Here is a 72089-nt window from a genome sequence, read left to right on the forward strand (position 1 = left end):
TTTAGGTTTTTTGCTCTTCTATAAATTATTCTAGGATGTATCGGTACTTTCTCTCCTATTATTGGGTCTGCTTGTACTAAGTGCCAGTGTTTTGTTAGAATTATTGTTGCAATTGTAATCTGTAATAAATGATACATCTATTGTGTCTAATTTTTCTTCATAATTTTGGGTCTGTTTATCTTTATTCTTGTATGTGAGGAGGGTTTTTCTGTCTATTTTATCAACCTCTTCCTTTGCCAAATTAATAATTTTCTCATCATATCCTCTTTCTCTAAATTTGGTTTCTAGAATGGTTATTTGTTTCTCATAGTCTGTGTGTCTTGAGCAATTTCTTTTTATCCTTAAATATTGCCCTTTAGGGATGTTGTTCTTCCACCTCTCCAGGTGACAGCTGTTGTAATGTACAAAATTATTGGCATCTACTTTCTTAAAATGTGTGGTGGTGACGATTTGATCGTCTATTACTTTGATTTCAAGGTCAAGAAAAATGGCCTCATTTTTACTGTATGTATATGTGAAATTAATCTTTCTATCATTTTTATTCATATCATCACAAATTTCTATTAGTTCAGATTCTTCCCCCTTCCATACAAATATAATATCATCTATGTATCTTTTATATAGTACAAGATTTGCACCCAGCCTATGCTGAGGAAAGAAAGATTCCTCCCAGCTTCCCATAAAGAGATTCGCATAGCTGGGTGCAAATCTTGTACCCATTGCAGTCCCGGTTTTTTGTAGGTAAAATTTCTCATTGAATGAAAAATAGTTCTGATTCAGAATGAATTCAATGCCCTCTAGTAAGAAATCTCTCTGTTCTTTTACCAATGTGTTATCTTTCTCTAGAAAAGTTTTAACAGCTTGGATACCGAATTCATGATTTATGATGGTATATAACGAAGTGACATCACATGTCACTAGTGTGTAATTTGGTTCCCATTTCAGGTTGTTTAGAATTTGTAAAATTTCTGTGGTATCTCTTAAGAGGGTAATTTTTTAACATAAAACTGGAGAAACTCATCTAGGTATTGGGACAAATTGGAAGTTAATGAGTTTATCCCAGAGATGATGGGTCTTCCAGGAGGGTTGGTAAGACTCTTATGTACCTTCGGGAGGTAGTAGAATATTGGAATTTTAACTTGTTTTGGTAACAGAAAATTATATTCTTTGTTATTCAAGATGTTTTTGGTTTTGGCCATGTCAAGCATTTTGGATAATTTTCTTTGTAGGGTCTAGGCTTAGTGTTTCATAGGTGGTTGTGTCTCCTAGTAGTCTATGTGCCTCTTCAATATATTGTGACCTATTCATTATCACGACTCCCCCTTTATCTGCAGGTTTAATGATTATATTTTGGTCAGATTGCAGGTTTCTTAGTACCTTTTTTTCATTAAATGTCAGATTATTGTTGTACTTATTTTTGATATTGGCTTTTTTAATGTCTCTCTGAACTAATTTTTCGAACATTTCAAGATTTTTCCCTTTCTCATTTGTTGGGTAAAAAGTTGATTTAGATTTTAATTTTGAGTGTTTGAAACCACCATTATCATCATGAGTGGAATTGGTTTGTATTGGCTTTTGCCAGTTCCTCTCTATCGGATTTTTTAGGAAGTACCTTTTGAGGGTTAATTTTCTTACATATTGACTTATTTTAATATGGGTATCAAATTTATTTAGAGTTGTGGATGGTGCAAAATTTAAACCTAAATTAAGTACTCTCTTTTCTTCTTCAGTCAGTGTTTTATCACTTATATTAAAGATGCCACATGTTGATACTACTTCACTCTTTTTGTGTCCCTTTCCCTTTCTACCTCCTCTGGTGCCTCTCTTGTTCTTTTTCTTAAAGGTGGGTCTGTTTTGTGTTCTGTATTTTTTGAAGTTCCTGGTGTTGGGTGGCTTATCTCTAAAAAATGGTTGTCATCATTTTGTTGACAGTCTAAATTTAATGGTTCAAAGCGATTAGATGTTCTTACTCTCCAATCATTGCTCTGTCTATCCTTATCATATGTATGTTGTGAACGTTGTGGTCTATAGTATTTTGGTTCTTCCCAATATTCTGCAAGTGGCTCATAATATGATCTTTGATCATCTGGGTAATCCCTCTCTCTGTGGTTTCTATTAAATTGCATATTGTTCTTGTATCTATTATATCCTCTTTGTGTATAGTTCTCTTGGTAATAATGATATGAATCATTAAAGGATATGTGTCTATTGTCCTCCCTCCATCTGTTTCTATTGTAATTTTGTGGAGTTCTATTATAAATAGGTCTATTGTAATATCCAGAATTAGAGTCATAATATGGTAATTGTCTGTTGTGAGGCCCATTGTTTGATCTTGATCTTGGTTTTTAATTAGATTTTTCTTTTTGTTGTGAGTTTTTTGGTGTGTTCTTATCATCCCCTGTGTATCTTGTTTCTTTATTTGTATTATCATTATTTTCAGTTGTTTCTAAATTGTAATCGTCTTTATCTCTATTAAGTTTTCTCCAATTCACCTCCTGGAGTTCATTATTTAAAGTGGTTAAATTAGTCATGATTTCCCTTTGTCTGTTTCTATATTCTTGGTGATCTTTTTTATCTAATAATTTTGTTTTAAGTGCAGTGATGTTTTTTTCTATAGTGTCGAATGAGATTTCTCGTGATTTTTTTTAAATGGTTAAAAATGTCAGTGATGCTGTTTCAAGTGCCTCATCCCATTCATTTTGTAAGGTTTCTATCAACTCAAATGAACAATTCTTCTTTAATTTAAACCTCTTGGTATAATTTTCATTGTAATATATTTATTCAGAAAATTAAGTTCTGTTTTTTGTTTAAGCTCACTAGTTAAGTTTTTTTCTAATTCTACCATAACTGTGTTTAAATCAAAGTGTTCAGTATGTGTATCAAAGTTTTCTTTTTCAGAGATTTCTTTAAGGGTTTTCTCCCTCCAAATAAATATATCATCCTCCATTATTAAGCTGCTTATAATTCGGTGATACAAATCACCTTAGAGGAGATACAAGTGCAATGTAAAAAATAAATTATAAGCGCTAGAGAATAAAACCCATCTTAACTAATGAATTCCCCTCCAGGAAGACAGATTAAGTGAGAACAATAGAAAAGTGGAAGTTAAGCGCTATAAGCGAGGGTTTAGGAGAGGACTGTATTCTCAATATATATAAATAAGGCAATGGGATGGTGTGTGAATTGGAAATAATACCCAATTGTAAGTCAGGTACTCCCCACTTATATATATGAATGTATATCTATCAATTTTGTATATATATTCTATATATATTTTATTCATTTCATACATTCTACTTCACATATCCGATTCCACTTTTATCTTATTCTACTTGGAGTTCCTTTCTATTATTCCTCTTATAATACATTATAGGCCCATCCTTGAGAATATTTCTCAAGCACTTTTTTAACGTATTATCAGCTATATAACCCCGCTCTTATAATAATTACATCTGTATAGCTTATTGTAATTTGGAGACTCATGTTAGTCTATAGTAATTCCACCTTTAGTATGAACCATTGCATTAGTATATTCCACCTTTAATTGATTAATTATATGACCAATGGAAATAGATGTAAGCATTCAAATACTCTTGTGCTAGCACAGAATAACATGTCTTGATAAAGCCCAAGGGCGAAACGCGTTGACTGGACACTGTGCTATTTGACTATTAGCATTTGTTTATTTCATAATACTGCACTTTGGAGGACTGTTAAACCTATTTTTTGTGCTTGGTCACATCAATATAGGAACACCTTAGTCGCTACTAGCGACCGCAAAGTTGAATACTTCTAAGGATCTCCTAGTCGCTACCTAGCGACTGCCAAGCATTTCCAAACAAAGAACTTTAGTCGTTCTTAACGACCGCAAAGATCATCTTCTAATCTGAGTCTTACAAACGACCACCAAGTTTATACACCTAAGGATTCACTAGTTGCTACTAGCAACCACAGGAAGCATACCCCGTTTCTAGTCGCTATATCGCGACCGCACAGCCTACAAAGCCTGAGGATCACCTTCCCTTATTTCTATATATAAGGAAGAATTGAAGTCACATTTATTGACCGCAAAGTATCCTATTGATCCCCCCAAGACTTCCACACTCTTTGTGGAATAGGGGCTACTACGAAAACTCCGCACGTAATCATCATAGGTGACGTCATAACGGTCACGCAGGAGCCACACAAAAAGGCGCATTCAGTATTATCTGGTAACGCCAGGCCGTATACAACGCGGCCTCTTATCCAACAGCTACCTTTGCCTTTTAACTGGATATCCAAGGAGACACATTATTGCTCCATTGCTGCTAATACCTTTTTAAACGCAAGTACTATATACTATAAGAAGTTCATTTATCAGCTGTTACTATTAGTAACGAATAAGGGAGACGTCCCTGCATTTTTAGATACATCTGTTTCAGATATGCTTACTATTTGACACATTGTTTTAGTCATTTGTTTTAATAAATTGTATCTATATTTATAACCCCACTTTGTATTTTGTATTTATAACCTTTACTTTGTACTTGTTTCTACTACACATTCCTCTAGACATATTCTAGTCGGTTAATATATATTTTTACTATTTATTTCTTTAGTGTTGGAAACCAACACAGCACTCGCTATCTCCTGCTCTGTCTATATAATAGACCTACAATTGGGTATTATTTCCAATTCACGCACCATCCCATTGCCTTATTTATATATATTGACAATACAGTCCTCTCCTTAACCCTCGCTTATAGCACTTAACTTCCACTTTTCTATTGTTCTCACTTAATCAGTCTTCCTGGAGGGGAATTCATTAGTTAAACTGGGTTTTATTCTCTAGCGCTTATAATTTATTTTTTACATTGCACTCAATCCTATTGAGAACATTTGGAGCATCCTCAAGCAAAAGAACTATGAGGGTGGGAGGCAGTTTACATCCAAACAGCAGGTCTGGGAGGCTATTCTGACATCTTGCAAACAAATTCAAGCAGAAACTGTCCAAAAACTCACACGTTCAATGGATGCAAGACTTGTGAATCTGCCATCAAATAAGGGGTCCTATGTTAAAATGTAACGTGACTTGTTAAAATGTTTAAAAAGTTAAAATGTTGTTCAAAGTTTGATTGAAATAACTTTAGATTTCAGTAAATATAGCTTTTGATTTCAGTAAATATGCTGCAAACATAAAAAATGACAATTTTCAGTTCTTTACAACCTATAAAGTGTTTTGAAACTTACTGTGCATAATAATTTGGAACAGGGCATTGTAAGTTTTTTATTTTGAAAAAAAATACTGTTATCATTAGGAGGTTTGTTAATTGTTGATAACGAGAATTATGCTGACTGTTGTTTACATCAATTATTTAAGTAAATGAGAAAGATATCATTGGCATAATAATTTGGAACAGGGTGTACATATTTATATAATCAAAGTGAATTTCACTTTTAAAAAAAAGTTGCAAGCTTTTATATATATTTTTTTCTGCAGATGTTGTTTGAAAAAAAGTGTCAAGCTGTTATCTACGTTTGCTCAAATTTTTTTAATTTAAAGTGATTGTAAACTTGACTGTTATGGGAGAAATCAGTGTAACTATGATAAAAATCTAACACCACTTTTATTCATGATTTTTTTTCCCGCTTCTAAATAAAAGTGTTTTTACAGCTAATGACTCTGATTTACTCACACCGCTCCTCCTACTGGAGCCGATCTACACTTTTTTTTCAGTGACGTTTCTTCATCCGGCCAATTGAATTTCTGGCCTTTAGGCAGCCAAGTCCTTGTTGCAGGAGGAGCTGTCATTTTCCCCGGTCATACGAGACTGGGGAGATTGAAATTTGCCACTTAAAAGGTAGCGACAAGTTATGAAAGCAGCAGTCTGATGACTGTTAAATAGGGACTGCAGGTTCTCTTGTGAGAACCTGCAGTCGTAAGGGGTGTGAAACCTGGCGAAGGCTTTGATAAATTGACCCCTTAGTCTACATATCACCCCAAGCTTTTTTAATCAAGTCATGTATGCTGATGATGATCAATTATATTCATTATAATCATTGACAACTATTCAGATAAAAATCAATTCTCACACCAGTTTCCAGAAACTCTGAAACAAACTAATTGTTCACATAGATCCAACCCTATTCAAAGTCAAGCTCCAAGTTAAATCTGTCATGAAATATGGGCACCTGCTATTCCAAATCATGATATGGAACATAAATAAGGTGAATGTTGTCATTGTTGCAGAAAACAGTTAGTGGCATCTATTGCGCATATTGTGTGAATTTGCTTTTCACAAAGCAAGTAGACTTGTCTCAGCTACACAAATCCCTATACAAATGTTCTCCTGTTTGCTGGCAGCAAAAAGAGCCAAAACAGCGGCACATGCTGAAAAAGAATCTATGGAACCAATTCTTCAGCACCAAGCAACAACTATTACATATAACTGAAGCATAAAAAGGGAGCAATTTTACATGTTTCTGTTGTAAATAGTATATATTCCCTCAAAAAAAATCAAAAAGAATAAATGACAACTTGCAAACTTTCACGTGGTTTCAAAAGTAATTTACAAAAGTTTAATTGGTTTTCATCTGTAGACGCGAGTTTTCTATTAGAGCGCAGTACATGCTCATACACATGAATTATGAAAATGCATTCATGGCTTGATATTGTAGGAATTCTATGTGCATTTGCATGGTGGATCTTTTTGAATCTAACAGTAATAACAAAGTATATAAGTTTATTCACAAATCTAAAAAAAAATACTTTGATGTCATTCTAATCCATCATAAAATAAATACAGTTATCATTATCTGTCCAGTGGCTTTGTAAACTCAGCCAGTTATTTTAGTTAAACGAACTGAACAGCATTGGTCCAATACATAACAAAAAATGAATTTCTCAAACAGTATTTTATCTTAGTTGTTTGGAATTTGTATATATATATATATATATATATATATATATATATATATATATATATATATATATATATATATATATATATATATGTGTGTGTGTGTGTGTGTGAGTGTGTATGTGTGAGTGTATGTGTGTGAGTGTGTATGTATGTGTGTGTGAGTGTATGTGTGTGTTTGTGTGTGTGAGTGTATGTGTGTGTGTGTGTGAAATTGTTAATTGCACACATGGCTGCATAAAGGTTTATGAAAAACTTTGCAAAAGCTCCCTTGAAATATGATGTTTCCTATAGTTTTTTTATGGTCTTAACCAAATATTTGTGTTGTATCACATCTCTGACTTAGGTTTAAAGGGCAAGTATAGTGAACAAATTACTTGCTCTCATTTTTAGAGCATGTCATTTACTCACTCTTGACCCTGCAAATCACAGCTGATTGGGTCAGCAGCAGTTTCCGCTTGTGTCTAACAGCTCTCTGTGAATCACAAGCAGTACTCCTTTGTAGGTGTTAAACACACAGAATTGCAGGGTCAATAGTGATAAAATGACATGCTCTAACAAAGACAGTATGGCCCCTATTTAACAAAGGTCTGTCGGACCTGATCCGATAGTGCAGATCAGGTCCGACAGACCTCGCTGAATGCGGAGAGCAATACGCTCTCCGTATTCAGCATTGCACAAGGCTCGCCGGAAACACGGGCCCTCAAGCTCCATCCGGAGCTTGATAAATGGGCCCCTATGTGATTCTTTCACTATAATGGCCCTTTAATTCAACCATTTACTTTTCTAAGTTGTAGATTAGAACGGGAAACACTGAAAAACAATAATACTTGTACTTGGGGCTGCTCTGTCATTCTGCCCTATGTGACGAATACAAACTGAGTATTTAGAAACTTGGTTGCTCATGTGCTTTGATGTAAGATTTTAACTGGCATGAAACACTTATAAAATGATGACACAATTTTTTTTCCATATATTTATTTTTACATGGTGCTGTGATTTATCCTCATGGCTGTATAAGAAGATATTTATGCAGAATCTGGAGCATTAAATATTATTCAACCCAACAGAGTATGACATTTATCTGTTCTCTGTGAATCATTAAAATCGCAGATTGTTTTTCATGCTGAAATATTCTATACCATTTCTTTCTTTCTCTCTCAATCCCTCTCTTTTTCTCTATCTCTCTTTCTCTCTCTTTCTGTCTTTCTCGCTTGTTTTTGCAATTTATATGTCTTCTTTTCAAACTAGAAAAATTATATTTAAAGGGACACGAAAACCAAAGTTTTTCTTTCATGATTTAGTGAGAGCATGTGATTTTAAACAACTTTACAGTTTACTTTTATTATCTAGTTTGCTGTAGTTCTCTTGGCATCCTTAGTTGAAAAGAATATCTAGGTAGGTTAAGAAGCAGAAATGCATTACTGGGAACTTGCTTCTGATTGGTGGCTGCACATAAATGCCTCTTGTCATTGGTTCCCCAGTTCTCTTCAGCTAGCTCCAAGTAGTACATTGCTCCTTCTTTCAACAAAGGATGCCAAGAGAATGAAGCAAACTTAATAATAGGAATACATTGAAATGTTGTTTAAAATTACATGCTCTATCTAAATAATTAAATAACTTTTGGGTTTCATGTCCTTTTAAGCAGAAGCATTTCTCTATTTAGGAATCTTTATAACTTTTGGTCCCTCAGAGAAATCCATTTTACAATGGTGGTAAATATATGGAGGGTTTACATTTAGATTATTTTAATTACTATGTGTCTGAGTTCTTTCTTAAAAAATAATGAAATCTTGTTATGACACAGATCTTGGGCGCGATCCGATATACGGCGTAGTTTGCGGCGCAAGCGAGGGAACCCGCGTCGCCCACAGTTTCAGCTCGCAACTCGAGCTATCCAATATACGGCGCCGTCAGATGCTAACGTGCCGTAAGTCGGATAAACCAGCGATGTCCAGAAATCTGCGTAAGTACAAATTTCTGGCGTCGCCAGTGACTTGCGCCACGTTAGAAACTGCCGGCGCCTACAAAACCTGACTAAAGTATGAAATCACCCGCACTGTCTAACACGCCTCCTAAACATTACCCGACACGTCTAACCCTCTATCCGCTATCCCCCCTCACTATCCTAACAATAAAATATGTATTAACCCCTAAACCGCCACTCCCGGACCCCGCCGCCAGCTAATAAAATTATTAACCCCTAAACCGCCGCTCCCAGACCCCGCCGCCAGCTATATTAAATCTATAACCCCCTAATGTGAGCCCCTACCCCGCCGCCATCTACCTTACCTACCCCCGAAAGTGAGCCCCTACCCCGCCGCCATCTATTTTAAAATTATTAACCCCTAATTTAATCCCCCTACCCCGCCGCCATCTAAATTAAATTATTTAACCCCTAAAATACTAAACTATCCCTACCACTAAACCTAAGTCTAACCCTACCAATTGCCCTGAAAAGGGCTTTTTGCGTGGCATTACCCCAAAGTAAACTGCTCTTTTGCCAGCCCTTAAAAGGGCTTTTGGCGGGGCTTTGTCACAAAGTAATCAGCTCTTTTGCCTACAATCTAAATCCCCCTACACCGCTGCCACCTATAATAAATGTATTAACCCCTAATCTAATCCCCCTACACCGCCGCCAGCTATATTAACTATATTAACCTTATTATATTAGGGTTAATATAGTTAATATAATTATTATATTATATATATTAACTATATTAACCCTAATTATATTAGGGTTAATATAGTTAATATCGTTATTATATTATATATATATTAAGTATAATAACCCTATCTAACTCTAACATCCCTAACTAAACTCTTATTAAAATAAATCTAATATTAATATTATTAATGAAAATATTCCTGTTTAAATCTAAATACTTACCTATAAAATAAACCCTAAGATAGCTACGATGTAATTAATAATTACATTGTAGCTATTTTAGGGTTTATATTTATTTTACAGGTAACTTGGTATTTATTTTAACTAGGTACAATAGCTATTAAATAGTTAATAACTATTTAATAGCTACCTAGTTAAAATAATTACCAATTTACCTGTAAAATAAATCCTAACCTAAGCTACAAATACACCTACACTATCAATAAATTAAATAAACTAAAAATATCTAAACTAAAATACAATTAAATAAACTAAACTAAATTACAAACAAAAAAAACACTAAATTACAAAAAATAAAAAAAAGATTACAAGATTTTTAAGCTAATTACACCTATTCTAAGCCCCCTAATAAAATAATAAACCCCCAAAATAAAAAAATGTCCTACCCTATTCTAAATTAAACAAGTTCAAAGCTCTTTTACCTTACCAGCCCTTAAAAGGGCCTTTTGCGGGGGCATGCCCCAAAGAAAACTGCTCTTTTGCCTGAAAAAACAAACACAATACCACCCCCCAACATTACAACCCACCACCCACATACCCCTAATCTAACCCAAACCCCCTTTAAATAAACCTAACACTACCCCCCTGAAGATCTCCCTACTTTGTCTTCACCCAACCGGGCCGAACTCCTCATCCGATCCGGGCGATGTCTTTATCCAAGCGGTAAAGAAGAAATCTTCATCCCGGCGATGTCTTTATCCAAGCAGCAAAGAAGAAGTCTTCATCCCGGCGATGTCTTTATCCAAGCGGCAGCAAAGTCTTCTTCCATCCGGCAGCATCTTCCATCAAGCGGAATCTTCAATCTTCTTTCTTCGCTCCGCCAACGCGGAGCATCCATCCCGGCCGACGACTGAACGACGAATGAGGTACCTTTAAATGACGTCATCCAAGATGGCGTCCGTCGAATTCCGATTGGCTGATAGGATTCTATCAGCCAATCGGAATTAAGGTAGAAAAATCTGATTGGCTGATTGAATCAGCCAATCAGATTCAAGTTCAATCCGATTGGCTGAACCAGCCAATAAAGACATCCCCGGGATGAAGACTTCTTCTTTGCCGCTTGGATAAAGACATCGCCGGGATGAAGATTTCTTCTTTGCCGCTTGGATAAAGACATCGCCGGGATGAAGATTTCTTCTTTGCCGCTTGGATAAAGACATCGCCCGGATCGGATGAGGAGTTTGGCCCGGTTGGGTGAAGACAAGGTAGGGAGATCTTCAGGGGGGTAGTGTTAGGTTTTTTTAAGGGGGTTTGGGTTAGATTAGGGGTATGTGGGTGGTGGGTTGTAATGTTGGTGGGTGGTATTGTTTTTTTTTTTTTCAGGCAAAAGAGCAGTTTTCTTTGGGGCATGCCCCGCAAAAGGCCCTTTTAAGGGCTGGTAAGGTAAAAGAGCTTTGAACTTGTTTAATTTAGAATAGGGTAGGGCATTTTTTTATTTTGGGGGTTTATTATTTTATTAGGGGGGTTACAATAGGTGTAATTAGCTTAAAAATCTTGTAATCTTTTTTTTATTTTTTGTAATTTAGTGTTTGTTTGTTTTTGTAATTTAGTTTAGTTTATTTAATTGTATTTTTAGATAGATATTTGTAGTTTATTTAATTTATTGATAGTGTAGGTGTATTTGTAACTTAGGTTAGGATTTTACAGGTAATTGGGTAATTATTTTAACTAGGTAGCTATTAAATAGTTAATAACTATTTAATAGCTATTATACCTAGTTAAAATAATTAACAATTTACCTGTAAAATAAATATAAACCCTAACATAGCTACAATGTAATTATTAATTATATTGTAGCTATCTTAGGGTTTATTTTATAGGTAAGTATTTAGATTTAAATAGGAATACTTTAGTTTATAATATGAATTAGATTTATTTAATAAGAATTTAGTTAGGGGTGTTAGGGTTAGATAGAGTTTATATAGTTAATATAAATACTATAGTAACTATATTAACTATATTAACCCTAATATAATTAGGGTTAATATAGTTAATATATATAATGTAATAACTATATTAACTATAATATACTTAGGGTTAATATAGATAATATAGCTGGCGGCGGGGTAGGTAGATTAAATTAGGGGTTAATAATTTTAATATAGATGGCGGCGGTGTAAGGGGCTTACATTAGGGGTTAATACTATTAATATAGGTGGCGGTGGTGTAGGGAGGGCAGGTTATAGGGCAAAAGAGCTGTTTACTTTGGGGCAAAGCCCCGCAAAGGGCCCTTTTAAGGGCTGGTAATAGAGCTTATTACTTTAGGGATATTAGATTAGGGGTTAATAATATTAATATAGCTGGCGGCGGTATAGGGGGATTAGATTAGGGGTTAATAATTTTTATATAGGTGGCGGCGGTGTAGGGGGTCAGATTAGGGGATACATAAGGTAGATGGCGGCGGTGTAAGGGGTTCACATTAGGGGATAGATCAGTTAGATGGTGGCGGTTTTAGGGGCTCACAGTAGGGGGTTAGTTTATGTAGATGGCGGCGGGGTCCGGGAGCGGCGGTTTAGGGGTTAATAACTTTATTAGGGATTGCGGCGGGGGATCACGGTTGACAGGTAGATAGACATTGCACATGCGTTAGGTGTTAGGTTTTATTTAGCAGATCGCGTTTGACAGCTAGATAGTCATTGCGCATGCGTTAGGTGTTTGGTTTATTTAGCAGGTAGTTTAGGGAGTTACGGGGCTCCAATAGTCAGCGTAAGGCTTCTTACGGCTGCTTTTTGTGGCGAGGTGAAAATGGAGTAAGATTTCTCCATTTTCGCCACGTAAGTCCTTACGCTGTATATTGGATACCAAACTGCGCTGGTTTGGTATACCTGTCTATGGCCCAAAAAACTACGGGCGACGCCAGAAATATACGCGCGTAACTTCTAAGTTACGCCGTATATAGGATACCAAACCAGCGCAAATATTGGCGTTGCCAGCTTTTGCGGGCGACGATTTTTATCGGATCGGGCCCCTTGTATAAAAGGGTAGTTTATATTTGCCTTAAAACCATTTATAGATTTTTGGCTCATACTGAAATGCCCTAAAATAGGTAGCTGTTGTATTGTAGTTGATAAGATGTATTACTTCTATTGGAACATTTTGAGCTCAGTCCTACTGAGCACCTTTTTCATGTTTTTGGTTTTAAAAGGGTGTTAATAAGTCTCTGAGGCACATGGTGTGGGCCATATACTGTATATTGCCATATTCGATAAAAAGTATTACAAACTGCAACAAGAAGGTAACTCAATCATCTAAATATTGGTAGATTTAAATATAATATTTCTGCTTTGCTCAGCACAACAGCTAATTTGGTAAAGTAAATTAAAGCGACAGTAAGCAGCTTCGTAAAGTTGACAGCCAATGTAATTAAATTGTGAATACAAATATAACAATAATATCTGAACGTTTGCACTATATTTTAGCCCATGTATCTCTGCCCACTTTGGACCCCATGTAATTAAATTGTGAATACAAATATACCATTAGTTTGTGCTGTGTTTGTGCTGATTTGTGCTGAAAACATAAACTTTTGTGTGGGTTTGGTTTTGGATATATTGCGCATTATATTCAATGTGGCCTCCACACACTTTCACCCCATGTAATTAAATCATAAGCGATTGTGCTGTATTTGCGCTGCAAAAACAAGCATTTGTGCCAGTTTCATTTCTGAGCTATTACACATTATATTTTAGCCCATGTGACCTCAATCTCAGCTCACTATGGCACCCCATGTAATTCAAATATGAAGGAAAATAAACCATGGATTTGTGCTTCTTTTATTTTTTGCTGATTTGTTCTGCAAGAATGATTTGTAGCAGCTTTATTTCTGAGATATTACACATTACATTTTAGCCCATGTGACCTCAATCTCAGCCCACTTTAGCCCCCCATGTAATTGAATACAAATACGCCATGTGTTTGTGCTAATATGTGTTGTGTTAATAGCCCAAACAAGGAACAAGTTACTAGTCTAGTCAATGTTAACGATAGGTAAAACCTAAAAAAAAGTACATGTCTGTTGCAATTTCTTACTTGTACGGACTAGTAGGCTAGTGGGAATTTCAAGCCCTGATATATACTAGTGTTCAAATGTTTGGGGTCTCTTAGAAATTTCCTTGTTTTCAAAAGTAAAGCAAACTTATTTGACCATTAAAATAACATTAAATGATCAGAAATACAGTGTAGATATTGTTAATGTTGTAAATGACTATTGTAGCTGGAAATGGCTGATTTTTAATGAAATATCTACATGGATGTACAGAGGCCCATTATTAGCAACCATCTGTCCTATATTCCAATAGCAAGTTGTGTTTGCTAATCCAAGTTTATCATTAAAAAAAAGCTAATTGATCATTAGAAAACCATTTTGCAATTATGTTAGCACAGATGAAAACTGTTGTGCTGATTAAAGAACTAGAAATAAAGAACTTTCTTCTGTTCTTGTTCTGGGAAGACTGATCCAAGCAAGAAATTACCAAGACACTGAAGATCTCATACAACGCTGTGTATTATTCCCTTCACAGAAGAGGGCAAACATATATGTGTTGAATCTTACTATGCAAAGACACTTTTACTAGAGTTACAGCTCATGAACATTACTAACCAAAGTGTCTTGTCTTGTGCGTAATTGGTGATGAATGAGTTAACTTTATGTGTATTAAATGTGTAGCAGGGCCCCATAGCTTTTAGGATGGTTATCTGAGTCAAATTTAGTTAGTACTTCTCTTATCTGTGTAAATGGAGAAAACAAACATCTTTGATTTAGTTAGCCACAACATGTCAGTTATACAAAAGACAAATATGGTATGGTAAGGTTTCCGGTCGTTCTGAGAAAGTACATCATGAACTGATCACATGCTGATCAGGTCTTAGGTGATAGAAATCTACTAATGCTTATTGGTTTGTAACTTATAAGTGTATATGATGCAAATTATATACTTAGTGAGGAATGCCCTCCCTCAGATTCTGTAACAACCCTTATGGTATCTCCCTGTGTAATAAACTATCGGCTAGATTTCGAGTTTTGCGGTAAGAGCTGCTTGGTGCTAACTTGCAAGTTGTCACCACTCACCTCCCTCTAACGCTGCTATTACAGGTTTTCATAAACCCGGCGTTAGCAGGCAATATGTGAGCGTAGAGCAAAATTGAGCTCCATACCGCACTCCAATACCAGCGCTGCTTTGAGCTGGTTTTACGTGCTCATGCACGATTTCCCCATAGACATCAATGGGGAGAGCCGGCTAAAAAAAAGCCTAACACCTGCAATAAAGGAGCGTAAAGCTCCGTAACGCAGCCCCATTGAATCCTATAGGAAAAAAAAGTTATGTTTACACCTAACACCCTAAAATAAACCCAAGTCTAAACACCCCTAATCTGCCGCCACCGACATTGCCGACACCTACATTACACTTATTAACCCCTAATCTGCCGCCCCGCCACCGCCACCGCCACCACCTACCTACACTTATTAACCCCTAATCTGCCACCCCAAATGTCGTCGCCACCTACATTACAGTTATTAACCCCTAATCTGCCGCCACCGCCGCCACCTACATTATACTTATTAACCCCTAATCTGCCGCCCCAACACCGCCGCAACCTACATTACACTTATTAACCCCTAATCTGCCGCCCCCAATGTCGCCGCCACCTACCTACACTTATTAACCCCTAATTTGCTGCCCCAATGCCGCCGCGACCTACCTACACTTATTAACCCCTAATCTGCCGCCCCCGACACCGTCGCCACCTACATTACACTTATTAACCCCTAATCTGCCACCCCGAATTCTGATTGGAACAGCCAATAGAATGCAAGCTCAATCCTAATGCAATCAGCCAATAGGATTTTTTACCCTTTAATTCCGATTGGCTGATAGAATCGCCATCTTGGATGAGGTCCCTTAAAGGAACCTTCATTCTGGAAGAGCCGTCGATTGAAGAGGATGCTCCGCGCCGGATGTCTTGAAGATGGAGCCACTCCGCGCCGGATGGATGAAGATAGAAGATGCCATCTGGATGAAGACTTCTGCCGGCTTGGATGAAGACTTACGGCCCGCTTGGATGAAGACTTCTGCCGGCTTCGATGAGGACTTCTGCCGCTTCGTTGAGGATGGATGTCGGGTCTTCAAAAACTGTAAGTGGATCTTCGGGGGTTAGTGTTAGGTTTTTTTTAAGGGTTTATTGGGTGAGTTTTATTTTTAGCTTAGGGTTTGGGCGGGAAAAGAGCTAAATGCCCTTTTAAGGGCAATGCCCAATACAAATGCCCTTTTCAGGGCAATGGGGAGCTTAGGTTTTTTTAGATAGAATTTTATTTGGGGGGTTGGTTGTGTGGGTAGTGGGTTTTACTGTTGGGGGCAATGCCCCGCAAAAGGCCCTTTCAAGGGCCAATGGTAGTTTATTGTAGGCTAGGTTTTTTTTTATTTTGAGGGGGCTTTTTTATTTTGATAGGGCTATTAGATTAGATGTAATTAGTTTAAATATTTGATCATTTATTTTTTATTTTGTGTAATTAGTGTTTTGTTTTTTTTGTAATTTAGTTAATTGTATTTAATTAATGTAATTTATTGAATTGTAGTGTAAGGTTAGGTGTTAGTGTAAGACAGGTTAGGTTTTATTTTACAGGTAAATTTGTATATATTTAACTATTTAATAACTAATCTACCTAGTTAAAATAAATACAAACTTACCTGTAAAATAAAAATAAAACCTAAGATAGATACAATGTAACTATTAGTTATATTGTAGCTAGCTTAGGTTTTATTTTACAGGTAAGTATTTAGTTTTAAATAGGAATTATTTAGTTAATGATAGTAATTTTTATTTAGATTTATTTTAATTATATTAAAGTTAGGGGTGTTAGGGTTAGACTTAGGGTTAGGTTTAGGGGTTAATAACTTTAGTATAGTGGTGGTGATGTTAGGAACAACAGATTAGGGGTTAATAACAGTAATGTAGGTTGCGGCGATGTTAGGGACAGCAGATTAGGCGTTAATAATATTTAACTAGTGTTTACGATGCAGGAGTAATTTGGTGCATTTGCCGGAAATCCAACCCCTCCGGAACAGCTGGAGAGAGACAATCAGACCCAACTCCTACTCAACCAGGTCCGATCACCATCTCAAAGGTAAGGCACCTTTTAAATGTCTAATTGCTTGACTAGTTATTGGAGAAGAGAGTCTTAATATAATAGCCCTGAGTGCCAGATTCCTTAAGTAAGACTAAATAATATATTTATATGATTTTAAGCATGCTGTAACACCGATGCAATTCAGCCTAAGACAAGGGGGCCTATCTATCAAGCTCTGAAAGGAGCTTGATGGCACGTGTTTCTGGCGAGTCTTCAGACTCGCCAGAAACAGCAGTTATCAATCAGCGGTCACAAAGACCGCTGCTCCATAACCTGTCCGCCTGCTCTGAGCAGGCGGACAGACATCGCCGGAAATCAACCCGACCGAATACGATTGGGTTGATTGACACCTCCCTGCTGGTGGCCCATTGGCCGCGAGTCTGCAGGAGGCGGCTGGTGCAATGCTAAATACGGAGAGCGTATTGCTCTCCGCATTCAGCGAGGTCTGGCGGACCTGGTCGGATCAGGTCCACCAGACCTTGATAAATAGAGGCCAGGGTCTTAGTGACATAGTCTTAGTGACAAGAATACCTAGGTTATTTAGTTTAACAATGCAGTATGGGATTAGCAAAGTCAACTATAATGTATGGGGCCCTTATAGGAACAGATATATATCAAATACAATGTACTATATACCCATGGGTAAATTAATATAGTCATAAATGGAATAAGATAACAGATGGATAAATGAAAGAAAGCTCACAACTTTATTGAATTTATCTAAAGAATTCAGGGTGTTTTGCAAATAGTATCATCTAATGTTTTTGCTTTAAGTTTACATGCATAACTCTGTTACAAAGTTGGTAATAATTTATAATATCCCTAATGTTTAATTTTCACAGTTATTTTAGAGTGTTCTAGTGTTTTATTAATTAAATACTTGATTTCTTTGTTGTAGATTATTTGTAATTGTCATCAGGGGTCAAGTCCTACAAAAAAAAGTGTGGGAACTCACCAAGACCTCCACCCCCTCACAATTAATACTATTTTATACACACACACACACACACACTGTATTTATATGTATACAATCTATGGTTAAAGTGAAGGTAAAGTTTGCCCGATTGCATTATTTAATTATACTAGTCACCCTAAATAAACAGTACTTTCATTCATCAGTTTTTTTAATTCGAAGTATAAAATGAGTTTTAGATCTTTAAACTTACTTGCTTTTGAGCCGTAAATTCAACCCGTCATAAAAAAAAAAAAAATTATTTGCAGGTCACGGTTTTTTTTCTGCCTATTGAAATCCTGGCCGTTAGGCGGCCGTCAAACTTCGTCATCCACCTAAGGCATGATCTGCGCAGATTGCCGCATGCGCATTGCTAAGTAGTCAATGCTGTGCGCATGCGCAGTTCATTTGGATCCTCCTGAACGCACTATTGAGACATGTATAGAGCGGGTGGGACCGCTCTGTACGTCACTCTCTCACAGATCAGGAAATGGATGTGGGGATGAGTTATTAACAGAACGGTATGTAAATATAGAACAAGATTATTTTACAATTATATACTGAATTCTAAAAATAAAGATAGCGATTTTATTATTTAAACTAGGAAGAATTTGTTACTGTTTACAGATAGGTAAAACTTTACCTTCACTTTAATGAAAGCAAATAAAAACCAATGAAGGGTTGAATGGTTGCCTTTGGGCCTGAGACTCCTCCTCTGTCACAGAGTATCACCCACTTAATGTCCAATAGTCCTATTTCTGCTGAGGGGAACTAAATAACCCCAGAGCAAGCCATATAGAAATGTAAGCACCATGTGTTCCATACAGTGCGGGGTGATCACACAGCAGGACTGCTGACAGGCTTGTATTTAGTGTATTGTAGGAAGTGTTACTACTAGAGGATCTCACTATCCATCTAACCAGACAGTGCTCAGCTCCTCCCCCCAACAGCTGCAGTGTTTACTAAAGCGTTTCTGTTCTCTGTCCAGGGGGAACTTAGTTACACCTGCAAAAATAGTGCTGGAACTCCATTCCCATGTGTTCCCGCTGGACTTGACCCCTGATTGTCATCATTAAAATGCACAAGATAGAATTGGTTTTGTCGTGAATTGACAAACTATTAATGTGATAAAATTACTTGAAACAGTGTAATTCTCTTAGCTTCCTTAAAACACTACAAAGAGCGGTTGATTCTTGAGTAGACTTCCATTAGAGATTGTAAAGGCAAACATTGAGGTGAACTACTGTTTGACAGACAAAATTACTGCAACTGTGTATTTACAGCAGTCCTTCACATATATCTTCTTGATTGGTGGACTATCTGCATTATATTTTATTATATATGTTTTTGTGTCATCAGGTCACACATTTCTTTTTTCAAGTACAAGATGCTGATGGTAGTTTGTTTATTGTAAGTTCCGGTATATTTATAGTTACGTATTTATAATAGTGTTGTATTTGATGCCATCCTGGTTGAGTAAATTGTGTTTGTGAAAAGTTTATATTTAGTTAAATTGTGTAATGTTTTGATTCTATTCTGTTTATAGTTGTTGAGCAATTTTTCAGAGAAGGGTCATATGTGTGAAAGTTATGTAGTTTGTGTTGAACAGACATTGAAGCTGTACAATTTTACAAGTTTGTAGCTTCTTTTGGATAAATCTTATCCTGATTACTAAGCTTCTGTGTGTTGTTTTGTTAGAATAATTAAGATGATCACTCACACACTGAATTAGTTTTATTTAGTGACATAGCTGCTACACATGCCGTACTACATTCTAGCACCAAAGGCAGTTTCTGTATCTGTTGACATGACATGATATTTATTTATATGACCTACAGAAGTGTAAGACCCATGTATAAAACAAGGGACACACAAACCATGACAGACAGTTTTACTGAACTTCCCTTTAAAGGGATAGTCAAGTCAAAATTAAACTTTCATGATTCCGATAGAGCATGCAATTTTGATCAACTTTTTAATTTACTTCTATTATCAATTGTTCTTCCTTCTCTTGGTATCTTTATTTTAAAAAAGCATAAATTTAAGATTAGGAGCCGGCCCATTTTTTTATTCAGAACCTAAATGTAGCCATCAATCAGCAAGCTCTGCCCAGGTTCTGAACCAAAAATGGGCCGACTCCTTAACTTACATTCTTGCTTTTTCAAATAAAGATACCAAGAGAATGAAAAAAATGATAATAGGAGTAAATTGGAAAGTTGTTTAAAATGGCATGCTCTATCTGAATCATAAACGTTTAATTTTGACTGGACTGTCCCTTTAACTTGTTACCATATTTTGTTCTAATGACACAAGATGTGTCTCATGAACAAACAAAAGGGGGGAGGTATAATCTGATTGCTTGATTTAGTGTTATATAATTGCTTGATTTAATTGAAATGTTTGTATTTGCAGGATAAGATCATGGAGCTGTATCTCAGAAAACTAATTAATATTTTTAAGTATTTTCTATATAAGTAATGCTGTTCAGCCCACAGAGAGAAGATTTCATGGTGCACTCCCTTGGAAGTTGGATACAGATATAAGAAAACTTAATTTGGAAAGAAATAATATTTGGAGCTACAGTGGAAAAGACCATATCAAATTTTCTTGGTAACAAACACTACAGTAATTGTTGCTGAAATTAACTCTTGAATGCATGTTTTTCAGTGCAAACTAGTAGGAGAACCAAATGTATCAATTTAACCCACATAGACAGAGCCAAAAATCACTGATCAGCAAAAGACTTATGTATAACATCAAAGAGAAAGTGTTTGGATAGAACACAGAGACATAGAGAGCTAGCCTACTGCTTGAAGCAGTTTTCTTATTTATTTTATTGTTTTATCACATTTGACATTAAAGGGACAGTAAAGTCACAAAAAATTGTTCATGATTTAAATAGGGCATGTAATTTTAAACAACTTTCCAATTTACTTTTATTACCAATTTTGCTTTGTTCTCTTGGTATTCTTAGTTGAAAGCTAAATCTAGGAGGTTCATGTGCTAATTTCTTAGACCTTGAAGACTGCCTCTAATCGGAAAGCATTTTGACAGTTTTTCACCACTAGAGGGCGTTAGTTCATGTATTTCATATAGATAACATTGAGCTTAGGCACGTGAAGCTCCTAGGAGTCAGCACTGATTGGCTAAAAATGTAAGTCTGTCAAAAGAACTGAAATAAGGGGGCAGTTTGCAGAGGCTTAGATACAAGGTAATCACAGAGGTAAAAAGTATATTATTATAACTGTGTTGGTTATGCAAAATTGGGGAATGGGTAATAAAGGGATTATCTACCTTTTTAAACAACAATTATTCTGGTGTTTACTGTCCCTTTAATTTTATCATGTATCTATTTTATTTTATTTTGTATTGTGTATTGCTTTACTATGGTTAGGGACAGAATCATATATTTGACCAATACATAACAAATCTGGGAAACTGATCAAGTTATATGAGGAGAAATGTAGTATTATTTGAATAAAATAGTTTTTATTAGCTGCTAAATTAATTAGACATGGCCTGAAAACTGTTGGATGTGTAGGTACATCCCCCATAGCGTAAATGGATTTCCCTGGATGGGTGTTGCACTCAGTAATCCAAAATGTTGTTTTGGTCTCACATATAGGAATAAATGAATAAATATAATGCTAATAGCCAAGGAAAAGCCCTCAACAAGTATTATCACATGCCCAGATTTAACAATATATATATATATGTAGAGCCTAAACTTTTGCCCAAGCTACCAGCACATGTAAGAGAATCTGGAGACTATATAGATTACTATGTAAGGGTATATGTGAGATATCTGATAAAGTAGAAAACAAGAAGTTGTAGCATGAACAGTACAATAAATCCTGAATAGACATGGATACTTTTATTAAGTAAATATTACAGTACTGACTACAATAAGAACTTAAGTAAAACATTTTGCATGATCTCATTTGGCCCTTAGAGAGAAGAATGGAACATTAATATTTTATTATCTCTTTGTCTCACCACCCACTGAGATGCTTTGGGAGGAAGCCTGAAGGAAGAGACTTACATGAACATGATAGGACTCTGCTGTATGTACTGGAACTGTTTTACAGCTCTTTGTTTGTACAATCCCCCAAGTGGGCGGAGTTCTAGAGACACATTTACCAGCATTAGTACCCAGATAAAGGCTCAATATTCACTGTATTTTAAATTGTTTTCAATTATTTATATTCTCGTAAAGGAGACCTGGATTCCATACAGAGTTGTTATATAGAGCTATTATCTTTGAGCTAATCTTAGCTCAGAATAGCGTGAGTACCCATGTTCTTATAAAGTGGATTGTCTATTTTGTTACAGTGGTGCGCTATGATCCTATATTCTCCTTTTTTCTTTTGAGAATTGAAGATTTATAAGGACCATTTTAATTGCACTATTATACAATAAAATACAGATAAATTAAACGTTGCATATACATCTATCATATATCTACAATCCCCCAGCTCCTAAAGTGTATTATTCATGTCATAATTCGACAATTGTATTGTAAGAAATGGGGTTGAGTTTCTGTTGACACAAAACATATATAATGTCCACAGAACCTTACTCTTAAGATAATTCCTATATTTGGACAAGATGATGTATATGCGACGTTTCGGGCCTTACAGCCCTTAATCATGCATAAATTGGTTAAAGCTGCTTACTTCTATTTATACCACAAACCATTATACATCTTAACCCCTTCACCCAATACGACGTATATATACTTTGGCTATCGTACGTCGTTGCTTCAGGAGGCTCCAGCACTCTCGGCTGTTAAGTTACAACCAAGATCTGGAGCTCCTGAAGCTTCAGGCATCTGCCTCATATGGAGCCGGAGTGCGATCAGTGCTCCGGCTTCATATGAGGGCAGATGCCTGATTGTTACAGATGGTGACACTGTGCGTGTCACCGTCTGTAATGATCGTTGCTGGTGCCGGTGGGAGGTGAAGGCGGGTGGGCGGTCCAGCAGGGGAGGCGGGAGGGAGAGGGAGGGAGTGGGAGGACCCTACCCACAGAAAAAAATAAAAATGATAGGGACAGTGCAGCTATAGCACATAAAAGGGGATCTGGGGTGTGGGGGTCCCCTAACAAACAGATTGCGGGTGGGGGACACTATGCTACAGAAAGGGAGCTAAAAATAATAATAAAAAAAAAAAAATTTAAAAAAGCAGTTTTTAGGTACTGGCAGACAGATGATAGTTAGGGGGGAAGGTTTAGAGAGCTGTTTGGGGGGGATCAGAAAGGTTGGGGGTAAGGGGGAATCCTACACTGCAGAAAATATAAAAATTAATAAAAAAATATTTAATTTAAAAAAAAAAAAGCTTATTTTTTCGTACAGGCAGACTGTCTGCCAGTACCTAAGATGGGGGTTACCAGTGGGGGGGGTGGGGGAGGGAAGAGAGCTGTTTGGGAGGGATAAGGGGGTGGGGAGTGTCAGGTGGGAGGTTAATCTCTACACTAAAGCTAAAATTAACCTTTTAAACTACCTAATTAACCACTTCACTGCCGGGAATAATAGAAGTGTGGTGCGCAGCTGCAATTAGCAGCCTTCTAATTACCAAAAAGCAATGGCAAAGTCATATATGTCTGCTATTTCTGAACAAAGGATATCCCACAGCAACTTTTACAAACATTTGTGCCATGATTGCACAAGCAGTATATAAATAATTTCTGCAAGAAACCCAAAGTTTGTGAAAAAAGTACCAATTTTTTTTATTTGATGGCGTTTGGCGGTGAAATGGTGGCATGAAATATACCAAAATGGGCCTAGATCAATACATTGGGTTGTCTACTTAAAATATATATATAGATTTGATAGGTAAATAAAAAAAACAAGGCTCTATTTCTGTTTAAATGGAGTGATAGCAAAAATGATAAAAATGCTCTGGTATTTTGGTCAAGTTTTTGTCTGGAAGTCCCGGTTGTGAAAGGGTTAAAACACAGACTATCAATTGTCATTGTTTTATTAGTTTATGATACAACATTGCCATCTAGTGACCAAAGTATGTATTGATTATTAAAGGCAATTTTTTCCCCTGAAATTTTCATCAACTTAAAGGGATAGTAAACCCCCTTTTTTTTTTCTTTCATGATTCAGATAGAGCATGCAATTTTAAGCATCTTTCTAATTTACTCCTATTATCAACTTTTCTTCGGTCTCTTGGTATCTTTATTTGAAAAAGCAGGACTTAAAAGTGATGGTAAATTTCAGACTATAAGAATGTTGCAATAAAACATATATTAGTTTGCAAGTAAAACCACATAATTATTATTTTTTTAAAGTATGTATATATATATATATATTTTTTTTTTTAAATTGTTTTTATTAAAGGTTTTGCAAAAATATAACATAACAATCGGGGACTCACAGGACCCCTTTTTTCAATACTGAAAATAGACAGATTGGTGGGTCATAGAACCCAACACATGAAATTCCGCATATTTGAAAAGTAAAAAAATAAATAAAAAAAATAAGTAAATAAAGAAATAAGAGCACAGCAGGGCACTTTAATTGGTATGTTCTGAGTATAAAAGAAAAAAGGAAAACAGAATGAGGGGAGGGGGTTCATATATGTGGAAGAGGGGAGGGGGGGGGAGACTGAACTATCGTCCATGTTTCTAGTCGTTTGCGTACTAAGCTCATTAGCTAGAGTAGTCAGGATGTTAGCTGTCAGGTTGGGCGTCAGACGTCAGAGCCTGTGGGTGCCACAAAGTGTCATGGTCGTTCTTCCAGTCGGCCCAGGCCATTTCAAATAAGTCAGACTTATTAAGGTCAAAGTAGATTGGCTTTTCCATAGTATATAGGTAGGCCATTGTGTGGGTAATATCTTGCCAGCTAGGAGGGACAGCCCTTTTCCAAGCTTTAGCAATGTTGGTCTTGATTGAGGCTAGGAGATAGACACCAAAAAGACTCTGGTGTTTAGGTAAACTGTGTAAGTTCAAGTGAAGGAGGGCGAGCGCCGGAACAGCAGAAACTCTAATGCCATATTTTAAGAGGGTACGTATACCTCTTGCCCATAATGGTTTAATGACGGGGCATTCCCACCAGATGTGCAGCAAGCTACCACGTTGACCACAGCCTCTCCAGCACAGCGGAGACAATCCAGGAAACATCTTAGATAGTCTTGTGGGGACAAGGTACCAGTGAGAGAGTACCTTGTAAAACGTTTCGAATATTGCTACACAATGAAGGGTCTTTTTGGTTAACTGGATGGCCCGTTGCCACGTTTCACGGGTGGTGTCAGTGCCTAGGAGAGTATCCCATCTCAAAAGATGAGGAGCCACAGTCGATGGTGAGGCGCCATCTAAAAGAACGTAATGTCTTGACAAAGGTCGGATAAGCTTGCGCCCGCCTTGCCAGACAGACTCCCATGGAGTAAGGGGACGGGAAGCATGTGGAAAAAAATTCCAACATCTTAGGAAGCTCTGAATCCTGCAAAGTTCAAAGTTGATAAACTGAGGAACGGTTGACTGCTCATTTAGTTGTGGTAATGTTATAAACTCGTCTGGTTTCGTGGCGGACCAGAAATCTGATACTTTAATGACTCCTAATCGAGCCCACGTGTTCGGGTGGGTATCTGGTAAGTTCGCAAGTAAGCCAGCTACTGAAGTAATGGGAGAGGGATGAGGAGCAATAAGTTGGCGGTGTCTAAGCTTATCCCAAACTGATAGACACTCCAGAATAACCAGATTATTTATACTCAGCATTCTGCGACTGTGGTGTGGGATCCAAATAACATCCCGGAGAAGGACGTTGGGCGGCAATGATGCCTGCTCGAGTTCTCTCCACCTGTCCCGGGCCTGGGTTACTCCCCATTGGGAGATATGCGTCAGCATGGCTCCCTCATAATATTTCACCACCGACGGGGATGCAAGCCCACCTAAAAGAACGGGGAGTTGCAAGGTCTTGTGGGCAATTCGAGGGACCTTGCCTTGCCAAATGAACTTCGTAAACTCACTCTGAAATTGGAGAAGGAGATGCATTGGGACTCTGATCGGCAAGCAGCGAAATAGGTATGTTAACTTAGGAAGGAAAGACATTTTGAGTGATGTAATTCTTCCTATCCACGATATGGATTTATGATCCCAAGCGTTTTTTAACCGTCGTAGTTCTGCTAAAAGGGGAGAATAATTATCTTTTATCATTTATTGGGCACTAGGAGACATTTTAACTCCCAAATGAGTTATCCGTTCTGTCAACCACTTGAAGTGGTATTTGTCTTGCACAGCACGGATGTAGGATTGTGGATATCCCCACCAGAAAACTTCTGTTTTGTTTGTGTTGAGTTTATAATAGGAAAGATCACCAAACACCCTCAGGATCTCCAACAGTCGAGGGATAGCTTTGGCGGGGTCTGTGGTGAAAACGGTAACGTCATCTGCAAACAGTGCGATTTTATGCAACGTGCCCGAGAGTCTAACTCCTGACAGAGATGCATCCGACCGAATTTCCGTAGCGAGAGGTTCAATCGCCAAAGCGAATAACAGGGGTGAAAGAGGACACCCCTGTCTAGTGCCATTCGAAATATTAAACGGCGAGGTTTGGAATCCCAAACCTCTGACAAATGCCGTTGGGGCCGAATATAGGGCTTTGATTGCCACGCAAAGTTCAGGGGGAAATTGGAAGGCTTGGAGCGTTTCCCACAGGTAGTCCCACCGAACTCTGTCAAAAGCCTTCTCAGCATCTAAGGAGACGACCGAGAAGGGTTTTTTCATCCTGGTTGACTCACTCATGATGTTAATGAGACGCCTGGTGTTGTCTGGGCCTTCTCTATTGTAAATGAACCCAACTTGATCAGGATGAATTAGGTCTGGCAGCATCTTGCCAATACGAATGGCCAAGATCTTGGAATAGATCTTTATGTCGATGTTAATCAGGGAAATCGGTCTGTAGTTTAAGCAGAGAGAGGGATCTTTATCTGGTTTGGGTATGGTAATTATGGCGGCTTGAAGAAATTCCTCTTTAAATGATCCGGTGCTACTCGCCAAGGAAAAAAACCTGAGCAAGTACGGGGCCAGTTCATGAATATATTGCTTATAGAACTGAGCAGAGAACCCATCTGGCCCAGGGGCCTTAAATGGTTTCATGTGTTTAATGGTGTGCTTGATTTCAGACAGGGAAAATGGCTGTGTAAGCGCGGACTGCTGCTCCGGCGTGAGCCCAGGCAAATTTAAGGTAGAGAGGTACTGTTTAACCGTATCTATAGAGGACGGATGTAAGTCCGCCTCGTTACCAATGTTATAGAGTTTAGAGTAGAAGTCTGCGAAGCTCTCGCCTATCAAAGATGGCTTTTTGTGTAACTTATTTTCATGCAGGATCTGAGATATGCGGCTAGCACTATATTTGTTTCTCAGTTTATTGGCTAGAAGTGTATCAGCCTTATTTCCTTTATGGTAAAACAATTGTTTTAGCTTGGAAAGGGCGGATTGTGTCCGCTTCAACTCTAACTGGTTAATATGATCCCTCACTTCTCTAATCCGTCGAAATAGAGGTTCTGTTTCTCAGTTCTAGTTGTCTGAGTCTAGTATGAGCCTGTGCAAGCGTTAAGCCAGTCAATTTTCTGATGTGACCTTGCTTACGAATTATTCAAGTTCAAGTCCCCTGGCCATTGCCTTGATGGCACCCCACAAGGTGTCGTCTTGAGTCTGTCCATTATCATTTTGCCTAAGTAGTTCGGTCAAGTCTCGTCTCAATTCTTCTCTAAATGCTATGTCTGTGAGGATGTGTCGCGGGAGTCTCCAGCCTGTCTGAGGAAGAGGTTTGTCCATAGGGAGGAAGTCGGTCAAAAGTAAGTCATGATCTGACCAGGAGCTTACAGCAATCTCTGATCGTGTAACAGAGTCCAAGGTCTCTGCTTGGCAAAACATATGGTCCAATCTGGAATAGGTCTTATGGGGGTGTGAGTAGTGGGTGTAGTCCCTGTTACGGGTGTGTAAAGACCTCCAAATATCAAAGTAACCGTAGAGAGACATCACATTCCGAAATTTAGCAGAAATACTGCTTGCTTGGGGGTTGATATTATCTGGAGTTGTGGTTTTGCGGTCCAGGGAGGGGTCCCAGGTCATGTTGAAGTCACCTGCTAAGATAACTCGGCCTTGTCTATACTGGTCTACTAGTTGCAAAATTTTACGGAGGCATGCAGGCTGGTGGGAATTAGGGAGGTAAATGGAAACCAATGTGTGTAGTACATGGTTCAGTTTGCAAACTAAAATGGTATACCTGGCTTGTGGGTCCCTAAAAGTTTGGATGGGTTCGTACGCTACTCTGTGGTGTAGGAGTATGGCCGTGCCCCTGGCCTTCTTAGTGAAAGGGGAGTGGTCAGGAATCCAATAGGAGCGGGAGTGGAATCGTTGTGGGGAGTCTATTTTCCAGTGGGTTTCTTGTATGAAGACAACATCGGGACTGTAGAATTGGAGTTCCCTAGCCAAGAGGCTCCGTTTATGGGGGGGAGTTGAGGCCTCTTGCATTATGAGTGAGAAATCTAAGATGGTTCGCCATTATTTTTAGAGTGGGAGGAAAAAAGGGGGGGACGGGATGTTGGGGTTGAGGGTATGTAGGAGACTCAGAATAAGTCTTATGTCAGTGAGCGCTATGCTGATTTTATGAGGTGGAAATAGTCCACCTAGATGGAACCCTGGTGTGGGCTACCTATTTGGGGGGGGGAGCTATATAAGGAAGGGCCGGTGTGTCCGGCCTCACTCCGTCTAGAATTAAATTAAATCTCGCTTGTGATTGCATTATGAGGGCATCAAGTCATTTGTGCGAAGTTGGGGGATTATGAAACTTATATGTGTCTATATTGTAGCAACATCCCCTAAAAAGTGCCCTGAACAATAACTTGTAAATATAAACAGAAACAATAAAACATTAGATAACAAACGTTGCAACATCAACAGTTTTGGTAGCAATATCAACCATATCTCCCCAGCAGGATATGAATGCTCAACCTGTGCAAGGGCGACCCGTTTTGTCGTTTTAGTGCAACATGTCTATAACTTAAAGGTTACCAACAATAAAGAAGTTGTCTTTAAATAACAACCACAACCTATTTTTAACTATTTATGACAAGAGGTAGAGACATATTTATAATTTGGCCTAATCAGGCCTAACCCCTATTGGGGATCCCCTTTTTAGCTATGCTGGAAAGAAAAGGAATTGAAACAGAAGGTTAGATATAAATCAGCAACAACTCTCCTCTTTGCCAGAGAGTCAAGGTGGAACCGCTGGGGGCCCCTGGGGCTCCCGTGCTGTTTGGGTTTTCTGCCTTTTAGGCCGCTGATCTTCAGGTGGCCAGTCAGGTGCAGTGGCTCTCAGTTTCGCCTTGACTGGAGTTGGTTCAATTGTGCTGCCCTGTATTAGGCCCCATTGTGCCAGTAAGGTGGTACCCTGGGTCAGTGATGAAACAATATGGGTTTGGTTGTCTTTAGTGACAATCAGTTTGGCGGGATAACCCCAGCGGTATTTAAGACCTGCCTTTCTAAGCTCAGAAGTGACTGGTTGATAGAGTCTTCAGCTCTGAAGGGTGTGGGCTGATAGATCTGGTAAAAGTTGAAGATTCTGGAACTTTTCTGCAATTGGAAGTTTCCTGAAGGCAGCTTGCATTAACTTATCTTTGAAAAGGAAACTGTGGAAGCAAACAATAATGTCTCTAGGTTTGTCTTGTGCGACTGACCTTGGGCGTAAAGCTCTGTGTGCCCTTTCCATTGTGGTGGTCATACCTTCAGTGGAATCCAATAAGTTGTCAAAGAGTTCCAATAGGTAGGTTTGTAAGTCCGCATTTGAGACCTCTTCTGGTATGCCTCGAAACCTGATATTGTTCCGTCTGGCACGGTCCTCGACATCTGCCAATTTGAATTCCAATTGACTTAATTGATCAGCCAACGACTCAGAGTATGCGAGTAACTTTGATTAGTCGGTAGTGATATCGTCTTGTCTCCTCTCTAATGAGTCTACCCTGTCTCCGATTTCTCCAATATCCTTTTTGAACTCAGCATGACTCCTCTGGATTTCCTTTGTGATAGAGCGTGTCTGCTGCTCAAACATTTTTTTTTGTGTTTCTTCTGTGATATAGTGCTGGGACCTGGGTATTGAGTTAGCGTCCGATTGGAACCTCTCTGCAACTGAATCTGGGTCACTTAGTTCGTCATGTGAATCATCAGCCGATCTCCTTACTGGCTGTGCGAAGTGATCCAAAACGGTTTTTTTAGGAGGCCCAGGGGTCCTAGATTGCCTTCTCATCGTGTGGGGCATAGTTGCTTCACTGAGCTGTCTTCTTTTCGTCTTTTCGTCTAAAGGGGCAACCTAAGTAAATTGCTAAGTAAGATAGAAGATTAGAGACTCAAGTGTTTAGCTGGATTTGGTGATGTTATATTAGGACACAATAGTTTTATTTACAAGCGAGAATGGACATGCATCTTAGGAGTGAGGGCCAGAGGCTCCAGCCAACACTACCCTTCCATACTTTCCGTTCCCAATCGGGTCAGAATTTTAACTGCAAGTAAGGAAGTGGAGAAATCACCCCGTAAGAGCAGGAGTCGGCCAGAGCCCCCCCACACAGGTTGAGCAGAATAAATGTTTCAAAGCCTTAACACCTCTAGCTGGCCCGGGAACAGTGGCTACGACCCGGAGGAAGGGAAAAAGGAAAAAGGAAGTGACCAACCCAGACGAGCTGGGCCGGAAAGGGGGGGCCAGCTATTGGTCCCTTGTCTACAGCAGCAAGATCAGTGTGGTAAAAGCTTCTGAGACTGCCCAATTAGTATTATAATGGCCAACAATACAACAGCTTCTGAAGTGACTACCACGCTATGAGGGGGTTAGGGCATGAATGCGGGCAGAAGTTATTACTTAAATGGGCAGTACCCAGGTCTGTATTATATTTGACACAAGGGAAGGGGATATTTCCTCAAGGAAGGGGGATAGAGGGAGTGGAGGCGACCAGAGGAGACTGGAGAGGTTAATACCAATTACAAGTTTAGGAAGAGCTTAGGGTACAGTGCTGGAGGGAGAGGAATGGATATTAGTGGGTATAGCTTATATTAAAATACTGCTGCACTTTGGATCTAGTACTTAGGGTTAGTAAAATGCAACCTTATGGGTGCCCAACCTGTAAATTATAGCTGGAGAAATTGTAACAGTAGGTAGGACCTGTTGGTAAAAAGGAATGTTAGGCAGGTGTTATAATGAGATTACACTCCACTTTGGGTTGAGAGCCCAAAGACATACAGGCTGACACATCAGCTATAACTGCACACAGTAATAAAGTAGATTATAATGACAGTACAAGTTCCACAGTCTCACTAGGGCTATGCTGCAGATATGTGATATTTATGGTGGCTGAGAACCTGTAAGGAATGAAAATTGTTAGGCAGATTAAAATAACACTCCAACTTAAGCTGATGCTCAAGGATGTCTATGCTGACGCAGCAGCAATAAGTAGACACTGATAGCCCACTGTAGTTAGAGAGTCCCACTGTGTAGGGCCCAGCCTCAATTATAGTTAGTAGAATAGCTTTTACAGTTCGAGTAACCAGGACTAAGTGTGTAGCTGGTATATGGCAAATTCAGTAGAGGTGATGAATATATTTCAGCAAAATTGCTCCCTTTAAGGAGGAATAAACAATGCAAATGGCTCTGTGATGGGGATGAGTCTTGCTATTCAGGCTGCTGTGTGACAAAGTTATTTGCGTGCAGGCTATTAACTGGGATCTCTGAAGGCAGAAAAAAAAGAAAGTATGTCAGCTGAACTGACTAGGTCTTACCCGACTCCTGCTGTGGGGTACTTGTAGTGAAAAAGCTGGCAAGTCTGTAAGTTATCGCCCGAGCCGGGAGTCTGTCAGGCAGCTAGGCTTTCGTTACACAAGTGAGGGTGAGAAGGCCTTAAGATGGCGGATGTTTGCGCCTTTTCCCCAGGGCCTATTGATGGAGCATCAAATCTGAGCAGCAGCGGGTCCTCAGGAACCAAAAGTACCCAATCTATCTTCCAAACCACAGAACAGACCAGCAAGCGAAGGAGGCGAGTGCGGTAGTTCTCTGTCGGTCCGGTATCCCCAGGCGTTCCAGAAGAATTTCAGTGAAGCCTTCTGATATGGGATGACCTCTCTCTTGCAACACGGATAAGCAGTATACTACTCCGGAGCGGATCCCCGACCCTCCGGAGCAATGCAGCAGGGTGAGGCTCAATCAGCGGCCGGGAGAGTCCAGGTAAGTTGGGCAGTTACTCCGGAGCGGAGCCCCGACCCTCCGGAGTAGGTAAGGAACTGCCGCTAAGGGTGTGGGTCCGTCTGGGAGTCTGGCCGTCTCGGAAAGGTTGCGTTCGGGTAGTGTTAGAGGCGTGTGAATCTGGCCAGAGGCTCCGGATAGTTAAGGTGTCAGTAGCTTCACCTGTGGTAGGTTTCCGGTATATTCAATGAGTAGTGGCGGTGGCGGCCTGATCTCCTGATAATTACTGCGTGAAAGTGCCCAATAAGTTTAGTTGGGCAAAATGTCCTGCTTATATGAAGTGTCCACTGTGTTTCCAGCAATAAATTGGACAAATGTCCCACAGGATTACAATTTATAAAACTTTTTAAGGCTTTAGAGCTCAGGAGCTTGACACACACACGTCTGATCAGCTCAGTGGCTAGCTCCGCCCCGTGTATATATATTTTATAATAAAAGGTTTATAATCCTAATTGGTATTGTCTGTTCCTCCACCCCCCTTCATTTCATCTTTTGGCTGGGCTGTGATGTATAGAGCAGTCACATCCACTCTCTACATAGGCTTACTATGGGCTTTAAAGGGGCTGGACTTCAAGATTGTCAACTGACACACATGTTGATTGGATGTTCACTGGAATTGCCATAGAAAAGTTCATCCATGTGGGCCGGCATAACATTGTAATAGAAGCATTACTATATGCTCTAATTTAACTCTTTCACAGATGGATTTAAAAAAAAAAAAAGGTACACATATACACATATAGTTTTTTAAAGGCAAAGATTACATTTATGACATTTGATTATTTAAAGTGTATCATCACTTTAAAAGCATTTCCTTAAAGGGATAGTAAACCCAAAAATGTTCTTTTATGATTCAGATAGAATATACAATTTTACACAACTTTCCAATTTACTTCTACAGTCAGATTTGCTTCATTCTCTTGTTATTAATTGCTGAAGAAACAGCATTGCACTACTGGCAGCCAGTCACAAGAGACACATGTGTGCAGGCACCAATTAGCAACAGCTCCCACTGGTATATGATATGTGCATATTCTTTTTCAACAAGGGATACTAAGAGAACAAAGAACATTTGAAAATAGAAGTGAATTTAAAAGTGTCTTAAAATTACATGCTCTATATGAATCAGGCAAGTTAAATTTTGACTTCCCTATCCCTTTAAATTTTATCTATGCATACAAAAATAACTATTTATAAATGATATTATCACAAACTCTAATTTCATTTAACAATAAAGCAAAATCCTATATACACTGAGTGCTGATATTAAATCCAACATATACCTCTCTCTCTAAACTCCTATTCTGTCAAATTTAAGCCAATTAAATGAACACATCAATTAGATGAAGACAGAGCAATTAAAATCCCTGTTAAGTCATTTTTGGCACTAGCGTATCTAGTTCATATATCCAATAAAGTTCCCTTTGTTTGAGAAGTCCCCCCCCCCATCTAAGGGGTTGGATTTTAGCTACAACACTCTAACGTAGTTGGCTAATTTGATTACCCTTCTCAATAAAATGGAAAGATACTGGTGCCTGAAAGTCCCTACATCTTATATTTCACCTATTGACACATGTAAATTGTATTGCCATACAATACTGTGTAAAGCGATCATTTACATTACATCTTAAATGTAGGTGGCGATGCAGCTTTAAATATATCGCCAGTATCAGAGAAGCATGGCTACCCACTGAGATGTATAGTAAAACGCTTGGCGAGACAGCCTTCACACACGGATGTCAGTAGTTTTGAATATTTCACTGGCAATCTCGCCACGAACCCCTTTTGAATATATCACCATATTGTGAAAGTTTCAATCATCAGGGCCTCAATTTAAGCCCCTGTGAAGTCTGCACGACAATTTCTCTCCAAGCTCGAGAATACTTTGATCATCAGGCCCTCAGTGGAAAATAAACATTTTAGTATCTTTCTGCCACAGATAGCCACTAAATCTAAATCTTCTTGTTTACATGTTTTTCCTGTAACCAGAACTTAAAGGGACAGTTCACCCAAAAGTTTTTTTCCCTTTAAATTGTTCCCAATGATCCATTTTACCTGCTGGAGTGTGTTAAATTGCTTACAAGTAGCTCCTTTACCCCTATTTCGGCATTTACTGGAGTCTATTTAGAATAGCCTGAGTAAACACAGCAAGCAGAATAAATTACACTCCCAGTGGGGTGCAGGATAGTTAAGTAATAAAATGTTAATTTTCCATTGTTCTCTATAAATATTGAGCTTTGGTTTTCCAGACAAATCTAAGATAAAGAAGCAAGTGTGTGTACTCAAAGTAATAACATAATGAGATCTGATATTACCTTAAACTCAACCCATTGTAATAGGCTGTGGTTTCAAAGCACAGAAACAGCTACTTCATATACACAAATAAACCTGAAAATGCAATTTCTCATATATTTTATACTCTGCAGCTATAACAAGTCATTGCACTGTCCCTTTAAGCACAAGGATATTCAGTATGGGTGGGGATACAATAGGCAAAATTAGCTATTTAAAATGAGAAAATAAAAGTGTAGGAGATATTTGTAAACAATTTAATACACTCTAGTAGGTAAAATGGATAATTGGGAACAAGTTGAAAGGAAGAAAATATTGGAGTACACTGTCGCTTTAACTACAAAAATCTCCTATATTCTTTAATAGTGAATTTTGTAGAAAAAAATATTAGATTAATTTTTCTAAAGGATTATAATGTAACCCTATATGTTCTGTTGGCATTGAAAGATAGTTTTTTTAATGTTTGAATTCTATAATGTAGGATTTTATTAAAATGAGTTGTAAATTTGCTATTTCCAAGGGCGAAACTACAGGGGGTAACAATAAAAAACGTTGAGCTGCCACTGCCTGCACTGATATCATGTGAGTGTGACATGATGCTTCACTAGTGTCTCTGATAACAGGGGTTAGTGTTTCTGTTTTACCCATTGGTGTTTATGTGTGTGTATATATATGTATGTGACTGTGTGTGTATGTATGCATGTATGTGTGTGTGTGTGTGTGTGTGTGTGTATGTTTGTGGAACCAGCAAATTACAGACCTTGTTACTACAGCATTAGGGAGGCATGGGGGCAAACAGTGTCAGTCTATACAGTACCACTATATACAGTACGGGGGGGGGCTGGACCATGTCACTGACTACTGTGGTCACTTTATAAAGTACTGGGGCGGGTAGGGTCAGGCCAGCCATCTAACCGACAGATTACAGACTGTGTCACTGACTCACTATATACAGTACTGGTGGGTTAAACAGTGTCACTATATACAATAATAGGGGGTCAGACCATCTCACAGACTGTGGGCACAGGGTACCTCCTTTTGCAGACATGTAATCTGGGGGGGGGCTTCTTAGATTCTTGCACCTGGGCCCTGTGGTTTCTAGTAACGCCTCTGGCTATTGCTATTGTAAATAACAGTAACGAATCTGAAATCTGTATTCAGCCAAACCAAACACCCATATGAACACAATTTGGCCTAAGTAAACATCTTTAAATATATGTTAAAATATGTTAACAATAGTCTTTTAGGCTTCATAATCTAATGACGTGTGGTTCCAACCTCACTCAGCTGTTGTAAGCACATTTTTATTACAAGACATTTCTGTTGCATTGCTATAGAATAACATATCAGCCAAGTCTAAACATTTTAAAAACAAATTAACAACCTGTTTGCTGCAATTGTTTTTAATAGTCAAACTCCACCGATCACTTGCCTTATTTAGAGGAGCCAATCTGGGCTTGAGTCTACCGACAACAAAGCTAGCCACTGTTAAAGGGACACTCAATCAAAATTAAACTTTCATGATTCAGATAGAGCATGCAATTTTAAACAACTTTCCAATTTACTTCCATTAACAAAATGTGCACAGTCTTTTTATATTTACACTTTTTGAGTCACCAGCTCCTATTGAGCATGTGCAAGAATAAGTGTGTATGCATTTGTGAATTGCTGATGGCTGTCACATGGTACCTGTATGCATTTGTGATTGGCTGATGGCTGTCACATGGTACAGGGGGAGTGGAAATAGACATAACTTTTAAAATTGTCAGAAAAAGAAATCTACTACTAATTTGAAGTTCAGACTAAGTGCTATTGCATTGTCTTGTTATCTTGCATTTTTTGATTATGTAAATCTACTGTGTTGACTGGTCCTTTAACAATAAGTATAAAGTGAAATGTTATCTGTTAAAACCAATTATGAAAAGATAGATAGCAGAGTTAGGGGCTGATTTATCAAGCAGTCAATTGGCCCCAATGCATCTGTTTCCGCACGAACCTTCAGGCTCGCCGGAAACAGGAGTTAAGAAGCAGCGATCTTAAGACTGCTACATCTGAGGCGGCTGACCGCAATTAGCCCGATTGGATACGATCGGGTTGACACCCCCTGTTAGCGGGCGGCAGGAGGCGACATTGCACAAGCATTTCTTGTGAAATGCTTCTGCAATGATAAATGCCGACAGCGTATGCTGTCTGCATTTATCGATGTACAGTAGACATGATCACTAAAGCGGATCATGTCCATCCGCACATTGATAATTCGGCTCCTGTGTCCTCAATATTCAAAATATCAACAAAAACTGCTTGTTTCGGTTCGCAAGACTTGAAGACCAGTGGTCTGTCAATATATGGGGAAAAAATGGTCCGAAACTCACGGATCACGGCTGTAGCAAAAGTTCACTGACATCGCCACTTGTCAACACTATCACCAGTGGCTGTATTTGAAGTGTTCCTACACAGCACAGAAAGTGCATTCACTGAAACAAAAATATGTTTCGTGTAGGAACACTTCAAATAATGCATACCTAACCTTACTTTTACTAAACCTGCACTACATGCCTCACACTGAAAAATCTCACCACTGAAATCCAAATTCAAATCAGCCAATAGAAAATACTTTCATTCTATTGGCTGAATTGAATTTGGATTTGAATATCCTCCAATAGAAATGCAAAGAAACCCCTATATAAGGTGCTGCGGTGACAGCATGAAGATGACATTCGGTGGAAGGAAAGAAGACTGATTGGGTAAAAGATGTAACAAGATGCATTAGATGGAAAAGGACAGCCCCAGAGGAGCACTGACATGGAAGAAGACAGAAGAGGGGCGCCGCAAGACCTGCCCACCTAAGGAGCAGGAATGAAGTTGGTGAATACTAACTTTTGGGGTTTAGTGTTAGGGATTTTTTTTTCTTTATTTTTTTTTGTTTTGTTTAGGGTTTGCAGAAGAACTTTGTTCATTTATGCCATTGTCAGGGCATGTTTTCCAGATAGGTTTTTTTACTTTATGATTTTTTTAGGATAGGGATTTTAAATTAGGGTTGTTGTGCAAAAAAAGTTCAAATTACCCTTCTGAAATACCCTTATCATGTTACACTTTTTGGATAGGTTTTTTTGTTAGGATTTTTGTAGTAAGGGTTTCTATTTTTTCATGTCAAAAGAGGTAAATCAGTATTTTTTAACTGAGTTATTTTTTAGGATAGGGATTTTAGATTAGGATTTTTTAAGTGCAGAAGAGCTGTGTTTACTTCAGGGCACTGCCCTACAAATGCCTTTCTTAGAGCAATATTTTGAGTTTTGTTTATTCTTTAAAAGATAGGCATTCTTTGGAAGTAGGGGATTACTTGGGTTTTAATAAAGGGTATTTTGGATGTAAAAGAGTTTATTACTTCAACTAGGTCACTGCCTAGCAAATGCCCTTTTCAGAGCAATTTTTAGAGTAGGTTTTAGTATTAGTATGGGTTTTTTTAGGGGTGGACTTCTTAATGGGGACTTTGGTTTTAGGATAGGCTTACTGGTTGGGTTTTTTTTTTAATTTCTGGTGATTATTTTTTTAATTTTTGGAAATGTTTTTTAAGTTTTGGTAATAGTAGTGTCTTTTTATTTTGTGTAACTTAGGGGGTCTTAGGTTGGGGTTCTTGGGGTGTTAGCTGTTAGAGGGTTAAGTAGTGTAGGGGTAGTTTGTGGTGGGGTATTGGGGGTTAGTAAGTTAAGTAGGGTAGGGGTAGTTTGCAGTGGGGTATTGGCGGTTAGGGGGTTAAGTAGTGAAGGGAGTTTATTGCAGTGGGGGGGTTATGTTGGTTTAGGGGTTAATAGTTATGTTTATAATGTTTTGTGATATATTTTAATATAGAGGGAGATGCTGCTTGGAATATATCTCCAGCATCGTCACCCATTGAGATATACAGTAAAACTCCTCTTGATGATGCTGCCTTTAAAAAATTATGTCTGCAAGTTTAAATATTTTGCAAGAGTGCACAGTATATACATATTTTGTGATTGGCTGATGTATGTCACATGATGCAGGGGATAGGACATGTAAGGAAATTTTTAAATTTATCGGAAAAAAATCTATTGCTGTTTTGACATTGTGTTGTCTAATTATTATGTGTTTGTTTATTAGGCATTTGTACTGTATTTAATGGTCATTTAACAATGGCAGCAGTCTCTACATGCAGCCCAGTTGTCTTTGCAGGGTGCAGAGACCTCAAGGTTCTTTTTTTTTTTTTTTTTTTTTTTTTTTTTTTTAAGAGCACAAGCTCTGCCAGTCTAAAATCTGACTAACAAACTTTAATAATGTATTCTGGATAGTGATACTGCTACTGAATAGAGATGGAAGCCAGAAAGCTAATATAATATTCTGAACCTGACATACACCTTGCCAATATCCATACTGTGACAACTGGAGTGTGATATGAATTTGTATATTTTGTGCCACTTCATCAGGTAAACTAGTCTGTTTATAAAAGTTTCAAGTAAATATTTTAATGCTCCAGTAGGGGGAATCACGGTTTCCCAGAAAGAACTCTTAGGGGTATATTTACCAATGTGCGAGCGGACATGATAAAAAGTAGCGTATCATGTCCGCTGCACATCGATAAATGCAGACAGCATACGCTTTCAGCATTTATCATTGCACCAGCAGTTCTTGTGAACTGCTGGTGCAATGCCACTCCCTGCAGATTTGCGGCCAATCGGCCGCTAGCAGGAGGTGTCAATAAACCCGATCGTATTGATAAACCCGATCGTTGATTTCCGTCCGCCGCCTCAGAGCAGGCAGACAAGTTATGGAGCAGCGGTATAAATATGCCCCTTAGTGTCTCTCTATGCGGACGATCTGTTACTATTTTAAAATAAAAAGAAGGAAAATATCCTATTAGTACTGGAACTGACTAAAGCATTTGGGTCTTTTTAGGGATATAAGATAAATGAACTTAAGTCTTTGGATGATAACCATTCACATTTTTCGAGAAGAAAGGACATAATTTAAATATTTGGGTATTAAAATTTCACTGACACCAGAACTTTGGTATAAACTTAATTTTATTGATAAGACAAAGAAAATACACAATAAATGATCTAAATGGTCAAGATTTCTGTTATCATTGTTGGGTAAAGTTAACTTGGTCAAAATAATTATCTTTCCAAAAAATGTTTTTTTTTAATTCAAGTACTGACGTTTACTTTGCATAAATCTGACGTAAAAATCACTAATAAGAGTTTGTTACACTTTTTTCTGGCAAAAACATAGACCCATGTTAAGTCTTAAGAAACTGCAGTTACCTAGAGAGTGGTATGAATCTACCTGATTTTCAAACTTATAATAAAGCAGTATTAGTAAAATATGTAATAGACTGAATTTTTAAAGTTGATTATTATACAGATCTGGAATTAGAGCAGAATATAGTACGCCTCTTTACACTTGCTGCCCTAAACCATATTTAGGTAAAAAACGTACCTTCAATTATCAAAAAGATACTGTCAGTTATATTATATCGTACCACAGTATGTATTACACTGGAGATAGTGTTTTATATCTATAGTGGGTCTCAGTGTTAGTATATAGTACCGCAGTCCTAAGTGGTATGTATTATATATAGATGTTATGCCATGTATAACAATTACTACTATAATGCAGAGAGATGTTGTCTCCTCTCAGAACTGAGCACTAGAATAGAATAAATCCCAAGATAGGTTATGTGTCTAATGACCATATACTAATCTGGGCAATGTACTGTTTATTTGTATTGGCCCCACTCTAGGTATGCCGTGTATTGTTAACTCTTAAAAAAAAATAGCAACCCAGAAGTAAGGACAGGCGATGACACTAAATATTGTGTTGGTGTTGATTATCCTCATATATAGTTAGCATTTACTTTCTAGTGTTGCCGTGTTACTTGATTAAGCAATTCAACTTGTTTTGCGATGACAGCAACGTTTCTTATTTAATATTGTTAGGTTGTTAATTAAATGCACGGCTAGCACCATGAATATGGACCAAATTAAATATATATCAAATATATCAATGCTAAAGGTATCATTTTATTTGCTTCTTTCTTGCGGAAGAAGTGTGCAGAGTAACTTATTACCATATACATTTGCAAGGAAATCACAGACTGGAATATTATTGCTTTTAATAACTATTAACATTTGTCCTCAATTTGCAATTAAACTAGTTCTATAGTATACATTGAAACAGCATAGGATTGTGGCTAAATAACGCCAAAATTAGAACACACAATCCACTATAGAATTGGCAGTCGCTTTTCACATAATTCATAAGGGAACGTAACATTTCTGATTGCAATATATACTACGTAAGGTTTATAAACTTGAAGCTACACTTATACAGTGTACTATAACAACAAAGGGCTTTTTCTGTTACAGAACAATTAACAGTACCTTGACTATGCAATACGAGCATCTGTATAATACACATTGTCAATATAAAAGGTCGAGGCAGATTGATCCAATCACAAGGAGGAGACGGAAGCTTCAACTCAGTCACTGAAATATTATGGAATATAGAGTCAGATGTTGACACTACTATATATTTAATTTGGTCCATATTCATGGTGCTAGCCGTGCATTTAATTAATAACCTAACAATATTAAATAAGAAAATTTGCTCTCATAGCAAAACAAGTTGAATTGCTTAATCAAGTAACACGGCAACACCAGAAAGTAAATGCTAACTGTATATGAGGATAATCAACACCAACACAATATTTAGTGTCATCGCCTGTCCTTACTTCTGGGTTGATATTTTTTACGAGTTAACTATACACGGCATACCTAGAGTGGGACCAATACAAATAAACAGTACATTGCCCAGATTAGTATATGGTCATTAGACACGTAGCCTATCTGGGGATATATTCTATTCTAGTGCTCAGTTCTGAGAGGAGACAACATCTCTCTGCATTATAGTAGTAATTGTTATACATGGCATAACATCTATATATAATACATACCACTTAGGACTGCGGTACTATATACTAACACTGAGACCAACTATAGATATAAAACACTATCTCCAGTGTAATACATACTGTGGTACGATATAATATAACTGACGGTTTCATGTCCTTAACCTATATGGATAGGATATAGTCGAAACAGTATCAGATTTATATATAATCTCATATTCAGGTACAACTACACTTTATTAAGAACTGCTAGCACTCTATAGTCTTATAACAGATACAGTGTCATATTCATTTGCCTCGATCCCAACATATGACATTACTATACTCTGCCAATAATCAGAAATATTAACTGAGGGGTTAACTCTTGGGCCAACTCATACTTATTAAGTGTACTATCTCAACAAATATATGATTTACACTATCCTTGGTTGTTGAATACTAATCCCTATACCATACCTGGCAGCTATACTGCCAATACCCCTGGTGAATACTATCCCAGGGCTTTATATGTCAAGCAACCCTTTATTCTCTAGCTGATTTTAGAGTACCTATTTTTTAAGCATACCCAATAAAATGTATTATTCACTTATTATTTTTTTTATATAAACTCCCCCATATCTATGATTCATATATTTGGGAATTGAGTGCTATTTGTGTATCTTTTCTTACAACTTTTCTTAGTTGTATTAGTATTAGTGTTATTTCATGTGTGTCATATAGATTATACTGTGCTCACGCATGTGGAGTTCCTAGGAGCCAGCACTGATTGGCTGAAATGCATGTCTGTTTTAAAAGAACTGAAATAAGGGGGCAGTTTGCAGAGGCTTAGATACAAGGTAATCACAGAGGTAAAAAGTGTATTTATATAACTGTTTGGGTTATGAAAAACTAGAGAATGGGCAATAAAGGGATTATATCTCTTTTAAAACAATAACAATTCTGGTGTAGACTTTCCCTTTAAAGGGACAGTCTACACCAGAATTGTTATTGTTTTAAAAGATAGATAATCCCTTGTTTACCCATTCCCTAGTTTTGCATAACCAACACAGTTATATTTATATATTTTTTACCTCTGTGATTATCTTGTATCTAAGCCTCTGCAGACTGCCCCTTTATTTGTTCTTTTGACAGACTTGCAGTTTAGCCAATCAGTGATGGCTCCCAGGTAACTTCACATGCACAAGCATAGTGTTATCTATATGAAAAACATGAATTAACACCCTCTAGTGGTGAAAAACCTGTTAAAATGCATTCTTAAGAGGCGGCCTTCAAGATCTAAGAAATTAGCATATGAACCTCCTAAATTAAGCTTTCAACTAAGAATACCAAGAGAACAAAGAAAAATTGGTGATAAAAGTAAATTGGAAAATTGTTTAAAATGACATGCCCTATCTGAATCATGAAACTTTTTTTTTGGACTAGACTGTCCCTTTAAGTAGAATGGAAATGTAATATGAATGGCCAGCATTGTTTTATGGATATGATTTGTGTATTATAGAGCTGGATCATACTGTATCTTTTTTATAATGTTTTGTTTATTAAAGAAAAATAAATAAATATAGAACAAAAAAATAATGCTTCAGTAGTCTCATTGCTTTCCATTAGTATATTAATTATATTCACACTTTTGTTCTTTTCTAGTTGGAAAAGAACAAGTGCAGTTAATAAAACCATTATTTTGCAAATACATTTTATGTTTATACTATTTCATAAAATGCTTTTTGAATGTTCTTTTTTTAAAAAAATATCTCTCTCTTGCTTTAAAAATAGATACTAATTGCAGATATGTTTTAGAGAAAGTAAAAGCTGTGAAAGTCATTTTATCTCATGGGAACTAATGATTTTGTTCTGTATTTATATTAAGTTTGAAACACAATAGAATGTAAAGCAAAGTCTGCTTCTTGCAATTAGTAACCTCTCATCTCCCTCAGTAACTATGGGCAAAACATTGCATCTGTTGTACTTTTGCTAATATGTTAATAGCTGCATACGTTAGAGACCTAATACAAGGATAAAGTATAACTTTGAATATAATAATTGTTACTTGGTTACATATTTGGATTCACCTCTCTTTACACAATGCAAATGCCACAGAGAAGTGTTTAGAATAATATATTTTCACAGCTGAAGTTCAATAAAGTTTTTCGTTCTGGTCCTGTGTTTTTTGTATTTTCTTTAATATCAACTGTGACCATTTTATTGGTGGCGCTGCGTTCTCATCTGAAGATATCATCTCTTAGCCTGTTTTCTCAGTAAGGATGGTGTATTTTTTTGTTCAGTTGCCATGTGATCTCAGTATATAGGATGAGAAACCTTCAAGTATACTAAGGGATTTAATAAAGCTAAGACTCAGAGCATTCCTCTCAAGAAGAGCAACAAAGGTTGAGCACAAGTCAGAGGGTAGCAGGTTCAAGAGTGAATGTGTATTATATATATATATATATACAGAAAAGGGGGACAGACTTCCGAAATACTGCAATAAATAATGCCTAGGATATGAGTAACAATATTATATTATAGACATTTTGATGTTTGGTACATCGGGAAAACCGAAACACACAACAAACAGGATGAAAACTAAATCCTAAATTTTCAGAATTTAAAAAAAAAAAATTTTTTATAATTTTATTGATTTAAAAATTAATCATATAGTAATTTTGGGAAAAAAGAAAAAAAACTTATGACAGGCGCATTATGTTTTTAAAACAAAATGTATTTATTGCACATTTAAACCAATCCTATCACACTCTTCTTTAGACGTAGAACAACAGGGCAAACCTTTAAAATTTTTGGGGCCCTGGTCAAAAACAAATTTCTGGGGCCCCTCAGCCCAGCCCCCTTATTTTATTTTCCCTGTATGCCCTGCCCTCTGTATAGCCCACTCCTGTCCCAACATTCAGTGGCTCTAGTTATGAAAGTCTGGCAGACCTGATCCGCCAGTGCGGATCAGGTCCGCCAGACTTCGCTGAATATGGGCGAGCAATACGCTTGCCGTATTCATCATTGCACCAGCAGCACACAAGAGCTGCTGATGCAACACCGCCCCCTGCAGACCGCCAGCAGGGGGGTGTCAATCAATCTGATCATACTCGATTGGGTTGTATTGTTGCGATGTCTGTCCGCCTGCTCAGAGCAGGCGGACAGGTTATGGAGCAGCGGTCTTTGTGACCGCTGCTTCATAATTGCTGTTTCTGGCGAGTCTGATGACTCGCCAGAAACACGGGGCATCAAGCTCCATACGGAGCTTGATACATATGCCCCAGTGTGTCATATGAGGAATAACACAATATATTACTTCTCCTGTATTCTTCATCTAAATACAGGATGTTCATTGACAGTGCGGGCCCCCAAAGCACAAGGCCCATGGCTGATGCTTATCTTTCCCTGCCCAAAGAGCAGGTCTGCTGAAAAATGAATTATTAAGATAAACTCACAACACATGGTTATGTTTAAAACGCTGTGGCTATATTCAATCTTCAATCATTTCACATTCTTTGCTTGACACTTTTCTTTCTTCAGTTAAAATTTGTTTAAAGGTGGAAAAACTGAAAAGCTATGCTCCATGTTACATGAGGTAAGAGGTGCAAATTTTATGTTGGCAATTTCTTTAGAATTCCAAGACAACGTTCCTTGAACCTTCTTTCTTTAATGAACTCAACCCACCTGTTCCATCTGCTGAAAATCTGATAAGTGTGCTAAAACAGCCTCCTAACTCTTAGTAACTAACACCCCAACTGATACAGGAGCCACTTTGTCTCTCACTTCCTGGAAGACCTGAAGAGCTTCTGTCACTAAGGGCCTGATGTTAAAAACCTTGCCAGCATTGAGAGATATCACACACAATTTTTGGGACTTTTACAAAAAGAAAACATTTAGGGCTAGATAACAAGTGGAGCGCAAATGATTTCACAAGGGTTTTAACGATCGTTGGCGCTGATTTTTATTTGCACTGATACTACAAGTGAAGGGATTTACGCTGTAATCATTACCAGTGCTGGGGTTAACTATTTTGCAAAACTAAAAAGTTGCATAAAATACTTCTAAAATACATTAAAAAGTACAGACGCACCCTCCATCTTTCCTGCCTTGTGTTTAAGAGCCTTTTTGGGAAGCTCCCACCCTACCTGAGCAGAATGCTCTCCCTGGCTATTCCCACCTCCTATAACCTCCAATCCAGTACCCGCACATTATTTAGCTTGCCTCAATACAAAAAGAAAGCAGCTCGATCCTCCTTTTCCTACAGAGCGCCACAATTATGGAACGACCTCCCGTACACTTTCAAACTTTCCCCAAGCCTAATATCCTTTAAGAGATCCCTCTCTACATATCTCAAAACAGAATGCACCTGTCATGGTTGATTATATATTTCCTACCTGTTCTATGTTAAATTTTTGCATATATTGTGTATTATTATTGTTTTTGTATTTTATTGTACTCTATTGTATTAATGCAATGTTTTGTGGACCCAGGACATACTTAAAAACGAGAGAAATTTCAATGTATCCTTCCCGGTAAAATATTTTATAAATAAACAAATAGTAAAGAGCTAGTAAGGGGAGTTTGGGGGTGCAACTAAAATTTAAAGTTTATTATTATAGATTAAAATCTATTTATAGTGAGACAAAAAGTGGGGATAGTGGGGAAAAAAATTGTCCATAAAAAGAGCTGAAAACTTCTCACCTCCAAGTGGCAAAAAAGGCCTTGTTTAGGAGGACGCCTGTTCCAGGTCTCAGAGAAGTGCCAGCAAAGCTGATATCGAAGCAGCCAGAGATGATAGAAAAGTATGCCCCCAAGATTCCTGGCCGATAACTGGATACCTCGGCGTCGGGTGGGGACACATACACATCCAACAGGTAGAAAAAGTTGGACAGGACAGCAGAAGTTAAGGTGACGCGTTATGGCCAATATACTGGCCTTTTTTAAACCAAAAAGATCCAAGTCCTAGTTATGAGCATTTTTGGGGGGTTCTGGGCTTGATATCTTGAAAAAGGCTTAGGGGTATATTTAACAAAGTGCGAGCAGACATCATACGAAGTAGCGCATCATGTCCGCTACACATCGCTGCCTATCAAAAAATGCCGGCAGCATACGCTGTCTACATTTATCATTGCACCAGAAGTTCTTGTGAACTGCTGGTACAATGCCTCCCTGCAGATTCGCAGCCAATCGGCCACTAGCAGGGGATGTCAATTAACCCAATCATATTCGATTGGGTTGATTTTCTGTCCGCCGCCTCAAAGCAGATGGACAAGTTATGGAGCAGCGATCTTTAGACCGCTGCTTCAAAACTTCTTGATAACTTCTGTTAACAACAAGGGGCCTCAAGCTCCATACGGAGCTTGATAAATATGCCCCATAGAGAGCTGAAATGTGTTGATGTGACCTTAGATGTAACTGATGAATGTTATGAAAGTTTATGGAATATTAATCTCTTACTATATGAGGAATTATCTGTTTACAACCCTTTCTTCTGTTTTAAAACAAGCACTTATTAACTCTCTTAAAGGGACATAATACTCATATGCTAAATCAATTGAAACTGATGCAGTATAACTGTAAAAAGCTGACAGGAAAATATTACCTGAGCATCTCTATGTAAAAAAGGAAGATATTTTACCTCACAATCTCCTCAGCTCAGCAGAGTTAGTTCTGTGTAAAAAGTTATACTCAGCTGCTCCCAGCTGCAGGTAAAAAAAAAAAAAAAATGAAGAAATGAACAGCAGCCAATCAGCATCAGCAGTGCTGAGGTCATGAACTCTTACTGTGATCTCATGAGATTTGACTTAACTCTCATAAGATTTCATAGTAAGCTTCCTTTACCTGATTGGTGAAATAATATGAGAGTTCATGAGGCTCACCCTTTCAGCTGTCCCGGGACAGACACACTAAAATGCTGCTTATAAATCCTTTACAATGGGAGGTGGCTACTGAGGAACTTTTGAGGTAAAATATCTTTCTTTTTTACATAGAGATGTTCAGGAGATATTTTCTAGTCAGATTTTTACAGCTATGCTGCATCACTTTCAAGTGTTTAAACATTTGGATATTATGGCCCTTTAAACTACAAACATTGATTTGTACTCATATAAAGGATCGGTAATACAAAGTTGCTTGTGATAGGCAAGTGACTAACGAATTTGGAAAGCATGAATGCCAAGTTTCGGCTTTCGTCAGACACAGAGTCACACAGAGGTAGAAGTGAGTGTAAACGCCTAAGCAGCATAAGTGAATATTTTTCCTTCTAAAAGAGCTATAAAGTGGATTTTTTTATGAACATAAGCAACCCTTGGGAAGACATTTGATTGCAAAAAGTTTTGCACAATTGTAGATTCAACACTTCATTATGTCTTTTATGAAACAATGTTTCTATAAGTTCTAAAAGAATTCAAACTGTACTAGTTTTGCTTACATCTTAAAAGACTTTTTATGATTTTTATGATACACGTTTTACAAAAACATAATATGTTTTCTAACTTTGCGTGGGACATCAAGCTGATACGTTCTTTCATTTTATTGTGGTATTATTTATTGTATCCACCGGTGGACTAAATGTTCTTAAATGTTTTATTCAATGTTTAAACTAAGATATATCTATATTAATTGTTTTTAACTTTCAAAGTTTATAGACAAGTTAACACTTGCTAGATTCTGATGGTTACAAGTGTAGCTGCTTCTTACTGAATCTGAACATTTTTTGGGGACCTAGTGATGTACCCTTAAATGCTGACATCAGGTCCCAATATGATTTGGTGCTCTCTTAGCTCATCTATTCTAGGTTAGGAAATATCCCCAGGCTCTTTCCTAAATAAAAACTCTGTTGTACATAATATACACCTGCGTTTAGACATAATAGGAAAATAATAATGCTACTGTCAGGCCCCAAGGATTTCGCTCCCTCTAAAAAGAATGTAGGAGACAGCGCTACTAGGGTCATAGGTTGAACTGTGGACAGCTGTGAGCTGTGAATCTTAATTAAAATTTAGACCTGCCTTAAAAGGACAGGGCGGGCCGTGGACTGGATACACTACAAGAGAAATAAATTTATCAGGTAAGCATAAATTATGTTTTCTCTTGTTAAGTGTATCCAGTCCACGGATCATCCATTACTTGTGGGATACCAATACCAAAGCTAAAGTACACGGATGATGGGAGGGACAAGGCAGGAACTTAAACGGAAGGAACCACTGCCTGTAGAACCTTTCTCCCAAAACCAGCCTCCGAAGAAGCAAAAGTGTCAAATTTGTAAAATTTTGAAAAAAGGTGTGAATCGAAGACCAAGTCGCAGCCTTGCAAATCTGTTCAACATCATCCTCATTTTTAAAGGCCCAGGTGGAAGCCACAGCTCTAGTAGAATGAGCTGTAATCCTTTCAGGGGGCTGCTGTCCAGCAGTCTCATAGGCTAAGCGTATTATGCTCCGAAGCCAAAAGGAAAGAGAGGTTGCCGAAGCTTTTTGATTTCTCCTCTGTCCAGAGTAAACGACAAACAGGGCAGATGTTTGACGAAAATCTTTAGTATCCTGTAAGTAAAACTTCAAGGCACGGACTACGTCCAGATTATGCAAAAGAAGTTCCTTCTTTGAAGAAGGATTAGGACACAATGATGGAACAACAATCTCTTGATTGATATTCCTGTTAGAAACCACCTTAGGTAAAAACCCAGGTTTGGTACGCAGAACTACCTTGTCTGAATGAAAAATCAGATAAGGAGAATCACAATGTAAGGCAGATAACTCAGAGACTCTTCGAGCCGAGGAAATAGCCATCAAAAACAGAACTTTCCAAGATAAAAGTTTAATATCAATGGAATGAAGGGGTTCAAACGGAACTCCCTGAAGAACTTTAAGAACCAAGTTTAAGCTCCACGGGGGAGCAACAGTTTTAAACTGACGGGCGTGGAATGGAATGAAGGACACGGCAAGCATTTAGAAGTTTTGATAACCTGGACTCCGTCAGGTAAATTTTCATCTCTACAGAATCTATAAGAGTCCCTAGGAAGGAGACTCTTGTGAGTGGTGATAGATGATAGAGAACTCTTTTCCAAGTTCACTTTCCACCCGTTCGACTTCAGAAATGCCAGAACTATCTCTGTATGAGACTTGGCAATTTGAAAGCTTGACGCCTATATCAGGATGTCGTCTAGATACGGAGCCACCGCTATGCCTCGCGGTCTTAGAACCGCCAGAAGTGAGCCCAGAACCTTTGTAAAAATTCTCGGGGCAGTGGCCAACCCGAAGGGAAGAGCTACAAATTGGTAATGCCTGTCTAGAAAGGCAAACCTTAGGAACCGATGATGATCTTTATGAATCGGTATGTGAAGGTAGGCATCCTTTAAGTCCACTGTGGTCATGTACTGACCCTCTTGGATCATGGGTAGGATGGTCCGAATAGTTTCCATTTTGAATGATGGAACTCTGAGGAACTTGTTTAAGATCTTTAGATCCAAGATTGGTCTGAAGGTTAATCTTTCTTGGGAACCACAAACAGATTTGAATAAAATCCCTGTCCCTGTTCCGTCCGCGGAACTGGATGGATCACTCCCATTACTAGGAGGTCTTGCACACAGCTTAGGAATGCCTCTTTCTTTATCTGGTTTGCTGATAACCTTGAAAGATGAAATCTCCCTTGTGGAGGAGAAGCTTTGAAGTCCAGAAGATATCCCTGAGATATGATCTCCAACGCCCAGGGATCCTGAACATCTCTTGCCCATGCCTGGGCGAAGAGAGAAAGTCTGCCCCCCACTAGATCCGTTTCCGGATAGGGGGCCGTTCCTTCATGCTGTCTTGGAGGCAGCAGCAGGCTTTCTGGCCTGCTTGCCCTTGTTCCAGGACTGGTTAGGTTTCCAGGCCTGTCTGGAATGAGCAACAGTTCCCTCTTGTTTTGAAACGGAGGAAGTTGATGCTGCTCCTGCCTTGAAATTTCCAAAAGGCATGAAAATTAGACTGTTTGGCCTTTGATTTGGCCCTGTCCTGAGGAAGGGTGTGACCCTTGCCTCCAGTAATGTGAGCAATAATTTCCTTCAAGCCAGGCCAGAATAAGGTCTGCCCCTTGAAAGGAATGTTGAGTAATTTAGACTTTGAAGTCACTTCAGCTGACCAGGATTTAAGCCATATCGCCCTACGCGCCTGGATGGTGAATCCGGAATTCTTAGCCGTTAGTTTAGTCAAATGAACAAAGGCATCAGAAACAAATGAGTTAGCTAGCTTAAGCGTTCTAAGCTTGTCAATAATTTCATTCAATGGAGCTGTCTGGATGGTCTCTTCCAGGGCCACAAACCAGAATGCCGCCGCAGCAGTGACAGGCGCAATGCATGCAAGGGGCTGTAAAATAAAACCTTGTTGAATAAACATTTTCTTAAGGTAACCCTCCAATTTTTTATCCATTGGATCTGAAAAAGCACAACTGTCCTCAACCGGGATAGTGGTACACTTTGCTAAAGTAGAAACTGCTCCCTCCACCTTAGGGACCGTCTGCCATAATTCCTGTGTAGTGGCGTCTATTGGAAACATTTTTCTAAATATAGGAGGTGGGGAAAAGGGCACACCGGGTCTATCCCACTCCTTGCTAATAATTTCTGTAAGCATTTTAGGTATAGGAAAAACGTCAGTACACACCGGCACCGCATAGTATCTATCCAGCCTACACAATTTCTCTGGAATTGCAACTGTGTTACAGTCATTCAGAGCAGCTAATACCTCCCCAAGCAATACACAGAGGTTCTCAAGCTTAAATTGAAAATTAGAAATCTCTGAATCAGGTTTCCCCGAGTCAGAGATGTCACCCACAGACTGAAGCTCTCCGTCCTCATGTTCTGCATATTGTGACGCAGTATCAGACATGGCTCTAACAGCATTTGCGCGCTCTGTATCTCTCCTAACCCCAGAGCTATCGCGCTTGCCTCTTAATTCAGGCAATCTAGATAATACCTCTGACAGGGTATTATTCATGATTGCAGCCATGTCCTGCAAGGTAATCGCTATGGGCGTCCCTGATGTAATTGGCGCCATATTAGCGTGCGTCCCCTGAGCGGGAGGCGAAGGGTCTGACACGTGGGGAGAGTTAGTCGGCATAACTTCCCTCTCAACAGAACCCTCTGGTGATAATTCTTTTATAGATAAAGACTGATCTTTACTGTTTAAGGTGAAATCAATACATTTAGTACACATTCTCCTATGGGGCTCCACCATGGCTTTAAAACATAATGAACAAGTAGGTTCCTCTGTGTCAGACATGTTTAAACAGACTAGCAATGAGACTAGCAAGCTTGGAAAACACTTTAAAACAAGTTTACAAGCAATATAAAAAACATTACTGCGCCTTTAAGAAACACAAATTTTCCCAAATTTTGAAATAACAGTGAAAAAATGCAGTTACACTAACGAAATTTTTACAGTGTATGTAATAAGTTAGCAGAGCATTGCACCCACTTGCAAATGAATGATTAACCCCTTAATACCAAAAACGGAATAACAAATGACAAAAACGTTTTTTAAACAGTCACAACAACTGCCACAGCTCTACTGTGGCTTTTTACCTCCCTCAATACGACTTTTGAAGCCTTTTGAGCCCTTCTATGCAGGAAGAAGCTGGATGTCTGTGTCTGTAATTTTTGCTGTGCAAAAAAACGCTAAAATAGGCCCCTCCCACTCATATTACAACAGTGGGAAGCGTCAGGGAACTGTTTCTAGGCAAAATTCAAGCCAGCCATGTGGAAAAAACTAGGCCCCAATAAGTTTTATCATCAAACATATATAAAAAACGATTAAACATGCCAGCAAACGTTTTAAAATACACTTTTATAAGAGTATGTATCTCTATTAATAAGCCTGATACCAGTTGCTATCACTGGATTTAAGGCTTTACTTACATTACTTCGGTATCAGCAGCATTTTCTAGCAAATTCCATCCCTAGAAAAATATTTTAACTGCACATACCTTATTACAGGAAAACCTGCACGCTATTCCCCCTCTGAAGTTACCTCACTCCTCAGAATATGTGAGAACAGCAAAGGATCTTAGTTACTTCTGCTAAGATCATAGAAAACGCAGGCAGATTCTTCTTCTAAATACTGCCTGAGATAAACAGTACACTCCGGTACCATTTAAAAATAACAAACTTTTGATTGAAGAAATAAACTAAGTATAAAACACCACTGTCCTCTTACGACCTCCATCTTAGTTGAGAGTTGCAAGAGAATGACTGGATATGGCAGTGAGGGGAGGAGCTATATAGCAGCTCTGCTGTGGGTGATCCTCTTGCAACTTCCTGTTGGGAAGGAGAATATCCCACAAGTAATGGATGATCCGTGGACTGGATACACTTAACAAGAGAAACCCAAATTTTTTCTTTCATGATTTAGAAAGAGCATACAATTTTATACATCTTTCTAATTTACTTGTATTATATAATTTGCTCAATTGTCTTTATATACTTTGCAGAAAAGCATATCTAGATAGGCTCAGTAGCTGCTGATTGGTTGCTGCATAGAAATGCCTCGTCTGATTGGCTCACACATGTGCATTGCTATTTCTTCAACAAAAGATATCTAAGGAATGAAGCAAATTAGATAATAGAAGTAAATTGGAATGTTGTTTAAAATTGTATTCTCTACATGAATCGTGTAAGAATTTTTTTGGGTTTAGTGTCCCTTTAAAGCTACAACTTTAATCAGCTTTTTCTAAAACATGAAAATGAAAGTTATTAGTTTACAGCACTTTATTTGAAAAGGACTAATTACTCATTAATAAGCAGAGTGACAAGAAGACACTGGAAATATAAAAAACACAAGTGTTTCCCTCTGTGTTTTACATTACTATTTTGCACTAATAGCTTGTCTTTAATAGGTATTAGGTATTCAAGATTTAACTGTCAGAGACCTCATAGTATTGTATCCTCTCACTCCGGGGAACAATCTATTAACAAAAGAGAGTTGACGAGGGGCTGAAAATCTGTAAATTACAGATTCTCTCTTTAGGATTAACACAGTAACCATATTATTATTATACTTTATTTATAAAGCGCCAACAAATTCTGCAGCACTGTCCATGGGTACGAAAGATAAATGTACAACAATGATACAATATTTTTAAAAAAACGGACAACATTTTCAAACAAATACAGAAGGTATTGAGGGCCCTATTCTCGTGAGAATTTCAAATCTAGTAGTGCAGACTACTGGCATTTACATTATTAGGTGTCAATATAAGGTTCATTTAGCACTCAAAAGTAGGAATGAACAAATGTTTTAGCACATTGAAGAACGGTTAAACTAAAGCTATTAAAAAGTTACTTTAATTCTGAATTTATTTTGTAATTTATTCTTAAAATGGCTTCTTTCAAGATGGAAGAAAGAAAAAAATGTAATCACACATAAACATTCAGGGGTTAATCACTTTGGCCTCCATTTTTTTATTATAGCTACGCAGCTTTGGAGTGCTTGCCGTGTAGACTTACTAGTTAGTCTACAGCTGCAAGATATGAGCAGTGCTCCTAAGAGTGTTACTTCCCTCAGAGGTGACATTTAAAAATCCCCCCTCCCCCGGAATGGTCCAACTGGGGTGCTTGTCAAGCCCTGCTCTTGCATTGCTGGTTGTGTAAAAACAGGGGTAGGAAAGCACAAGGGAGTTCTTGCACAATCTTACCTTTCGCAAGCAGATGCAGGCTGACTTAAAGAGACATTAAACCCCAAATTTTTCTTCCATGATTCAGACAGAGAATACAATTTTAAACAACATTCCAATTTACTTCTATCTAATTTGCTTCATTCTTTAGATATCCTTTGTTAAAGAAATAGCAATGCACATGGGTGAGCCAATCACATGAGGCATCTATGTGCAGCCACCAATAAGAAGCTACTGAGCCTATCTAGATATGCTTTTCAGGAAAGAATATCAAGAGAATTAAGCAAATTAGATAATAGAAGTAAATTAGAAAGTTGTTTAAAATGGTATTCTCTATCTGAATCATGAAAGAAAAAATGTGGGTTTAGTATGGGTGGACAGTTTCCCTACTTAGGAACTTTGCATGCAGCCACAATATGCTTAAATCTCTCATGCAAAAATCACACTAACAAATTAGACTATGTCATTTTGGTTTTACACTGTCCTTTTAAAAAGTACTGACAAAACCTAAACATTAATTAAAAAAGCAATACAAAATGGAGCAGGTCCCTCTGAACAGTCAGAAAAAAGGTGAGATAAAGGCAAGTGAGAGATCAATACACATACATGGCCTTTCCACTTTTTACATTGTATGTGCACAAATAAATACATGCTCTGCAATACAGCTGCACTAAAAATGTATATTGACATTTTACAATAATTTCCAGACACACACTATATGTCAGTATTAGCAATGACAGCAGTATCAATATCATGTTTTACTGTGACACTAAATTAGCAAATTAATAAGGGTTAGAAAGCAAAGCTTGTGGTCAGAAAGTTAATTATCATTCATACCCTGCACTTAATAGACTTGCAGAACTGTCATACATCTCAGTCCTATTTATTTATACTTCCAATCCCTTGAAGCTTGAAGTGCCCTAAGAAGAGAAAAAAAGGAAGATGTGACTTTTCACATTTCAATTACATTTACAGAATTATGTGATACTTTAGTTTCTTTCTAGGGATCTACAGAACTGATCGTTCTAGCTGATTCTTGTATTCAGACCCAAAGAAGATGAAATTAGTAAAGCAGTGACTGTGTGAAAAGGCCATAAAATCACAATATAAATCAACAACAATTGTGAATTATGTGTATTAAAAAAATGTATTGCAGGAAAAATGTGTTCTTCACAGCTGCCTGAGAGGGTAAAGTTCATTCTGCAGGATCCAGAACCCTAGTTCCAACATTAATCTACACAGTGATTGTAGGATTCAATTTATATTTATCCCTTACTGTCTGCAGCAGGTGAGATAAGATAAACATATGCAATATACTTTACAGGTGATTTCTCCCTGGATTGCAAAACAATGCAAATTTTGCATAAAAATACTATTTCCTTCCTAAGATAGGGAGAGTCTATGGGGCATATGTATCAAGCTCCATATGGAGCTTGATGCCCCGTGTTACTGGCGAGTATGATCGGGTTGATTGACACCCCCCTGCTGGCGGCCGATTGGCCGCGAGTCTGCAGGGGGTGGCATTGCACCAGCAGCTCTTGTGAGCTGCTGGTGCAATGCTGAATACGGCGAGCGTATTGCTCGCCATATTCAGCGATGTCTGTCGGACCTGATCCACACTGTCGGATCAGGTCCGACAGACATTGATAACTAGAGGCCAATGGCTTAATTCCTTATTGTTGGGAAGTACAACACCTGGCCACCAGGAGGAGGCAAAGATACCCCAGCCAAAGGCTTAAATATGCTGGACTGCACTGTTAAGTCAGGATCAGACTGATATGCCACAGGAAAGTTCTTCTCTGTGAAAGGCACATGTTGAGCAAAAAGAGACTGCTTCTTGGGTGGTAACTAACCATAGAACAAGCTATTATGCTATTGTTCATTCCCAGGTTGCGCGCTTCTCTCTATTTATTTATGCAAATTGTGACCCTTAGGGAAGTCTCCCTAAGGGTGATGCGGGAAGCCAGACGTGGACCCGTTGCTCAGTGTGCCTAGAGGGATATGGTTGCACCTCACTGACGAGGCCCACAATTTCTCTCTGCTGTTTCTCTCGTTCAGAGAGGGATTGCCTAGTATTTTGGGGCTGGACTGCACTGTTAAGTCAGGATCAGACTGATATACTACAGGAAAGTTCTTCTCTGTGAAAGGCACATGTTGAACAAAAAGAGGCTGCTTCTTGGGTGGTAACTAACCATAGAACAAGCTATTATGCTATTGTTCGTTCCCAGGTTGAGCGCTTCTCTGTTTTTATTTATGCAAATTATGACCCTTAGGGAAGTCTCCCTAAGGGTGATGTGGGAAGCCTGACGTGGACCCGTTGCTAGTGCCTAGAGGGATATGGCTGCACCTCACTGACGAGGCCCACAATATGCCGAAACGTACATCTGGGGTTTTGCTGTTTCTGTTGTTCAGAGAGGGATTACCTGGTATTTCGGGCTGGATTGCACTGTTAAGTCAGGATCAGACTAATATGCTACAGGAAAGTTCTTCTCTGTGAAAGGCACATGTTGAGCAAAAAGAGGCTGCTTCTTGGGTGGTAACTAGCCATAGAACAAGCTATTATGCTATTGTTCATTCCCAGGTTGAGCACTTCCCTCTAATTATTTATGCAAATGCTTAAATATCCCTCCCACTTCCTTATTACCCCAGTCATTCTTTTCCTTTCGTCATGTTAGGAGGTGCAGATAAGTGTCAGAAGATGCGGAGAGTCCTGAAAAAGGGTATCTGCCCTTCGAGATAGGACTGGAGTTTTAAGTAGTCATGTCAACCTCTCAGTGAGAGTATTGATGAAAGTTAGAGTCTGGAGATGCAGGGAAATTTTTTCTGCAAAACCATCCAGACTATTGCTAACAGCTCCTAAGCAATCAGTGTTGACGAGTTTCACTGCCTGCTTTCTCTCACTCAAGTCCATGTCAGGAGCACCGCTATAAGACTGTCACACTTGAGAGGCTGTGTTCTGTTCCACAGCATGGATCCTGGAGCTAAGATCGTTTACATTTTTACACATAAAACGTTATAACAGGGTCACAGTGTGGCTCCTTTATACCTTGATAGGATCCAGGGTTAATATCCTCTGAAGGGGGTTTATTGAACAGTTGGGGTTAATTAATCAGTGTATTATTTACATGCTGCTTTGTGTGATTTTTTCCTGGGCTGATAGACTGTGTGTTTCTGGTTGGAACAAACAGGTTTCACTTTTAGCTTTTGAAAGTGTTGCACAGCTCCTATTACTTGCTGTACTTGTAATAACAAGGGAAGTACTGTCTTGCACTCCATGTGACCGGGTGTGGTCTATGTTCATTTCCTCCATTCTGGCTGTGACTTGAACTTGAGGAGAGCGTTTCCTCTTTTAACTGTCTGGGTCTAGGAGGTGGAGTTTTCTATAATAATAATAATAATTTAAAAAAAAACGTTTTTATTTGTGTCCTTCTGTGGGTATAACCTGAGCTATGGATGACTCTGACATGTTAGAAAGTACTCCTTCTGTACTAAATCATACCTGTTTATATTGTGAGGAGGCCGTGGTTTTCTCACCCACTCAATTATGTTCCACACACCTTAACACCGTTATAAAGTCTAAGAAGGGAGACAAGCCTGCTAAGGCTCTTAGTCCCTCTGAGCCATCTACCTCTAAGGACTTGGCGTCCCGGGAGATTACTACCCTTGCTACATTATCCACTCCACATGCAGTTCCCCGTAGCACATCTAATCCTCCATCCAGTGGGGGCTTTCTTCCTGCGGACTTTGTCTTGCAGTTACAAATGGCGGTGTCTTCGGCATTCAGTGCATTTCCTCATTCTAACAAATGCAAGAGAAAGGTTAAACATAACTCTCCTGTCCCGGAGTCATCTAAATATTTATTGGATTTAGCTATTATGTTCCAGTTATCCGATGATGAGTTAACCTCTGTAGCTTCAGAGGGTGAACTTTCTGGGTCAGAGTCCTTAGCATCTAAGCCTCTTGCTGCAGAGGAACAGTCCTTTAGATTTAAAATTGAGCCCTTGCGTGTTTTATTAAAGGAGGTTCTGTCTACATTAGAGGTTCCAGAGGCCGTGCTGCCTGAAGAACCTATGATACCTAAATTAGACAGAGTTTACGAAGACAGGAAAGTTCTGTTGAGTTTTCCTGTGCCGGTTAAGATGGCGAACATTATTAAAGGGACACTAAATCCCAATTTTTTTTTCATGATTCAGATAGAGCATGCAATTTTAAGCAACTTTCTAATTTACTCCTATTATCAATTCTTTGTTCTCTTGCTATTTTTATTTTAAAAGCAGGAATGTGATGCATAGGAGCCTGAGTATTTTTGGTTGAGAACCTGGGTTATGCTTGCTTATTGGTGGGTAAATGTAAGCCTCCAATCAGCAAGCACTATCCATGCTGCTGAACCTAAAATGGGCTTGCTGCTAAGATTTACATTTCTGCTTTTAAAATCAAGACAGCAAGAGAATGAAGAAAAATGATAATAGGAGTAAATTATAAAGGTGCTTAAAATGTCATGCTCTATCTGAATCATTAAAGAAAAAATGTGGATTCAGTGTCCCTTTAAGAACGAATGGGAAAGAATTGGTTCTTCCTTTTCCCCCTCGTCTACTTTTAAAAAGTTGTTCCCGGTCCTGGACTCTCAACTGGATTTGTGGGGCTCCATTCCTAAGGTGGATGGTGCTATCTCTACACTTGATAAACATACTACTATACCTCTTGAGGATAGTTCTTCGTTTAGAGAGCCGATGGATAAGAAAAACAGAATTTATGCTTACTTGATAAATTTATTTATTTCTGGATTTGGTGAGTCCATGGCATCATCATATACTGTTGGGAATACCACTCCTGGCCAGCAGGAGGAGGCAAAGAGCACTACAGTCAAACTGTTAAGTATCACTTCCCTTCCCACAATCCCCAGTCATTCGAATGAAAGGGAAATGGAGAAAAAGGGAGTAACACCAGGTGTAGAGGTGCCTGAGGTTTAGTAAAAAATAACTGTCTTGAAATAAAAGGGCGGGGCCATGGACTCACCATATCCGGAAAGAAATACATTTAGCAGGTAAGCATAAATTCTGTTTTCTTTCCTAAGATATGGTGAGTCCACGGCATCATTATTTATTGTTGGGAACCAATACCCAAGCTAGTGGACACAGATGACTAGGGAGGGAACAAAACAGGCAGACCTAAAACAGAAGGCACTACCGCTTGAAGAACCTTTCTGTCAGCCGAGGCAAAAGTATCAAATCTATAGAATTTGGAAAAAGTATGTAAGGAAGACCAAGTTGCAGCCTTGCCAAACTGTTCCCCAGAAGCATAATTTTTTGAAAGCCCAAGAAGAGGAAACAGCCCAGAACCTTTGCAAAAACTTGGGGAGCTGTGGCAAGGCCAAATGGAAGAGCCACAAACTGGAAGTGTGTGTCCAGAAAGGCAAATCTCAAACTTCTGATGATCCTTGTGAATGGGAAAATGAAGGTACGCCTCCTTCAGGTCTATGGTCGTCATCAACTGACCCTCTAGCACTAAAGGAAGAATGGAACATATAGTCTCCATCTTGAAGGACGGTACTCTGAGAAACTTGTTTAGACACTTCAGATCTAAAATAGGTCAGAAAGTTCCCTTTTTTTGGGGGAACCACGAACAGATTGGAATAGAGACCTAGACCCTGTTCCTGTACTGGAACTGGAACTATCACCCCAATGGAGAAAAGATCCTGCAAACATTTCAAGAACGCCTATCTTTTTATCTATTCTTGAATTCCAATTTGTAACCCTGGGACACTATGTCCACAGCCCATGGATCTGGGACATTTCGTATCCATACTTGATAAAAAAGAGAAAGTCTACCCCCCACTTGATTCGATCTCGGATTGGATGCAAACCCTTCATGCTGATTTAGATTCAGCTGTGGGTTTCCTAGATTGCTTCCCCTTGTTCCAAGACTGACTGGGTTTCCTAGAAGACTTGGACTGTTGCTGCTTGGAAGATGAATGGGAAGACTTTCCTCTGAAGCTACGAAAGGAACGAAAATTACTCTGACACCCTTTTGGTCTATTCTTCTTATCTTGGGGAAGAAAAGACCCTTTCCCACCCGTTATATCAGAAATGATTTCTGTGAGAACGGGTCCAAACAGGTAAGGAATCGCCAAAAGCTTAGACCTAGAAGAAACATCAGCTGACCAAGATTTCAGCCACAGAGCTCTGCGTGCTAGCACAGTGAAACCAGATATTTTATCCCCTAATTTGATAACTTGAATGGAAGCGTCAGAAATAAAGGAATTGGCTAGCTTAAGAGCCCTAATCCTGTCTTGGATCTCCTCTAAAGGAGTCTCCACCTGAATAGACTCAGATAAGGGATCAAACCAATAGCCTGCCGCACTTGTCACAGTAGCAATACACACTGCAGGTCGCCATTGGGGACCTTGATAAACATACATTCTTTTTAAATAAGCCTCCAGCTTTTTGTCCATTGGACCCTTAAAGGAGCAGCTATCCTCAATAGGGATAGTAGTTCTCTCAGCCAAAGTAGAAATAGTCTTGAGAAAGGCCTGTTACAGGCCGAAACGCGTCAACATACCACTGGTAGTGGTAAGCTTATTTTCAATACCCTAAAAAGGTGTTCAAAACTGTATTGCACTATTGTATTTTTTGTTTTCTTCACAGGTTTCAGGAATTTATTTTATTATAAAGATGGGATTTTTTTATTAGGACTCATCAGAAGTTCATCCTAACTACCTCCCAAATCACAATTTCCTTTTTTTCACTGGGATACCCACTACTAACTTGTTTTTTTATCTTGATCATCATTTTCATTTTATTGTCCCTTCTTTTTCATTTAGACACATTTGTTTATTTTTTTCGCCCATTCAGATTCACATTTTATATTTTTATATTTTTATATTTTTAGTTAGACTTTTTTCCTACATAATTTTTCATATCTTTTCAACCATTTCAAGAGCTTTTCTACCACATTTTTTTTTTCAAAATACTTCACACCATTTGAAGATTTGGATTTGTCACTGAAACACACTGTCACATAAACAAACGGATTCACCACTGCCAACAAAGACTTATTATCCTTCGTATAAGACGTATTGAACACATTAACCGGAACACTAATAGTTATTTCATGTGTCACGCTCAGTTTTTCCTTACCACTTAGCAAGCATTTACCAGCGTTTTTACAATCTCTTCCACAAAGGCATCATTTAGGAGCATACTCTAGGAACTCAGCAAGATAGGACTTTTCACAAAGCATATTATATAACCCAGTGTTTTTCAACCAGTGTGCCGTGAGAGATCCTCAGGTGTGCCGCGGCAGACTGACAATCATTATGATTGTTTGTGAATGAATGTCAATATGTCATGTATAGTTTGTAGGAGGCATGGCATGACAGCACAGTACAGTGTATATATATATGGTGGTGTGCCACAGGATTTTTTAATGTAAAAAAAGTGTGCCACGGCAAAAAAAGGTTGCAAATCACTGATATAACCTATGCAAGCTTCTATTTGTGTCCTATCTGTGCATTTTAACGGAGTGCACATTTTATTTTATTTTTAATATTGTATTGTATTTTACTGTTATATACCTATATCATGGATCCATGAGGTTTTTATTAACATTGGAGTGTTTTACGATTGTATTTTAATTGTTTAAAATTAAATTAAATAAAAATTTTACTGTATCATCTTACAGCACATCCACCTTAGCCTTCTTTACTATGTGCTCACTTCCTTTGCCAATATATCTGTCCATTGGATCCTTAAAGGAGCAGCTATCCTCAATATAGAGAGTAGTTCTCTTAGCCAAAATAGAAATAGCCCCTTCTACTTTAGGCACTGTTTGCCACGACTCAATAGAGTCAGCAACAGGAAACATCTTTTTGAAAATAGGAGACAGGGAAAAAGGAATCCCAGGCTTCTCCCACTACCATGCTCTAATCTCCGTGGCACGGGCAGGCACAGGAAACAGAATCTGCTCCCTCTAACTGCACATGCTCTGGATGACGTAATCGCACTCCACATATGTTAAACAGGAATGTGTGGAATGCGATTATGTCAATCAGCAACATGCGCACTGAGAGGGAGCATATTCTAACAAGGAAGTTGTGACAGATCTTGCTGCCACTATGCATGCGCTGTTGAAATGTAATACTTTCACACAAATTAAAAGTTTATATTATATATATATATATATCTAGCAAAGTTCAATAACTTCTCACAGTGATGAAAAATACAACGATGAAAGCACATCATCACATATTTCATCACCATGAGAAGTGATTGAGCTTTGCCCTGTGTGTGTATATATATAATATACACTTTAAATTTGTGTGGCAGTTCAACAGCGCATGCGTAATGGTAGCAAGATCCGACACAACTTCCTTGTCAGAATCTGCTCCCTCTGAGTGCGCATGTTGCTGATTGACATAATCGCATTCCAAACATTCCTATTTAACATATGTGGAGTGCAATTACGTCATACAGAGCATGTGCAATCAGAGGGAGCAGATTCTGACAAAGGATTAGAATCTGATAGAACACCGGCTCAGTCCTGGAATAAATCCAAGCAGAATAAGAAACCTGCCGAAAACAAATCGGCATGAGGGGGCGGCCCTTGATCCGGGATCGAATTGTGTAGGAGGCAGACTGTCTCTTTTTTCAGACGCCTGGTTCAAGGATGTACACGATACGTGGGTCCTGGAAGTGGTATCTCAGGGATACAAGATAGGCTTCAAATCTCATCCGCCAAGGGGCAGATTAAAAAAAGAGGGATGCCTTTCTAGGGTGCGTTCGGGATCTATCCTCCTTAGGAGTTCTTGTCCCGGTGCCTATCCAAGAAAGAGGTTTGGTGTTTTATTCAAACCTTTTCATGGACCCAAAGAAGGAGGGAACTTTCCACCCAATTCTGGATCTAAAGTGCTTAAAGGGACACTGAACCCAAATGTATTTTTTTTTTTTCGTGATTCAGATAGAGCATGCAATTTTAGCCAACTTTCTAATTTACTCCTATTATCAATTTTTCTTTGTTCTCTTGCTATCTTTATTTGAAAAAGAAGGCATCTAAGCTTTTTTATTGGTTCAGAACCTCTGGACAGCACTTTTTTATTGGTGGGTGAATCTATCCATGAATCAGCAAGAACAACCCAGGTTGATCACCAAAAATGGGCCGGCATCTAAACTTACATTCTTGCATTTCAAATAAAGATACCAAGAGAATGAAGAAAATTTGATAATAGGAGTAAATAAGAAAGTTGCTTAAAATTTCATGCTCTATCTGAATCACGAAAGAAAAAATTTGGGTTCAGTGTCCCTTTAAACAAATTTCTCAGTGCCCCCTCCTTCAAGATGGAGACGATAAGGTCCATCCTTCCTTTTAATTCAGGAAGGCCAGTTTATGACCACTATGGATCTGAAGGACACTTACCTTCATGTTCCAATCCAGAGGGAACACTTTCAGTTCCTGAGGTTTGCATTCCTGGACCAGCACTTCCAATTCATTGCCCTTCTGTTTGGCCTAGCTACTGCTCCAAGAATCTTTACGAAGGTTCTGGGGGCTCTTTTAGCTGTTGCCAGAACTCAGGGTATTGCAGTAGCCCCATACTTGGACGATATTCTAGTGCAAGCACCATCATTTCATCTTGCAGAAGAATTCTCTGAGTCTCTTCTCAGTCTTCTTCGATCACATGGATGAAAGATAAACTTGGAAAAGAGTTCTCTTATCCCAAGTACCAGGGTAGAATTCATGGGTACTATAATAGACTCCATATCCATGAGGATATTTCTAACAGACCAGAGATGTTGCAAGCTAACTTCGGCATGTCTTGCCCTCCGGACCTCCTTGAGTCCCTCTATGGCTCACTGTATGGATGTGATTGGTCTCATAGTGTTCTGCATGGAGATCATTCCTTTTGCCAGGTTCCGTCTCACACCTTTACAACTGTGCATGCTGAGGCAGTGAAGGTGATCATTATAATAACTATAATAATAACTAGTATTTATATAGTGCCTTTTTTCCCAGTGAGACTCAAAGCTTTTTTTCAGTGCTCACTCTCGGAATTAACAAAATAGGCAGCTGAATAGTAATAGTTGTTATTATTACCCAATTTATTGGTAATCATTTTATCGACCTCGGAAGGATGAAGGGCTGAGTCGGCCCTGCCGGGATTTGAACCTGTGACCTTTGGATCTTTGAACAGGCTTTTGTAGTCAGGACATTCAGATCATTCAGATCTGTCTCAACAGATTTTATTAGACAGCCGGTAGAAAGAATTGCACTCTTGGTGGCTCTGTTCAGATCATCTTTCCCGAGGGACATGCTTCTTAAGACAATCCTGGGAGATTGTGACTACGGGCGCAAGCCTATCCGGATGGGGAGCTGTTTGGGGTACCAGGAAGGCACAGGGGTTGTGGACTCAGGAGGAGTCCTCCCTCCCAATCAATATTTTGGAACTACGGGTAATCTTCAAGGCCTTGAAGGCTTGACCACTTCTGGGTCCATCCCAGTTTATCAGATTCCAATCAGACAATAAAACCTCTGTGGCTTACATCAAACATCGGGGGGAACGAGAAGTTCCTTGGCGATGAAGGAAGTATCTCAGATTCTGGAGTGGTCAGATGCCCACAGCTGTTCACAGTCAGTGATCCACATTTCGGGTGTGGACAACTGGGAGGTGGATTTTCTCAGCAGGCAATCCTTCTATCCCAAGGTGTTTGCAGAGATATGCAGCAAGCGGGGACAACAGAGATAGATCTCATGGCGTCCCGTCTCAATACCAAGCTACCCAGGTATGGGTTGAGGTCAAGGGATCCACAAATGGATATAATAGATGCACTAGCAGTGCCCTGGAGGTTCAAACTCATATATATTTTTCCTCCATTACCGGGTATCAGTAATCCTGATTGCTCCATCGTGGCCGTTAAGGACGTGGTTCAAGGATCTAGTGGGGATGTCCTCATCTCCTCCATGGAAGTTATTTTATCACAGAGACCTGCTGATACAAGGTCCATTTGTTCATCAAAATGTAGATTCTCTGAGGCTGACTGCGTGGAGATTAAACGCTTAGTCTTAGCCAAGAGAGGTTACTCTGAGAGTGTCATTGATACTTTTTCAAGCTCGGTGTGAAGAGCATAGTTTTTCCTGACACAGAGTTAAGGTTGCCAGGTTCTTATCTTTTCTCCAGGATGGGCTAGAGAAGGGCTTTTCTGCTAGTTCCCTGAGGGGACAGATTTCGGCCCTGTCGGTTTTATTGAACAAGAGACTGGCTGAGCTTCCAGACGTGCAGTCCTTTGTTAAGGCTCTGATTAGGATCAGACCTGTGTTTAGATCTGGGGCTCCTCCTTGAAGCCTAAATCTTGTTCTTCGGGTTTTGCAACAGGTTCCGTTTGAGCCTCTGCATTCCATTGACATTAAATTGTTATCTTGGAAGGTTCTCTTTTTATTGGCTATTGCCTCTGCACGCAGAGTTTCTGAGATTTCTGCTTTGCAGATAAGGCAGTTTTACGTACTAAATTAAGTTTTCTTTCTAAGGTTGTGTCAGATCGCAACATCAATCAGGAGATTGTGGTTCCTTCCTTGTGTCCTAATACTTCTTCATCGAAGGAACGCTTACTTCACAATTTGAATGTGGTTCACGCCTTGAAGTTCTATCTTTAGCCTACTAAGGAGTTTAGACAATTTTCCTCTTTGTTTGTTGTCTATTCAGGGAAACGTAAGGAGCAGAAGGCTGCTTCGACTTCCCTATCTTTTTGGCTAAAGAGTGTCATCCACTTAGCTTTCCGTAGAAAAGTTTTGTAGGCTGTGGTGCCCTCAGAATAGGGTCCGCCTCTTCCTTTTTGTTCCCTCCCATTATTCATTCAGTGTCCTCTGGAGCTTAGGTATAGTTTTCCCAATGGTAAGGAATGAAGCCGTGGACTCTCCCTATCTTAGGAAGGAAAACATAATTTATGCTTACCAGATACAATCCTTTCCTTCCGGATAGGGAGAGTCCATGGCCCTTGCCCATTTTTTCTTGTTTACGGGCGGTCCCCTATTATTTATTTTATTCTTCTGGCATCATTTATACCATAATGTTTCTCCTACTTTTCCTTGTTCCCTCGGCAGAATGACTGGGGTAATGAGGAAGAGGGAGGGATATTTAAGCCTTTGGCTGGGGTGTCTTTGCCTCCTCCGCCAGGTGTTGTATTTCCCAACAGTAAGGAATGAAGCCGTGGACTCTCCCTATCCGGAAGGAAAGGAATTTATCTGGTAAGCATAAATTATGTTTTTAAATGTTTATAAAACATTTATTTTGCATGCAGATCTTTTCTAATGTAAACTGATTAATGATATATACTATGCAGAAATAAAAATATCTGAAATATCCCTTTAATTGTGGCAATTATAACACACAAGCTGTCAATTTTAACAGGTCTTAGTCACTAATTTTATTATTCCACCTTAAATGGGTTGTGAAGTATGAATGTGGGTGCATGATGTTTATGTTTCCACCAATCGAGAAGCAGCTCCTATTTTTGGAAGCAAACACACCAGTTTTGTGAATTACTTGAGAAAGGGCTGAGTCCTGAGATGTGCATTGGAGTTTATTGACATCATCACATGTCTTTGGGGACGCTGATAGTTGCACGATTTATAGCACGTGCTGCCGGGATCTCCAAAAGTTGAAATGGATGACATGAGAATTGTGATATAGGGCTGTAAAAAATCTGAAGGAAAATCGCAAATATTCTGGTCATTGTGGCATGAACTTTGCTTTATAAAAGAAGGAATAAAGAATATAAGTTTGTGTCATTAACTATGTGGTACTATGGAGTTTCTCTATATAAGACGTCTGGCAAATAAATGCGATATTATATAGATATGGTGTTAAAAAATTTGAAGCCGTTATTTTACTAGACAGCTGAATAACATTGGCAGTTGTTGTATGGAGCAGTTGTATACACAACTGAACAAACAGAATTGGTATCACCCTAGTGTAAACAGTGACTGATAACCCCATTATTATCATGTATGTACTCTCTTAAAGGGACAGTTGTTACAGTGATTTATCTAACAAGAAATCCCACATACCTTATCAGAGAAAATGTTCTGATAAATTGTATCTGGATTGTCATGGTGATACAGAATTTCCCTCAATGCTTTGCTTATCAAATACTCTTTAACTATAGTTTTTCTTCTCCTTTAAAGGGACGTTAAACACTTTGAGATGGTAATTTAAAATGATAAATTATATATATATATATATATATATATATATATATATATATATATAACTCTGCAATATACTTTTATTATTTATTTTGTCCCTTTTCCTGTAATTCCATTCTGAAATTGTTAGCTTTTCATTTACTGTTAGAAATGGAAGTGCAGAACACTGTTATATTCCACACAGCCATACGCTGTACACTCTAGTGACCTATTTATAACTGTCTCTAATTGGCCACAGCAGAGAAGGTAACCTAAGTTACAACATGGCAGCTCCCATTGTTTTATAGACACTAAAACTTTACACTTATTTTGTCAATATTTAAACAGCTAATGAAACTTTAAAAAATACATTTACATGTTATTCTCAGACTAATCTTTTCTTTGAATGCATCATTCTATCTAGCATTTATTTAGTGTTTAATGTTCCTTTAAAAACTACAATATGCATCTCATATTTTTTCTGTTCTATCATGTGTCAACAAGGGATTTCATTTGGTACTTTTTTTATATTGCCAATGTTGCACAAAATTAGGAGAAATGCTGCATTCTTAAAAAATACAGAAATCATTTTTAAGAGTAGAAAAGAAAACTGGATCTTCAAATTGTGCCTTTTTATTTTCTAAATAAAACAGCATGAAAAATTGTCAAGATCTTTTTTTTTTTTTTCTTTCAATAATGAGATTTCCCCCCATGGCATAAGATATCATTGCTTCCAAAGCATGGTTTCAGTTATGTTTGTGATTGCTCATCTAGCTGTGTCTTTGCCTGCAGTACTTGACATTGTTCAATTTTCTATATCAGTCATCTTATTCGATGACAAATTAAAGATATTGCAGGCCTACCAACTTATTTCTAAGGAAGCGAGAAAACATTCTGCTTCTACGCCCTGAGGGTCCATGTCTCTCTTGAATTATCATTTCACCATTTTCCAGAGCTAAAATAAAATTCAAAACGATATTATGCAGCATTTCTAACAGCCAGGTCTAATTTCTGCTTCAATAAACAGCAATAGCATGTGTCACATCTGTGCTTTATGAGAGCTGCAACCCAACCATAAGAATCGTTACATGGTTATGACAACAAATCCCTGCAATAAAAAAAAATGAGAGAACAAAAATCACAGGGAACATATTATGATTCACCTGTCCAGTTCTAGCACTTTACTTTTGCGGTTTACTCAATGAACTGACTCATGAGCTACCAAAACTAATATCCGTCTTGTAGGAGAAAGATGGATTTCTATATAACTGAACTTAAACCTTTGCGGCCAAGCACACTCATTTTTCTATTAAATGATTAACTGCTCCAGTGCTTTGGAGGTCTGTAATGTTTTGCTAAAACAAATTAAAAACAAGAAAATGTACTGAGAAGTCTTTGAGTTCCAAACAGACTCTATTGCCACAAGTTATATTTCTGATTTTGTCCATTTCTCTCTTGTGTTTTGCTTTATGTTTTTGGTCTGCTAAGGGATGCTGGCTCAGCAGTATGTTTTGCACATATGCCAGAATGTAAGCAGTAATATCGCTAGGGAATATTCTGTAAAAGTAAAAAAAAATAAGAAAACAACTTACTTTTTTCCTTAAGTCATCTTTACTTGCAATGTCAAATAAAATTACTATTTTCTCTCTTTTGTGCCAAATTTTGTTTTATACTTTACTCTCAAGACAGTTAAAAGGATATTAAAATCACAATAAATTGCCCGTAAAGGGCTAGATTACGAGTGGCGCACTAACTGTTGCGTGCAAGTGAAAAGGGGTCTATATCGCAGCTCTTTGCATGCGTCGGAAGCAGCATGCTTATTACAGGTTGAAAGTAAATGCGTTCGCTTAAGCGCAATTGAATATAACGCGTGTCAAGATAACTCTGGTTAACTGTTACGCTCAACTAAAAAGTTGCAGAAAACACATCAAAATTATATTTATTTAAAAGTATAGTTACAATCATAATAACAAAAATATATATTTTTTTAAATTGCATAAAAAGTTATAAGGGCTCAAAGATATGAGGTCAAAGAGATACATACATATACATGTCTAAATATGTATATGTACATATATGTCTGTGCACATATGTATTTATATGTGTATATATGTATTTACAGACATAAATACACATATAAACACATAAGAACATATGTATGTATATATATATATATATATATATATGTGTGTGTGTGTGTGTGTGTGTGTGCTTTCGAGCCCTTTGCAGTCAAGTAGCTGAAAACATGGAAAATCATATTTATGCACTAATTATATTTATTAAAGTTTTTAACTGTGTATGTGCTGTAAATCTTTCACATTCCAATGTTCTTCACATAGGGGAATATGTTCTAAATATAAATAGATATTCCTATATATAAATATATCTGTACATATCTATACCTATATATATATATATATATATATATATATATATATATATATATATATATATATATATATATATATATATATATATATATATATATAAAATCATATACAGATCTTTGTTGTAAAAAAAAAAAAAAAGTTGCCGGTACTCATTGACAGGCATGCGCATTTGAATGCTTAGTTAGCATCCAAATGTGGAAGAAGGCAGCCATTCGGCATTCGGCTCTTTTTGGAGCTGCATTTCTTCTTGGGAAAATGCAACACACTAAGATCTGTGGAAATCCAGATTTTAGTGTGTTTTACTTTCAAAAAAAGAAACAATGCATCCAAATGGACATTTGGCTGGGCATTGCCCTTAAAAGAGCATTCAGCGCTTTCTCTGGCCATAAAAAAATTAAAAAATCCCTAATCATAAAAAGCTCACCCCCCAAAACAACACAAAAAACTAACTCTAATCCCAAAATTGTTACCCACCAATGATGATGGGCGGTGCACCATTAAAAGCTTTCATCCTATTGGCTGATTTGAATTTGAAGAATCAAATCAGCCAATAGGTATGCAAGGGTACCCCTATATAAAAGGGGTACTTTGAATTCAATCTTTAGTGTGCGGCTGGAGACTGCATGAAAAGGAGCTCCCTGTCAATGCTCTGAAGAGGACCAACAACGTCGCCGCCGACCTCGCTGAAAACTTCCCAGCTGCCAACGGGATGAAGATAGTAGATGGTGAGTACCAATTTTGGGGTTAGACAGTTAATGTCCAAAATATCCAGCACCTGGGGGAAATGAAGAGGGTGTGCAAGCGGCAAGAGTACAGCACAATACCCCAAACAATGCAGCAAAAAGGAAAAAACAGTTGCACCAACTTAAAGCATTAAAGGGTCTTTATTCAGCCAGACTGCAACAACAGTGAATAAAGACCCATTAATGCTTTAAGGTGGTGCGGCTTTTTGTTCCTTTTTGATGAATTTTGGGGTTAGAGTTAGTCTGTTTGTTTTTTGGGGAGGGTTTTTAGATAAGGGATTTTTTTTTTTTTAAGGGCAGAAAAAGAGCTGAATGCCCTTTTAAGGGCAAGGCCCAGCGAAATGTCATTTTCAGGACAATGGGTAGTTTAGTTTTTTTGCGTTTAAGGGCTATTGTTAGTTTATTTTTAGAATAGTTTCTTTTTGGGGCGGTATTAGAATAGGAATATTTTTTTTGTTGGTAATTTTGTTTGTTATTTTTTGTAAGGGTAGCTTTTGTTATTTTTTTGTAATTGTAGTTTTTTTGTGTAATTGTTATTTTTTGTTTTTTGTTGTAATGTTAGGTTTTTTAATTTTTGTAATATAGGTTTTTTATTTTTAAGTAATGTTTTGTTTTTTTATTTTTTGTAATTTAGAAGGTTAGTTTTTTTTTTGTTAGGGTAAGCTTAGGTTATATTTTAATTTTACAGGTAAGTTTTTATTTATTTTAAGGTAGTTAGAATATTTTTAAATTAATTTATGGGTATATTAAAGTGAATGTAAATTTTGATGCTAAAGTGCCCAGTTTTTTAAAATTTTATTAAAAATCAGAGGCACTTTAATTCATCAAAATTTACATTTCATTCGTTGTGAAAAAATACTTACCTTTTAAACTTGACAGCCGCTCCAGCATCCCCCGTTCGTTGCAAAGCCATTTCTGACGTCATAAATGATGGATCGGTCATCCTCCAATCACGGCTCCCCCCCCCCCCGGGGGAATCAGTGTCTGATTCGAAGCCGTGATTGGAGGAAGCCAGATTCCTCATTTCAGACCCAGGAAGAGGCTTTGCGACGGGTGGAGGAAGCTGGAGCAGCTGTCAAGATTAAAAGTTTTTTTTCACAACACAAGTGAAATGTAAATTTTAATGAATTAAAGTGCCCCTGTTTTTAATCGAATTTTAAAAAAACGGGCACTTTAGCATCAAAATTTACATTTACTTTAATTGGGGTTAGGTTAGGGGGGGTTTAGATTTTAATTACTTTGCAATGTCAGGGATGGCGGTTTATGGGTTAATAGTTTTTTAGGTACCTTGCAATATGGTTGGATGTTGGTTTAGGGGTTATTAATTTATTTAGGTACTTTGCAATGTGAGGGGATGGCAGTTTAGGGGTTAAAAATGTATTTAGGTACTGCGATGTTGGGGATTGCGGTTTAGGGGTTAATAATTTATTCAGGTACTTTGCGATGTAGGGGGTGGCAGTTTAGTGGTTAATTGTGTAGTTTATGGGTGTAAGTGTACGTTGTAATGTATTTTGTTGTGTTTTGTGAAACTTTTTACTTTCGGAAAACACTTTACGAGAGCTTTTAGATTGTGGTATGGATTGATGCGGAAAGGACTATTGCACAAGAAGCAGGGAATGTTACTATAAAGAGAGGATGTCACATCACCTCAGATAGCACACCCTCTTTTAGCTTTTAATAATTCATTTTTTGGATTAAAACACAAATGTACAACAGCTTGATAACAACACTGGTGTCCCCAAAACAAATAATATATATATATATATATATATATATATATATATATATATATATATATTCATATATGTGTGTTTGTGTATGTGTATATATTAA

This window comes from Bombina bombina, chromosome 2 (assembly GCF_027579735.1).
Source record: "Bombina bombina isolate aBomBom1 chromosome 2, aBomBom1.pri, whole genome shotgun sequence".
NCBI classification, from domain to species: domain Eukaryota; kingdom Metazoa; phylum Chordata; class Amphibia; order Anura; family Bombinatoridae; genus Bombina; species Bombina bombina.